Source organism: Triticum dicoccoides, chromosome 6A (genome assembly GCF_002162155.2).
Source record: "Triticum dicoccoides isolate Atlit2015 ecotype Zavitan chromosome 6A, WEW_v2.0, whole genome shotgun sequence".
Classification (NCBI taxonomy): domain Eukaryota; kingdom Viridiplantae; phylum Streptophyta; class Magnoliopsida; order Poales; family Poaceae; genus Triticum; species Triticum dicoccoides.
The window spans coordinates 524523243-524589798 of NC_041390.1; the positions used below are offsets into that span (position 1 = coordinate 524523243).

General features: G+C 43.5%; 1 protein-coding gene across 1 annotated transcript; it reads left to right on the plus strand.

Moving 5' to 3' along the window:
- The first annotated feature begins 50899 nt into the window (after window positions 1-50899).
- LOC119317668 lies at window positions 50900-51967 on the plus strand. The gene has a single exon (XM_037592149.1). The coding sequence runs from the start codon at window positions 50966-50968 to the stop codon at window positions 51638-51640; it is 675 nt and encodes a 224-aa protein (XP_037448046.1). The 5' UTR covers window positions 50900-50965; the 3' UTR covers window positions 51641-51967.
- Window positions 51968-66556: the final 14589 nt, after the last annotated feature.

Genomic DNA, 66556 nt, shown 5'->3' on the forward strand with positions numbered 1-66556 from the left:
CTTTACTAAAACTAACTTAGTTGTTTCTTTATCTAAACAGCCCCTACTCTTTATTTACGCTCTCTTTATATTCTTGCAAACCTATCCAACAACACCTACAAAGTACTTCTAGTTTCATACTTGTTCTAGGTAAAGCGAACATCAAGCGTGCGTAGAGTTGTATCGGTGGTCGATAGAACTCGAGGGAATATTTGTTCTGCCTTTAGCTCCTCGTTGGGTTCGACACTCTTACTTATCGAAAACTGTTGCGATCCCCTATACTTGTGGGTTATCAAGACTTTTTTATGGCGCCGTTGCCGGGGAGCAATAGCGTGGGGTGAATATTATCGTGTGTGCTTGTTTGCTTTATCACTAAGTAATTTTTATTTGTTGTTCTTAGTTGTTCTTTATCTTTAGTTATGGATATGGAACACGAAATACCAAAAAAATTAGGTGTACTTGCTGCTCATGGAGATGAGGAACCTCCTAAAACGCTCGATGCTCGTTATGTGACAGATATTATGCACTAATTTGATAATCCAGAGAAAACCTCATTCAATTTGTTAATGGGAGACACGTTGGATCAACGTAAATACTTTAGGGATTATCGCTTGACTCAAAAAGGGAAACTATTATGGGATAAAATTTATATGTTGTATTGGTATGCCAGGCAACTGTGCTTGAGATATGATTATATTTGTTGCTCTAGGATGAAGGCTCCACACCTTCCCTTTTCATGTGAATTTAATGATAATGAAACTTTGGCTTCTTATGCTAGAGTTATATATGACTACTATGATGTGGAACAAATAGAAGAATTTGTTGCTTTTATGGGTGCTTATGAAATTGAATCTATGTTCAAAGAATATGAAAATCTTTATGATGTTGTCTACAGACCTGAAAATTTAGCTATCCTTAAATATTGTTATGAGAATTATGAATATAATTCCGATATTGATGCGTTTATTGAGAAAGTCTCCGCTGTCCAAGAAGAGACTAATATTTTGCAGGAATCTATGGAAGAAGAATTTGATAAAACTGTGAGCTCATTGGATGAAAAAGATGAGGAGGAGAGCAAAGAGCAAAAGGAGGAAGAGCGGATTGATCACCCGTGCCCACCTTCTAATGAGAGTAACTCTTCAACTCATACATTGTTTAATTTCCCTTCATGCTTACCGAAGGATGAATGCTATGATCCCGTTGATTCTTTTGAAATATCCCTTTTTGATGATGCTTGCTATGCTTGTGGCCAAGATGCCAATATGAATTATGCTTATGGAGATGAACTTTCTATAGTTCCTTATGTTAAACATGAAATTGTTGCTATTGCGCCCACGCATGATAGTCCTATTATCTTTTTGAATTCTCCCAACTACACTATATCGGAGAAGTTTGCACTTATTAAGGATTATATTGATGGGTTGCCTTTTACTACTACACATGATGATTTTGATAGATATAATATGCATGTGCTTGCTGCTCCTACTTGCAATTATTATGAGAGAGGAACTATATCTCCACCTCTCTATGTTTCCAATACGATAAAATTGCAAGAAACTGTTTATACTATGCATTGGCCTTTACTATGTGTGCATGAATTGTTATTTTATGACAATGCCGATGCATAGGAAGAGAGTTATACTTCGTTGTTACATGATATATGTTACTTTGTGCTCACTACTAAATTACAAATCATTGTTAATTAAAATTGGCTTTGATATACCTTGGGATCCGGGTGGATTCACTACTTGAGCACTATATGCCTAGCTTAATGGCTCTAAAGAAAGCGCTGCCAGGGAGACAACCCGGAAGTTTTAGAGAGTCATTTATTTCTGTTGAGTGCTTTCATATAGTTTAAAAACAACAAAAATAAAGAGGGGAACCCAAAACTTTTTCAAAAAGGAAAGTGAAAGTGAGAGAGACAAGCATTGTTGAAGTGGGAGCTAGCCTTGAACTTTGTTCATGCTCACGGAAACTTTGTGAATCTTGATTACAGAAAATTTTCAACAAAAATAATTATCCCCTTGTAAAATTCCATTGTATTATAAAAATAATGTGCCAAGGTTTGCCTTTAGGATGTTTACAATGCTTGTTGGTTTGTACGGTGCAGGACAGAAACTTTGGCTGTAGTGCGCGATTTTACATTTTTTACTGGAACGTCAAATGGTTCTGATTCTTTTTTCACTATCTTTATATACAAATTATTTATTTTTCCTAATTTTTGCAGAATTTTTAAAGTATTATAAGTATGGTGAATGTTCATATTATTACAGACTGTTCTGTTTTAGACAGATTCTGTTTTTGATGCATAGTTTGCTTGTTTTGATGAAACTATCGATTTATATCAGTGCATTAAGCCATGAAAAAGTTATATTACAGTAGACACAATGCAAAAACAAAATATGAATTGGTTTGCAACAGTACTTAGAGTAGTGATTTGCTTTATTATACTAACGGATCTTACCGAGTTTTCTGTTGAAGTTTTGTTTGGATGAAGTGTTCGATGATCGAGAAGGTCTCGATGTGAGAAGAAGGAAGAGAGGCAAGAGCTCAAGCTTGGGGATGCCCGAGGCACCCCAAGTAAAAATTCAAGGAGACTCAAGTGTCTAAGCTTGGGGATGCCCCGGAAGGCATCCCCTCTTTCTTCAACAAGTATCGATATGTTTTTGGATTCGTTTCGTTCATACGATATGTGCAATCTTGGAGCGTCTTTTGCATTTAGTTTTCATTTTTATTTTATGCACCATGCTGGTATGAGATAGTCCTTGGTTGATTTATAGAATGCTCTATGCACTTCACTTATATCTTTTGAGTATGGCGTTATATAATGCTTCATGTGCTTCACTTATATCATTTGAAGTTTGGATTGCCTGTTTCTCTTTACATAGGAAACCGCCATTTGCAGAATGCTATTTTACTTCACTTATATTTGTTAGAGAACGAGCGTATCTTTTTAGAAATAATTAAACTCTCTTGACTCACTTATATCTATTTAGAGAGATGACAGGAACTGGTCATTCACATGGTTAGTCATAAAATCCTACATAAAACTTGTAGATCACTGAATATGATATGTTTGATTCCTTGCAATAGTTTTGCGATATAAAGATGGTGATATTAGAGTCATGCTAGTGCGTAGTTGTGGATTAGTAGAAATACTTGTGTTGAGGTTTGTGATTTCCGTAGCATGCACGTATGGTGAACCATTATGTGATGAAGTCGGAGCATGATTTATTTATTGATTGTCTTCCTTATGAGTGGTGGTCGGGGACGAGTGATGGTCTTTTCCTACCAATCTATCCCCCTAGGAGCATGCACGTAGTACTTTGTTTCGATAGCTAATAGACTTTTGCAATAAGTATGTGAGTTCTTTATGACTAATGTTGAGTCCATGGAGTATACGCACTCTCACCCTTCCACCATTGCTAGCCTCTCTAGTACCGTGCAACTTTCGCCAGTACCATAAACCCACCATATACCTTCCTCAAAACAGTCACCATACCTACTTATTATGGCATTTCCATAGCCATTCCGAGATATATTTCCATGCAACTTCCATCATCATATACATGACTTGAGCATTCATTGTCATATTGCTTTGCATGATCGTAAGATAGCTAGCATGATGTTTTCATGGCTTGTCCGTTTTTTGATGTCATTGCTACGCTAGATCATTGCACATCCCGGTACACCGCCGGAGGCATTCATATAGAGTCATATTTTGTTCTAGTATCGAGTTGTAAGTAAATAAAAGTGTGATGATCATCATTATTAGAGCATTGTCCCATGTGAGGAAAGGATGATAGAAGCTATGATTCCCTCACAAGTTGGGATGAGTCTCCGGACTTTACAAAAAAATAAAAGAGGCCAAAGAAGCCCAAATAAAAAAAGAGGCCAAAGAAGCCCACCAAAAAAACAAAAAAAAATGAGAGAAAAAGGGAGAAGGGACAATGTTACTATCCTTTTACCACACTTGTGCTTCAGAGTAGCACCATGTTCTTCATATAGAGAGATTCTTGAGTTATCACTTTCATATACTAGTGGGAATTTTCATTATAGAACTTGGCTTGTATATTCCGATGATGGGCTTCCTCAAATGCCCGAGGTCTTCATGAGCAAGCAAGTTGGATGCACACCCACTTAGTTTCAGTTTGAGCTTTCATACACTTATAGCTCTAGTGCATCCGTTGCATGGCAATCCCTACTCACTCACATTGATATCTATTGATGGGCATCTTCATAGCCCGTTGATACACCTAGTTGATGTGAGACTATCTTCTCCCTTTTGTCTTCTCCACAACCACCATTCTATTCCACCTATAGTGCTATGTCCATGGCTCACGCTCATGTATTGCGTGAAAGTTGAAAAGGTTTGAGAACGTCAAAAGTATGAAACAATTGCTTGGCTTGTCATCGGGGTTGTGCATGATGTGAATATTTTGTGTGGTGAAGATGGAGCATAGCCAGACTATATGATTTTGTAGGGATAACTTTCTTTGGCCATGTTATTTTTAAAAGACATGACTGCTTTATTAGTAGGCTTGAAGTACTATTGTTTTTATGCCAAATGATAGACTATTGCTTTGAATAACTTGTGTCTTTATATCCATGACATGATTAGATTACATGATCAAGATTATGCTAGGTAGCATTCCACATCAAAAATTATCTTTTTTATCATTTACCTACTCGAGGACGAGCAGGAATTAAGCTTGGGGATGCTGATACATCTCCGTCGTATCTATAATTTTTGATTGTTCCATGCCAATATTCTACAACTTTCATATACTTTTCGCAACTTTTTATACTATTTTTTGGGACTAACATATTGATCCAGTGCCCAGTGCCAGTTCCTGTTTGTTGCATGTTTTTGTTTCACAGAATATCCATATCAAACGGAGTCCAAACGGGATAAAAACTGACGGAGATTTTTTTGGAACATATATGATTTTTTGGAACAAAAATCCATGCGAGACGGTGCCCGAGGGAGGCACGAGGCAGGGGGCGTGCCCCTGACCCTCGTGGCCACCCTGTAAGGCAGTTGATGCCCTTCTTTCGCTGCAAGAAAGCTAATATCCGGATAGAGACCGTGTTAAAATTTCAGCCCAATCGGAGTTACGAACCTCGGGGAATATAAGAAATGGTGAAAGGGTAGAATCTGAGAACGCAGAAACAGAGAGAGACAGAGAGACAGATCCAATCTCGGAGGGGCTCTCGCCCCTCCCACGCCATGGAGGCCAAGGACCAGAGGGGAAACCCTTCTCCCATCTAGGGAGGAGGTCAAGGAAGAAGAAGAGGAAGGCCCCCCCTCTCCCCTTCTCTTCCGATGGCGCCGGAACGCTGCCGTGGCCATCATCATCACCGCAATCTTCACCAACAACTTCACTGCCATCATCACCAACCTTCCCTCTCTATGCAGCAATGTAACCTCTCTCTTAATCGCTATAATATCTACTTAAACATGGTGCTCAACGCTATATATTATTTCCCAATGATGTATGGCTATCCTATGATGTTTGAGTAGATCCATTTTGTCCTATGGGCTATTTGATGATCAAGATTGGTTTGAGTTGCATGTTTTATTATTGGTGATGTCCTATAGTGCTCTCCGTGTCGCGCAAGCGTGAGGGATCCCCGCCGTAGGGTGTTGCAATACGTTCATGATTCGCTTATAGTGGGTTGCATGAGTGACTGAAACACAAACCCGAGTAAGGGGGTTGTTGCGTATGGGATAAAGAGGACTTGATACTTTAATGCTTTGGTTGGGTTTTACCTTAATGATCTTTAGTAGTTGCGGATGCTTGCTAGAGTTCCAATCATAAGTGCATATGATCCAAGTAGAGAAAGTATGTTAGCTTATGCCTCTCCCTCATATAAAATTGCAATAATGATTACCGGTCTAGTTATCGATTGCCTAGGAACAAATAACTTTCTCGTAACAAAAAGCCCTTTACTAAAACTAACTTAGTTGTTTCTTTATCTAAACAGCCCCTACTCTTTATTTACCCTCACTTTATATTCTTTCAAACCTATTGATGTCTACTACACAACCTTCTCCTTGTAGACGTTGTTGGGCCTCCAAGTGTAGAGGTTTGTAGGACAGTAGCAAATTTCCCTCAAGTGGATGACCTAAGGTTTATCAATCCGTTGGAGGCGTAGGATGAAGATGGTCTCTCTCAAGCAACCCTGCAACCAAATAACAAAGAGTCTCTTGTGTCCCTAACACCCAATACAATGGTAAATTGTATAGGTGCATTAGTTCGGCGAAGAGATGGTGATACAAGTCCAATATGGATAGTAGATAATGGTTTTCGTACTCTGGAAATATAAAAACTGCAAGATAACTAATGATAAAAGTGAGCGTAAACGGTATTGCAATGCTGGTAAACAAGGCCTAGGGTTCATACTTTCGCTAGTGCAAGTTCCCTCAACAATAATAACATAATTGGATCACATAAATATCCCTCAACATGCAACAAAGAGTCACTCCAAAGTCACTAATAGCGGAGAATGAACTAAGAGACTATGGTAGGGTACGAAACCACCTCAAAGTTATTCTTTCCAATCAATCCGTTGGGCTATTCCTATAAGTGTCACAAACAGCCCTAGAGTTCGTACTAGAATAACACCTTAAGACACAAATCAACCAAAACCCTAATGTCACCTAGATACTCCAATGTCACCTCAAGTATCCGTGGGTATGATTATACGATATGCATCACGCAATCTCAGAATCATCTATTCAACCAACACATAGAACCTCAAAGAGTGCCCCAAAGTTTCTACCAGAGAATCACGACGAAAACGTGTGCCAACACCTATGCATAGGTTCATGGGTGGAACCCGCAAGTTGATCACCAAAACATACATCAAGTGAATCACGTGATATCCCATTGTCACCACAGATATGCACGGCAAGACATACATCAAGTGTTCTAAAATCTTTAAAGACTCAATCCGATTAGATAACTTCAAAGGGGAAACTCAATCCATTACAAGAGAGTAGAGGGGGAGAAACAGCATAAGATCCAACTATAATAGCAAAGCTCGCGATACATCAAGATCGTACCACCTCAAGAACACGAGAGAGAGAGAGAGAGAGATCAAACACATAGCTACTGGTACATACCCTCAGCCACGAGGGAGAACTACTCCCTCCTCGTCATGGAGAGCACCGGGATGATGAAGATGGCCACCGGAGAGGGATTGCCCCCTCCGGCAGGGTGCTGGAACGGGTCTAGATTGGCTTTCGGTGGCTATGGAGGCTTCTGGCGGCGGAACTCCCGATTTATTGTGCTCCCTGATGTTTTTAGGGTATATGGAGATATATAGGCGGAAGAAGTACGTCAGGGGGGCCACGAGGGGCCCACGAGGGTGGAGGGCGCACCCCCTACCTCGTGGCCTCCTCGAAGCTTCCCTTACGTGGACTCCAAGTATCCCGGGCTTCTTCTGATCCAAAAATAAGTTCCGTGAAGTTTCAGGTCAATTGGACTCCATTTGGTTTTCCTTTTCTGCGATATTCTAAAACAAGGTAAAAACAGAAACTGGCACTGGGCTCTGGGTTAATAGGTTAGTCCCAAAAAATGATATAAAAGTGTATAATAAAGCCCATAAACATCCAAAACAGTAGATAATATAGCATGGAGCAATCAAAAATTATAGATACGATGGAGACGATCAGCATGCCCAAGCTTAATTCCTGCTCGTCCTCGAGTAGGTAAATGATAAAAACAAATTTTTTGATGCGGTGTGCTACTTGTCATAATTTCAATGTAATTCTTCTTAGTTGTGGCATGAATATTCACATCCGAAAGATTCAAGATAAAAGTTCATATTGACATAAAAATAATAATACTTCAAGCATACTAACTAAGCAACTATGTCCTCTCAAAATAACATGGCCAAAGAAAGTTCATCCCTACAAAATCATATAGTTTAGTCATGCTCCATTTTCATCACACAAGAATGCTCTCATCATGCACAACCCCGATGAAAAGCCAAGCAATTGTTTCATACTTTAGTAATCTCAAACCTATAAACTTTCACGCAATATATGAGCGCGAGCCATGGACATAGCACTATGGGTGGAATAGAATATGATGATGGGGGTTATGTGGAGAAGACAAAAAGGAGAAAGTCTCACATCAATGAGGCTAATCAATGGGCTATGGAGATGCCCATCAATTGATGTTAATGCAAGGAGTAGGGATTGCCATGCAACGGATGCACTAGAGCTATAAATGTATGAAAGCTCAACAAAAGAAACTAAGTGGGTGTGTATCCAACTTGCTTGCTCACGAATACCTAGGGCACTTGAGGAGGCTCATTGTTGGAATATACAAGCCAAGTTCTATAATGAAAATTTCCCACCAGTATATGAAAGTGACTAAACAAGAGACTCTCTATCATGAAGATTATGGTGCTACTTTGAAGCACAAGTGTGGCAAAGGATAGTAGCATTGTCCCTTCTCTCTTTTTCTCTCATTTTTTTATTTGGCCTTTCTTTTTTATGGCCTTTCTCTTTTCTTTTTCTTTTATTTTTTTGGGCCTTCTCTTTTTTTATGGCCTTTCTCTTCTTTTTTTATTCCTCACTTGGGACAATGCTCTAGAAAATGATGATCATCGCACTTTTATTATTTACAACTCAATGATTACAACTCGATACTAGAACAAGATATGACTCTATATGAATGCCTCCGGCGGTGTACCGGGATTGCGATGATGCATGAGTGACATGTATGAAAGAATTATGAGAGGTGGCTTTGCCACAAATATGATGTCAGCTACATGATCATGCAAAGCAATATGACAATGATGATGCGTGTCATAATAAACGGAACGGTGGAAAGTTGCATGGCAATATATCTCGGAATGGCTATGGAAATGCCATAATAGGTAGGTATGGTGGCTGTTTTGAGGAAGATATAAGGAGGTTTATGTGTGAAAGAGATTATCATATCACGGGGTTTGGATGCACCGGCGAAGTTTGCACCAATTCTCAATGTGAGAAAAGGCAATGCACGGTAGCGAAGAGGCTAGCAATGATGGAAGGGTGAGAGTGCGTATAATCCATGGACTCAACATGAGTCATAAAGAACTCACATACTTATTGCAAAAATCTACAAGTCATCAAAAACCTCGGCACTATGCGCATGCTCCTAGGGGGATAGATTGGTAGGAAAAGACCATCGCTCGTCCCCGACCGCCACCCATAAGGAAGACAATCAAATAACACCTCATGTTTCAAATTTGTTACACAACATTTACCATACGCGCATGCTACGGGACTTGCAAAGTTCAACACACGCGTTTCTCAAATTCACAACCACTCAACTAGCACGACTTTGATATTATTACCTCCATATCTCAAAACAATCATCAAGCATCAAACTTCTCTTAGTATTCAAAACACTCATAAGAAATTTTTACTAATCTTGAATACCTAGCATATTAGGATTTTAAGCAAATTAACATGCTATTTAAGACTCTCAAAATAATATAAGTGAAGCATGAGAGTTCATCTATTTCTACAAAATAAAACCACCACCGTGCTCTAAAAAGATATAAGTGAAGTACTAGAGCAAATGACAAACTACTCCGAAAGATATAAGTGAAGATCAATGAGTAGTCGAATAATTATGCAACTATGTGAAGATTCTCTAACATTTAATAATTTAATCTTGGTATTTTATTCAAACAGCAAGCAAAACTAAATAAAATGACATTCTAAGAATGGCAAACATCATGTGAAGAAGCAAAAACTTAGGATCAACCGAAACTAACCGATAGTTGTTGAAGAAGAAAGGTGGGATGCCAACCGGGGCATCCCCAAGCTTAGACGCTTGAGACCTCTTGAAATATTATCTTGGGATGACTTGGGCATCCCCAATCTTGAGCTTTTGTGTCTCCTTAATTCCTCTCATATCACGGTCTCCCTGAATCTCAAAAGCAACAAGGACTTGTGAGATAAGTTAGTATAAACCATTGCAAAAACTTTATCATACTCTACTGTAGCAAATCACTAAAATTATTATTCAACATTGCATACTAAATGCCTCTGCATATTTAATAGTCCTATCCTCAAATAGAATCATTAAAGAAGCAAACATATGCAAACAATGCAAATATAACAGCAATCTGCCTAAACAGGACAGTCTGTAAAGAATGCAGCAACATACATACTTACCTAGCTCCAAAAATTACGAAATAAAATTCCCACTGTAGTAAATTTATCAGAGCTTTAATATGCAAAACAACATTTTATCACATTCTGAATTTTCTAGGGAATTATTGCAGCAGCGGTAAACTTTCTGTTTTCGAACAGCAACATGTGGACTTCTAAAATAGGCATAGTAAAGGCTATCAATGCCACTTTTATTGAAATAAAAGATGCAAAACATTGTTCTAAATAACAGCAAGCAAATCTTAACAAAGATGCTCTAAGCAAAACACATATCATGTGGTGAATAAAAATATAGCTCCAAGTAAAGTTACCGATAAACGAAGACGAAAGAGGGGATGCCTTCCGGGGCATCCCCAAGCTTAGGCTCTTGGATATCCTTGAATATTACCTTGGGGTGCCTTTGGAATCCCCAAGCTTAGGCTCTTGCCACTCCTTATTCCATAGTCCATCGAATCCTTACCCAAAACTTGAAAACTTCACAACACAAAACTTAACAGAAAAATCGTAAGCTCCGTTAGTATAAGAAAATAAATCACCACTTCAAGGTACTGTAATGAACTCATTATTTATTTATATTGGTGTTAAACCTACTGTATTCCAACTTCTATATGGTTTATAAACTATTTTACTAGCCATAGATTCATCAAAATAAGTAAACAACACATGAAAAACAGAATCTGTCAAAAACAGAACAGTCTGTAGTAATCTGGATCAAACGTATACTTCTGGAACTCATAAAATTCTCAAATAAATTTCTGGACGTGAGGAATTTATCTATTAATCATATGAAAAAATAATTAACTAAATAGCACTCTCCAATAAAAAATGGCAGCAATTCTCGTGAGTGCTAAAGTTTCTGTTTTCTACAGCATGATCGCAAAGACTTTCCCCAAGTCTTCCCAAAGGTTCTACTTGGCACAAACACTAATTAAAGATATAAAACCACATCTAAACAGAGGCTAGATGAATTATTTATTACTAAACAGGAGCAAAAAGCAAGGAATAAAAATAAATTTGGGTTGCCTCCCAACAAGCGCTATCGTTTAACGCCCCTAGCTAGGCATGATGATTTCAATGATGCTCACATAAAGGATAAGAATTGAAACATAAAGAGAGCATCATGAAGAATATGACTAGCACATTTAAGTCTAACCCACTTCCTATGCATAGGGATTTTGTGAGCAAACAACTTGTGGGAACAATAATCAACTAGCATAAGAAAGGAAAACATGCATAACTTCAAAACTTTAAGCACATAAAGAGGAAACTTGATATTATTGCAATTCCTACAAGCATATATTCCTCCCTCATAATAATTTTCAGTAGCATAATGAATGAATTCAACAATATAACCAGCACCTAAAGCATTCTTTTCATGATCTACAAGCATAGAAAATTTACTACTCTCCACACAAGAAAAATTCTTCTCATGAATAATAGTGGGAGCAAACTCAACAAAATAACTATCATGTGATTGAAAATTAAGATCAAGATGACAAGTTTCATGGTTATCATTATTCTTTAAAGCATACGTGTCATCGCAATAATCATCATAGATAGGAGGCATGCTTTCATCATAATAAATTTGCTCATCAAAACATGGGGGACAAAAAATATCATCTTCATCAAACATAGCTTCCCCAAGCTTGTGGCTTTGCATATCATTAGCATCATGGATATTCAAGGAATTCATACTAACAACATTGCAATCATGCTCATCATTCAAATATTTAGTGCCAAACATTCTATAGATTTCTTCTTCTAGAACTTGAGCACAATTATCCTTTCCATCATACTCACGAAAGATATTAAAAAGGTGAAGCGTATGAGACAAACTCAATTCCATTTTTTATAGTTTTCTTTTATAAACTAAACTAGTGATAAAACAAGAAACTAAAAGACTCAATTGCAAGATCTAAAGATATACCTTCAAGCGCTAAACTCCCCGGCAACGGCACCAGAAAAGAGCTTGATGTCTACTACACAACCTTCTCCTTGTAGACGTTGTTGGGCCTCCAAGTGCAGAGGTTTGTAGGACAGTAGCAAATTTCCTTCAAGTGGATTACCTAAGGTTTATCAATCCGTAGGAGGCGTAGGATCAAGATGGTCTCTCTCAAGCAACCCTGCAACCAAATAACAAAGAGTCTCTTGTGTCCCCAACACACCCAATACAATGGTTAATTGTATAGGTGCACTAGTTCGGCGAAGAGATAGTGATACAAGTGCAACATGGATAGTAGATAATGGTTTTTGTACTCTGAAAATATAAAAACAGCAAGGTAACTAATGATAAAAGTGAGCGTAAACGGTATTGCAATGCTGGTAAACAAGGCCTAGGGTTCACACTTTCGCTAGTGCAAGTTCCCTCAATAATAATAACATAATTGGATCACATAAATATCCCTCAACATGCAACAAAGAGTCACTCCAAAGTCACTAATAGTGGAGAACAAACGAAGAGATTATGGTAGGGTACGAAACCACCTCAAAGTTATTCTTTCCAATTAATCCGTCGGGCTATTCCTATAAGTGTCACAAACAGCCCTAGAGTTCGTACTAGAATAACACCTTAAGACACAAATCAACCAAAACCCTAATGTCACCTAGATACTCCAATGTCACCTCAAGTATCCGTGGGTATGATTATACGATATGCATCACACAATCTCAGATTCATCTATTCAACCAACACATAGAACCTCAAAGAGTGCCCCAAAGTTTCTACCGGAGAATCACGACGAAAACATGTGCCAACCCCTATGCATAGGTTCATGGGTGGAACCCGCAAGTTGATCACCAGAACATACATCAAGTGAATCACGTGATATCCCATTGTCACCATAGATATGCACGGCAAGACATACATCAAGTGTTCTCAAATCTTTAAAGACTCAATCCGATTAGATAACTTCAAAGGGGAAACTCAATCCATTACAAGAGAGTAGAGGGGGAGAAACATCATAAGATCCAACTATAATAGCAAAGCTCACGATACATCAAGATCGTACCACCTCAAGAACACGAGAGAGAGAGAGAGAGATCAAACACATAGCTACTGGTACATACCCTCAGCCCCGAGGGAGAACTACTCCCTCTTCGTCATGGAGAGCACTGGGATGATGAAGATGGACACCGGAGAGGGATTGCCCCCTCCGGCAGGGTGCGGGAACGGGTCTAGATTGGCTTTCGGTGGCTACAGAGGCTTCTGGCGGCGGAACTCCCGATCTATTGTGCTCCCTGATGTTTTTAGGGTATATGGAGATATATAGGCGGAAGAAGTACGTCAGGGGGGCCACGAGGGGCCCACGAGGGTGGAGGGCGCGCCCAGGGGGGTGGGCGCCCTCCTACTCATGGCCTCCTCGAAGCTTCCCTTACGTGGACTCCAAGTCTCCCGGGCTTGTTCTGATCCAAAAATAAGTTCCATGAAGTTTCAGGTCAATTGGACTCCGTTTGGTTTTCCTTTTCTGCGATATTCTAAAACAAGGTAAAATAGAAACTGGCACTCGGCTCTGGGTTAATAGGTTAGTCCCAAAAAATGATATAAAAGTGTGTAATAAAGCCCATAAACATCCAAAACAGTAGATAATATAGCATGGAGCAATCAAAAATTATAGATACGTTGGAGATGTATCACCTATCCAACAACACCTATGAAGTACTTCTAGTTTCATACTTGTTCTAGGTAAAGCGAACATCAAGCGTGCGTAGAGTTGTATCGGTGGTCGATAGAACTTGAGGGAATATTTGTTCTGCCTTTAGCTCCTCTTTGGGTTCGACACTATTACTTATCGAAAACTGTTACGATCCCCTATACTTGTGGGTTATCAACGGGCCATTGATCTACAACAACATAGACATGCAAAATACTATCAGGTACTAAGTTCATGATAAATTAATGTTCAATTAAACATATTACTTAAGAACTCCCACTTAGATATACATCCCTCTAATCATCTAAGTGATCACGTGATCTATATCAACTAAACCATGTCCGATCATCACGTGAGATGGAGTAGTTTTCAATGGTGAACATCACTGTGTTGATCATATCTACTATATGGTTCATGCTCGACCTTTCGGTCTCAGTGTTCCGAGGCCATATCTGCATATGCTAGGCTCGTCAAGTTTAACCCGAGCATTCTGCGTGTGTAAAACTGGCTTGCACCCGTTGTATGTCAACGTAGAGCTTATCACACCCGATCATCACGTGGTGTCTCGGCACAATGAACTATAGCAACAGTGCATACTCAGGGAGAACACTTATGCCCTGAAATTTAATGAGAGATCATCTTATAATGCTACCGCTGTACTAAGCAAAATAAGATGCATAAAGGATAAACATTACATGCAATCAAATAAGTGATATGATATGGTCATCATCATCTTGTGCCTTTGATATCCATCTTCAAAGCACCGTCATGATCACCATCGTCACCGGCTTGACACCTTGATCTCCATGGAACCATCATTGTTGTCTCGCCAACTATTGCTATTACGACTATCGCTACCGCTTAGTGATAAAGAAAAGCAATTACATGGCGATTGCATTTCATACAATAAAGCGACAACCATATGGCTCCTGCCAGTTGTCGATAATTGTTACAAAACATGATCATCTCATACAAAAATTTATATATCATCACGTCTTGACCATATCACATCATAGCAAGCCCTGCAAAAACAAGTTAGACGTCATCTACTTTGTTGTTGCAAGTTCTACCTGGCTGCTATGGGCTTCTAGCAAGAACCGTTCTTACCTACGCATCAAAACCACAGCAATTTTTCGTCAAGTGTGCTGTTTTAACCTTCAACAAGGACCGGTCGTAGTCAAACTCAATTCAACTAAAGCTGGAGAAAAAGACACCCACTAGCCACCTGTGTGCGAAGCATTCGGTAGAACAGGTCTCATGAACGCGGTCATGTAATGTTGGTCCAAGACGCTTCATCCAACAATACCGCCGAATCATTGTAAGACATTGCTGCTAAGCAGTATGACTATTATCGCCCACAACTCTTTGTGTTTTACTCGTGCATATAACATCTACACATAGACCTGGTTCGGATGCCACTGTTGGGGAACGTGTTTCAAAAATTCTATTTAGGAGATGCATAGCAACGAGCGGGGAGAGTGTGTCTACGTACCCTCGTAGACCGAAAGCGGAAGCGTTTAGTAACGCGGTTGATCTAGTCGAACGTCTTCGCGATCCAACCGATCCAAGTACCGAACGTATGACACCTCCGCGATCAGCACACGTTCAGCTCGGTGACGTCCATCATACTCTTGATCTAGCTGAGGCCGAGGGAGAGTTCCATCGGCATGACGGCGTGGCGAAGGTGATGATGAAGTTACCGGCGTAGGGCTTCACCTAAGCACTACGATGATATGACCGAGGTGTGTAACTGTGGAGGGGGCACCGCACACGGCTAAAAGATCAACTTGTGTGTTCTAGGGTGCCCTCCTGCCCCCGTATATAAAGGAGGGAGGGGGAGGCCGGCCAGCCATAGGGGCGCGCCCAAGGAGAGGGTGTCCTACTACGGTTACCAATCCTAGTAGGATTCCTCCACAAGGAAGAGAGGGGGAAGGAAGGAGAGGGAGAGGGAGTAGGAAAGGGGGCGCCGCCCCCTTCCCTTATCCAATTCAGACTGCAAGGGGGGGTGCGCGTCCTGCCCTGGCTGCCCTTCTCTCTCTCCAACAAGGCCCATGGTGGCCCATTAGTTCCCCGGGGGTTTCCGGACCCCTCCGGCACTCCCTTTTCACCTGAAACTATCCGGAACACTTCCGGTGTCCGAATAACATGGTCCAATATATCAATCTTTATGTCTCGACCATTTCGAGACTCCTTGTCATGTCTGTGATCTCATCCGGGACTCCGAACAACCTTCGGTCATCAAATCACATAAAATCATAATACAAATCGTCATCGAATATTAAGCGTGCGGACCCTACGGGTTCGAGAACTATGTAGACATGACCGAGACACATCTCTAGTCAATAACCAATAGCGGAAAATGGATGCTCATATTGGCTCCTACATATTCTGCGAAGATCTTTATCAGTTAAACCGCATAACATCATACGCTGTTCCCTTTGTCATCGGTATGTTACTTGCCCGAGATTCGATCGTCGGTATCATCATACCTAGTTCAATCTCGTTACCGACAAGTCTGTTTACTCGTTCCGTAATGCATCATCCTGTAACTAACTCATTAGTCACATTGCTTGCAAGGCTTATAGTGATGAGCATTACCAAGAGGGCCCAGAGATACCTCTCCGACATTCGGAGTGACAAATCCTAATCTCGATCTATGCCAACTCAACAAACACCATCGGAGACACCTGTAGAGCATCTTTATAATCACCCAGTTACGTTGTGACGTTTGATAGCACACTAAGTGTTCCTCTGGTATTCGGGAGTTGCATAATCTCATAGTCATAGGAACATGTATAAGTCATGAAGAAAGCAATAGCAATAAACTAAAGGATCATAGTGCTAAGCTAACGGATGGGTCTTGTCCATCACATCATTCTCTAATGATGTGATCCCGTTCATCAAATGACAACACATGTCTATGGCTAGGAAACTTAACCACATTTTCTTAACGAGCTAGTCAAGTAGAGGCATACTAGGGACACTCTGTTTGTCTTATGTATTCACACATGTACTAAGTTTCTAGTTAATACAATTCTAGCATGAATAATAAACATTTATCATGATATAAGGAAATATAAATAACAACTTTATTATTGCCTCTAGGGCATATCTCCTTCACAAATCCCACTCTTGAGCTATCTAGCCCGTTGCCAAACTTTCCAATGAACCTGAAAGTTGTCATTATGATCGTTGTTTACAGATGATGTTCGAGCAAACCCAAAGTCCATCGCCCGGTAAGAAGTGACTACGATACTCTCATGGTCTAAAGCATATGTTAACTCTATGTGTTATATCAATTGGCTAGTGGCGATTGTATCTCAAAGTATAACAAAAAAAGTTGGGTCAATGCAATATGATCACTCTTCTAACGCCATACTCTCAGTGTTTTTTGGGACTATCATTACACTTGGTGATATCCCAAGATCTAGAAAACATGATCAACATACAACCCTTGAGCTAGTCCTAGAGGCGAGACTAGGAATCATGTTTGACCATTTATAATTCCTCACGTGCTTATGAGTTTTCCACTGAATCGCATATTCAGAATCTTAGCAGTTATAGTATAGAATATAAACGCTTAATTACAAATGTGGAAATAAATAATACAATACTATTGCCTCTATGACATATTTCCAACATACTCCCACTTGCACTAGAGTCAATAATCTAGTTACCTAGCTTTTTTACACCAACGGCTATTCGGCATTACTCATGTTTTGCTCGTGATAGAGGCTTCATGATCAGGTTTGACACATTTAAATTCATGTGCATCTTGAGCACTTTCACAAAACCTTTCTCGACATGTTGTCAGATGATATGATACTTGCGTTTGATTTGTCAAAGTTTTCATGGGGGAGCTTGGTTCCTTTGCTTATGCAACGACACCGCTATTATCACAATACAACGCCATTTGGGTTCATCGCACTTGGGACCACACCAATCTCTTCAACAAACTTGTTGATCCAGACTGCCTCCTTCGAAGCTTTTTAAGCCGCAATATATTCTTCTTCTATGGTAGAATCTGCAACAATGTTCTGTTTGAAACTCTTCCAAACCACTGCACCACCACTAAGGGTGAAAACATATCCCAATTGACATTTATGTCGTCTATATCAGTCATGAAGCTAGCATCGGTGTAACCATTTACAATAGCATATTTTTTGATATTCTTCATGGAAAATTTGTTCAAATTTGGTTGGTAGGATGGAGCACGATGATGGACCTTGGTACAAAGGATTAATCGAGGAGTTCTACAAGGACCATCGTGCTCCGGCCATTGAGAACTGGAAGGTAAGAACCAAGACTTATCATTTTTGGTGTTTTTCATTTGTGTTTTTACTCTTCCAAAAATCACTTTGTTTGCAGCATGTAGTTGCTTTGCGCGTGAGGGGTCATGCTGCGGATGACTTTCCTTACAACGTGCGGTACGAACCTTACATTCAGATATTGGGTCTTCTCCCGTTCATGTTGTTGTTCCTATGTAAGCTGGACGCCAGGAATGTTGGTGTGACCAAAAAGGGTCAGATTCGAAATTCTTTTGCAAATGAGGTCAACTCGTGAATTTGTTAGCACAAAAGGTTAGAACAGAAATTATGTCCTCATGCGTCGGGGGAAAGAAAAGTTGAGATGTTGTCTCACGTGATTGGTGATGCCATCTAGGTCGAAGCCATGTGCTCGCGGTTCCCCCTTTCATTATTCCAATGCTTTTTGGGTGATGCATGCTCGTCGGTGTGATTCGAGCTCAACTAAATCTTCCTCCCCCCTGCTCCTTGGGAATCTATCATGTCTCACAAGAAAAAATGTTCCTTGCTACTAATTTCTCTGTGATTCTCTGACACGGTGATGATGGTGTATTTTCTTTTGATGACATGGCTCCTCTAGGTCATCTCCTGGCAAATTGACACTTAAGCTTATGTCTGGCTGGCTAGGGTGGTTAGCTCAGTGGAAAATGGATGATTGTTAGATCGGTGTCTCGAGTTGGCCATGTTCGCTTTGATGGTGTGATAGCTTTAGCGAAAAGCCTTGCCTGTTTTGTCCAGTGTCGTTGACAATGACGCCATTGGGAGCCTTTTTACTCTTTGGAGGCATCTGTGTGGAGCCTTTGTCCCTGCCTCGCCTTGGTCTTGTGTCTTTGGGTTGGGCAACGACCGCGCTTTGGTGTCGTCCCGTCCTTGGAGGCACTGCTCTTTAGATATCGATCTGCATTGGTTCTTATGCATCGCCTTTCATCATTATGACTGGTTTTAGCGTGCATGTGAAGACGTTAAGCGGGAATCCCGATGATGGTTGTAACCTAACCCGACAATGCACTTGGTTCACTAAAAGAAGAAAACATCAAGCATTAACATTTTCTTTTCATATCCATGTATATGCTTGGTGTAGTCACCCTAATGTTTGAGGTGTTGTTTTTTCTCCCTTTTATGAGTGATCATTGTAAACAGGTATTCCCAGTGTGTTAGTTCTCTTTGTTAGTTGTTGGTTATTGTAATGATAACTTTGTTAATTCAAAGTCGAGCTCGTTTCCTTAGGGTGTGTTTACATGCTCATTTAGACATGCTCAGGACATGCATTTGTTGTTGTTTAATAGCGGTGTATGTGCTGAGACATGCTAAGCTGAAACTCTGTTAGGCAGTTTGCATCCGTTGTTTGGTAGCGGTGAACATTTTTTTGAAACATGAAAAAAAACATTTTTGAAAATTTAAACATTTTTTGAAATTCTAAAGTTTTTAAAAAATTTACACAAATTTGAAAGTTTGATCTTTTTAAAATTTTAAACAAAATTTGCAAATCTGAAATAATTTTTAAAAATCATTTTTTTCCAAAAATCTAAATTTTTAAAAAATTGTTACAAAATTTAAAATTCTGAACATCTTTTGAAAATCTTAACAATTTTTGAAAATTTGGACATTTTTCAAAAAAACAACAAATTTTGACAATCTAGACATTTTTTCAAAAATTTGAATTTTTTTTTGGTATTCTCAACATTTTATGAAAATTAAATTTATTTTTAGAAATTCTGAACATTTTTCGAAACACATTGTCGCTCGCTTCGCTCCCTGCTGACCAGTGAACGACTGTTGGGCAGTTCTCTCTTCGTGTATGCTAAGAGGGTATTTGGGCTGAGCTCGTGCATGCCGAGGAGGCCCCGTGCAGACTAGCAAACACCCAAAAGTGGGTCGGGATGGAACTCTTGAGCTCATGCACCCTCCATGCACTCTACCAAATACACCCTTAGGGTGTGTTTGGTAGCTAGCGCGTAGGGTGCATGAGGCTAAAAGTTCCCTACCCAACCCACTCTCAGGTGTTTGGCAGGGTGTATGGGCTCTTCTGGGCATAGCCCATCTGATGCAAAAAAGGTCCTGAGCTATGCTCGCTGGAGCACCCACATACATGCGAGCTAGGGTCAGCGAGGCTCGGTTCGACCCCCGCAAAAATCTCCTCCCGACCCACCAGGATCGGACAACCTCTCTCTCGACCACCCCTCGCCTCCCTCTCTCTCCCGCGAACTCCATGGCGACTCCACCTGATCTGCATCTCTGTCGGTCCCCTTTGATCTTGTACCTCGCCGCCGTCACCGCCGCCCCGATCAACCTTGCCGTCGCCCTGGTACATCTCCATCGTATCTACTTTTCCAAACACTTTTTCCCTTGTTTTGGACTCTAACTTGCATGATTTGAATGGAACTAACCCGGACTGACGCTGTTTTCAGCATAATTGCCATGGTGTTATTTATGTGTAGAAACAAAAGTTCTCGGAATGACCTGAAACTTCACGGAACGTCTATTTGGAAATAATTAAAAATCCTTGCAAAAGATGAAGACCAGGGGGCCACCACCTGTCCACGAGGGTGGGGGCGCGCCCGCTACCTCGTGGGCCCCCTGGAGCTCCTCCGACCTCAACTCCAACTCTATATATTTGGTTTCGGAGAGAAAAAAAATCAGAGAAAAGGATTCATCATATTTTACGATACAGAGCCGCCGCCAAACCCTAAAACCTCTCGGGAGGGCTGATCTAGAGTCCGCTCGGGGCTCCGGAGAGGGGAATCCGTCGCCATCTTCATCATCAACCTTCCTCCATCACCAATTTCATGATGCTCACCGCCGTGCGTGAGTAATTCCATCGTAGGGTTGCTGGACGGTGATGGGTTGGATGAGATTTATCATGTAATCGAGTTAGTTTTGTTAGGGTTTGATCCCTAGTATCCACTATGTTCTGAGATTGATGTTGCTATGACTTTGCTATGCTTAATGCTTGTCACTAGGGCCCGAGTGCCATGATTTTAGATCTGAACCTATTATGTTTTCATCAATATATGAGAGTTCTTGATCCTATCTTGCAAGTCTATAGTCACCTATTATGTGTTATGATCCATTAACCCCGAAGTGACAATAATCGGGATACTTACCGGTGATGACCGTAGTTTGATGAGTTCATGTATTCACTATGTGTTAATGCTTTGGTCCGGTACTCTATTAAAAGGAGGCCTTAATATCCCTTAGTTTCCACTAGGACCCCGCTGCCACGGGAGGGTGGGACAAAAGATGTCATGCAAGTTCTTTTCCATAAGCACATATGACTATATTCGGAATACATGCCTACATTATATTGATGAATTGGAGCTAGTTCTGTGTCACCCTAGGTTATGACTATTACATGATGAACCGCATTCGGCATAATTCTCTATCACCGATCCATTGCCTATGACCTTTCCATATATTATTCTTTGCTTATTTACTTTTCCGTTGCTATTGCTATCATCACTACAAAATACCAAAAACATTACTTTTGTTATCATTACCTTTTGCTACCGTTACCACTACTATCATATTACTTTGCTACTAAACACTTTGCTGCAGATATTAAGTTTCCAGGTATGGTTGAATTGACAACTCAGCTGCTAATACTTGAGAATATTCTTTGGCTCCCATTATGTCGAATCAATTAATTTGGGTTGAATACTCTACCCTCGAAAACTGTTGCGATCCCCTATACTTGTGGGTTATCAAGACTATTTTCTGGCGCCGTTGCCGGGGAGCATAGCTCTATTCTTTGAGTCACTTGGGATTTATATCTGCTTATCATTATGAAGAACTTGAGAGATCCAAAAACCAAGATTTATCCAACTACGAGGGGAGGTAAGGAACTACCATCTAGCTCTGCACTTGATTCGCCTTCTGTTTTGAGTAAGCTTGCGACACCTAAACCTGCTTCTACTATTCGTTCTGATATGTCGCATGTTATTGATGATGCCACTTCTGCTATGCATGATACTTATGATGAAACTACTTCTATGCTTGATACTACTGTGCCACTTGGTGAATTTCTTGATGAACAACTTGCTAGGGTTAGAGAGAATGAAAATATTGAATCTGATAATATTTATGAAAGTGATGATGAAGACTCTCCCTCTAATGAATATGAAACACCTGTTATTCCTGAGGGTTATGTTTTTGAAAAAGAAGCTGCTTTACCTATTTTAGCTTGCAAAGATAGATACAAACTCAATAGGTTATTAGCTAAATGGAAACAACAATCTCTTAATGCTAGAATGAAACCTGACCCTGCTTTTGCTACTTCACCTATCTGTGTTACCGATAAGGATTATGAATTCTCTGTTGATCCTGATATAATTACTTTGGTTGAATCTGATCCTTTTCATGGCTATGAATCTGAAATTGTTGTGGCACATCTTACTAAATTAAATGATATATCCACCTTGTTCACTAATGATGAGAGAACTCATTACTTTTATATCCTTACAATATTTATGTTCTCATTAAAGGGTGATGCTAAGATATGGTTTAATTCTCTTCATCCTGGTTGTGTGCGTAGTCCCCGGGATATGATTTATTACTTCTCTGCTAAATATTTCCCTACTCATAAGAAACAAGCTGCTTTGAGGGATATATATAATTTTGTGCAAATTGAAGAAGAGAGTCTCCCACAAGCTTGGGGGAGGCTTCTCAAGTTACTTAATGCTTTGCCTGATCATCCTCTTAAGAAAAATGAAATACTTGGTATCTTTTATAATGGACTAGCCGATGCTTCCAGACATTACCTGGATAGTTGTGCTGGTTCTGTTTTCAGGGAAAGAACACCGGATGAAGCTGAAATTCTATTGAATAATACGTTGACAAATGAAAATAATTGGACACTTCCTGAGCCTATTCCTAAACCACCTCCGAAGAAGAGAGGTGTTCTATTTCTCGGTCCTGAAGATATGCAAGAGGCAAAGAAATCTATGAAAGAAAAAGGTATTAAAGCTGAAGATGTTAAGAATTTACCTCCTATTGAAGAAATACATGGTCTTAATTTACCACCCATTGAAGAAACATATGATCTTAATCCACTACCTATTGAAGAAACTCATGGTCTTGATAACCCGACACAGGTAGTAAAGGTAAATTCTCTCTATAGATATGATAAAGCGAAAATCCCATTTGCTAAGTTTGCTAGCCCATGCTTAGATGAGTTTGATAAATTTATGGTTAAGCAAGAAGACTTCAATGCTTATTTTGGTAGACAATTGAAATACAATTCAAATATGCTTGAACACTTGGGTGATTATATGGCTAATGTCAAAGGTGAACTTAAACTTATTAGTAAACATGCTTCTATGGTTACCACTCAAGTAGAACAAGTACTTAAGTCTCAAAATGATTTACTCAATGAATTGAATAGTAAGGATAATGATAATGTTGTTGGAGTTATGACTAGAGGTGGTAAAATGACTTAGGAACCTTTTTATCCTGAAGGCCATCCTAAGAGAATTGAGCAAGATTCTCAGAGAAATAATATAGATGCACCTAGTCCTTCTAAAAGGAAGAAAACGAAAAATGATAGGACTTTGCATGATTCTAGTGAACTATTGTTGAAACACCTGAGAATCCAAATGATATTTCTATTTCTGATGGTGAAACACAATCTGGTAATGAACCTGAAACTAGTGATAATGTTAATAATAATGTTCATGATGATGATCAACCTAGTAATGATAATGATATAGAAATTGAACCCACTGTTGATTTTGATAACCCACAATCAAAGAATCAACATTATGATAAGAAATACTTTGTTGCTAGGAAACATGGTAAAGAAAGAGAACCATGGGTTCAGAAACCCATGCCTTTTCCTCCCAAACCATCCAAGAAAAAGGATGATGAGGATTTTGAGCGCTTTGCTGAAATGATTAGACCTATCTTTTTGCGTATGCAATTAACTGATATGCTTAAAATGAATCATTATGCTAAGTATATGAAAGAAATTTGTCGGTGTCAAAACCGGCGGATCTCGGGTAGGGGGTCCCGAACTGTGCGTCTAGGCCGGATGGTAACAGGAGGCAAGGGACACGAAGTTTTACCCAGGTTCGGTCCCTCTCGATGGAGGTAAAACCCTACGTCCTGCTTGATTAATATTGATGATATGGGTAGTACAAGAGTAGATCTACCATGAGATCAGAGAGGCTAAACCCTAGAAGCTAGCCTATGGTATGATTGTTGATGTGTATGTTGTCCTACGGACTAAAACCCTCCGGTTTATATAGACACGGATAGGGTTAGGGTTACATAGAGTCGGTTACAATGGTAGGAGATCTGAACATCCGTATCGCCAAGCTTGCCTTCCACGCCAAGGAAAGTCCCTTCCGGACACGGGACGGAGTCTTCAATCTTGTATCTTCATAGTCCAGGAGTCCGGCTGAAGGTTTAGTTCGGCTATCCGAACACCCCCTAATCCAGGACTCCCTTAGTAGCCCCTGAACCAGGCTTCAATGACGACGAGCCCGACGCGCAGATTGTCTTCGGCATTGCAAGGCGGGTTCCTCCTCCAAGTACTTCATAGAAGATTTTGAACACAAAGATAGTGTCCGTCTTTGCAAAATAAGTTTCCACATATTGCCATAGAGAGAATAATATTTACACAAATCTAATCTGCTGACGTATTCCGTAGTGTGACATCACACCACGGCCAAGCTTTTATTCGAACCGTTTTACTGTCCCATCTTAGCGCATTATGCGAGGCGGTTTCCTTGGCACGTCTTGTTAAAGCAGAGATCGTGTCCCCTTATTCCGGGATTCTCATAAATACGGGCGTGGGTAACTCAACCGCTTCTAGGACTCCTAGAACATAGGCAAGTCCAAACGGGCACGGGGAGGACGCTCGATATCCACCCTCTTTATAAAGGGACGAGGCCTTTTATTTTTCCATCCCGTGCTCAATCGAATCCTTCTCCCACCTCAAGCTCAAGCGCCCAAAGTTCAGGTCAGGTGCTCCGAACCTTCAGTCATGTCCGGATCTAGCCTTCAAGGCCAATGGGTGCCTTCTTCCGTCACGGAAGAAGACGTCAAAAAGTTGAGGGAGGCCAGATATCTGTCCGCCGAGATTCTGCATCGGCTGCCTCCCCGGGGGCAGGCCGTCCCTTCTCCCGAACCTAACGAGAGCGTCGTGTTCGTCTCCCACTTCCTCCGAGGTCTAGGCCTTGCATTGGATCCTTTTGTCAGGGTCTTGATGTTTTACTACGGGCTAGATTTCCATGATCTAGCTCCGGAATCCTTTCTTCATATCACGACATTTATCGTTGTGTGCGAGGCCTTCCTCCGGGTTACCCCTCACTTTGGCCTATGGCTCAAGACCTTTGAAGTAAACCTGAAGATGATCGAGGGGCAACATGCGGAGTGTGGAGGTGCCTCAATACGCAAGATGACGGGAGCTGCATGGCCCAAAGGTTCCATTCCAGAGGTGTCTGAATTGTGGCAACAGGAGTGGTTCTACATCATGGCTCCCAGAAGTGCCAAGTGGGCGGCCGCCCCTATCTTCTGCCCGGGCCCTCCACCACAACTGATGTCATGGATTAGCAGAGGACTGAGCTGGGGTCCGGCCAAGGACGTGCCTATACTGCAGAGCCGCATTCAAGATCTCTTTAATGGAGATTTCAGTTTGGTTGCGGTAGCACAAGTTATGCTGGTTCGCCAAGTCCAGCCTTGCAAACGCCGGCCTCTTCGCTTGTGGGAGTTTAATCCCGAGGGACCATGCGCCATTCAAAATTTCCTCGGCCTGACGCACGAGGAGATGTACAAGTCGTTCTTCGGACCTCAAGTGGAGTGTCCGGAAATCACCGAGGACGCGGGCCTGAGTAGCAACCGTGCCGCCGAACAGGTAAGGCATCTTTCGGCCGAACATACTATCTCTCCTTTGTTACGAAGCTATTTCTGAGAGTTTTCTTTTTGACCAGGACTGGCTAACAAAGGCGAAGTTGATTCGGTGTTCGGCCCCCCTCCCTGAGGGTTTGGAAAATCCGGTATTGGAGAAGATGCTCCAGACCACACCCTGCCCGGAGCCTTTAAAGGAAAATACTATGGATGGTAATGCAGGCGGACGCGGGCCCTCAACGCTGCCCATTCTAGCCGAGGGAGAGAGCGTCTCCATGAAGGAAGACGACCAGAAGAGGAAAAGAACTGCGCCCAGGGATTCGGAAGCCGAAACTTCCAAACGAGGGAAGAAGTCTCCCACAGAGGGTCCTAGCTCGGGGGGCGCCATTGCCGCACAAAGTCCGCGAGGGGATCAATTCTCCCACGAGTCGTAAGTGACCCAAAATACCTTAATAGTACAGATATGTCGTATTTTCTTCTGAGAAGATAACCGCTGCATGTATCTTTGCAGTTCGGGCCTTAGCCCCTCTCAAATGAGCTCGTCTTTGGGGGGTCTTCTTCCAAAGATGATGGAGAGCGAAACGCCCCCTCCGGACTCCTCCGCTCCGGAAGTGGGCGACCCTGAAGTGTCGTCGCGGAGGGCCTCTCCGAGTCCGGCAAGGCCAGAAGATAATCCTGTCGACCCCCGAAGTTCCCAGTGTTCGGCTCCTGAAGAGAGCAGACAAATGAGTCCGGCACCGTCTAATGTACGGTCGGATGTTCTGAGGGAGTTGGTGGGGCGAGCGGCCATCTCAGATGAACACCGTGTGCTGATGAATACGGTGATGGAGAGAATCTCGTTCGCCGAAAGCGGATTGCATAAAGCTTTTATGAGTCTACTGACAGGGTTTGAGGTACGTAAAATAATGTATGATAGTCCTGCACATACTAGGTGTGCCCTGTGTAGATAGTAGCCCCTGAGACTCTGGTTGTCGTCGGAAATGACGACGAACAGAGGATCATATTCCCAGGTAATAACCATACTGCCTCGATGTGCAGGTGATGGAAGCTCCGATGGCTAGCCGGACTAGGGACTTTGCCCATTTAGAACGGCAGTTGGATGCGGCAGACGCCGACATCGAGCTTGTTAACAAAAGGCTTGACGAGGCACAGGGTAAGTGTCATTATCTGGTGAACGTCACATAGGAAGAGTAGCATGATGCCAGTATCTTTAATATGTTGTGACTACAGATGGGGCTGCCAATGTTGAAGCCTTGTGGGCATAACTTGCCCGAGCCAAGGAACAAGCGAGGTTGGGTAATGCGGCTGTTTTAAAGGCGGCCGAAGAGTTGCAAGCCGAGAAGGCCGCACATGGCGAGAGCCGAGACAAGATGGCCATAGAATTAAAAGCCGCCGTCGACCGTTGTTGGGTTCTTGAAAAGGAAAACCAGGCGAAGGCATCGGACCTTGAGAAGGCTGCTGCGACGAGAAAGGACCTCCGCTCTGCTATGAGGGCAAAGAAGGAGCTGCGGGAAGCCGAGGATATTGTAGCTGGGAAATCCTTTATGTTGCGGAGGAAGTTCGGAGATCCATGGTATGCCCCCCTGGATCGGCTGTGGAGCTCGGAGGATGTGTATATGGATTTGGCGGCAAGGGATGCCGATGCGGCCAAGTACTTCCAGGGTCAGACGGACCGTGGAATAGACCAGCTGTTTTGGAGACAATTCCATACTCCCGAGCGTCCACTTTCATTGACTGACCAATTAGCCAAATGGGCCAAACTAAATAGGTTGTCCGGACTCTCCATGAGGTCTGTTGTGGATCAGTTATGGCAGGAAGGGTCAAAACCGAACAACTATTTCAGCTTGGTGCAGCAGTTACTCGATGTGATGTCGCGCATTGATGCGATGAAGAGGTCGGCGTGCATAGAGGGCGCACGGATGGCCTTTGCCCGTGTCAAGGCATACTGGGCGGAGATGGATGCTACCAATGTTGCAGCGCGGGATTCGGCCATAGGTCGAAAGGCTGCTGAGCGCTACTTTGAAGAAGTTCTTGAGGGTGCCCGTTTGGTAGAGACCCAGTGCTCAAAAAATATTATGTTTGAGTGATATGTAATCTCATTGTAAGCGAAATGCTTTTATAGAGTTTTATAAGGCTATTTTTATACTTTTGCCTGAAAGTAATATGATGCCTCCTGGGCGGTCGTTTTTGTATACGTGTGTATAACCTGAAAGATTGCAGTCGTCGGCTTCAACCCCCACGCATATAATGCGGAGGTGCTAGCAAAAACATGCGTTCACACTTAACCCAACGTCTTGGTCCTATTAAGGAGGTGATAGCGGAGCGAGTGAGGCAACCGGACTATAATGCTTTAACACTTTCACTTAGCCATAGGAGTTTGACAGTGGGGCTACTAGATAGCCCCTGGTGGCTCCGCACTCTCCCGATCTCAGGGTGCGTATATGCCTAGCCGGAAAACGGCCCTTTGTTAAGGCGGAGGAATTCTAACATTCCCACAGGTCATCGAGTGGTTGACCAGTCTCACGCTATATCATGACAGTCAGTTTTCAGCTTTCTCTACTGAGGTGCTCATCAGAATGAACCAGGGCACAATCGCAGTAGTTCTCCTGGTGCTACCTTAGCCGGTAAAGCGGAACATAAGGCACCAAAACACAGGAGCCGGGCAAACCCAACATTTGACCAAAGACAATGATTCGGAGCTGATGCATATAGGGCCAAACTCGCGACGCCAAACACTCCCTAAGGTATTCGGTCTTTGTGGTATAAACTGGGCCTAAATAATAGCCTTTGTAAGAAGCCCCTTGTGTCCAGGTACGTGCATTGTTCTGGTGTGGCCACATGCCAAGACGTCAGCATCCTTCACAACGGTGGATATGTATCAACAAGAGACAGTAAAAAAGGTTTACGCAGGGTCTTAATCTAAAAAGAATCCTTTGAGCGGGTCCCTGCTGCACGTCTGCGCCTGTGTCTCCGTTGTGCCGTATCCTTGGATGGGTGTAGCACGATGATCGTCTGTAAAAGAGAGGAAGTTAAATGAAAGAGTTGTCGTGCAAAAATATAGTTTTTAAAGAAACCATGTATAATTGAAGATGATAAGAAGTTGCCACTTGTCTGCGCGCGCTGAGCCCCTTGTATTGACGAATAGGGGTGTGATTACTTATTCGGTGTAAATAGCGGCGCCGGATTCGATCGCTGGTCCGGACGTCTTTAATGTTTGGCTGCCAAGGCAGCCTCACTCTCCTCGGCGCGCAGAGAGCGCTTGATATCTCCATGCACTATAATGATGCCACGTGGACCGGGCATCTTGAGTGTGAGGGAGGCGTAGTGTGGTATTGCATTAAAGCGAGCGAAAGCTTCGCGTCCTAGCAGTGCTTGATAGCCACTTTGAAACGGAGCGATGTGGAAAGTTAAATGCTCGCGACGGAAGTTATCGGGGGAGCCGAATATAACTTGTAGTAGGAGGGAGCCCGTACAACGAGCCCCTGGGCCTGGCGTTACTCCTTTAAAGGTAGTATTGCTATGGCGAATTTGTGTTGGGTCTAACCCCATCCCGCGGATTGTATCCTGGTATATTAGGTTTAGGCTGCTGCCGCCGTCCATCAAGACTCGTGTGAAGTGATATCCGCCAATTACTGGGTCTAATACCAAGGCAGCCCATCCTGTGTGTCGGATACTTGCTGAGTAATCACGATGGTCGAAAGTGATCGGTTGAGACGACCATTGGCAGGACTTTGAGGTGACAGGCACTTGGGTATATTTTCCTGGGGGTGCCGCATTGTTTTTTCCCTTGATCATGTGTAGTGCGTTTACTGTTTTGACTTATGGTGGGAATTTCTTTTGTTCCCCCATGTCTTGCTTGGGGGGCTCGTCCTCGTCTTCACTTGGTGTGTCCTCCCCCTTGTGTACGGCGTTGAGCTTGCCGGACTGCTTGAAGACCCAACATTCTCTGTGGGTATGATTAGCAGGTTTACCCGGGGTACTGTGGATCTGACATACTTGGTCCAGAATTTTGTTGAGGCTGGACAGTTCATCCCTGGTGCCTTTAGTGGGCGGCTTTTGACCTGGCCGAGAGTTTTTGAATCCAGCGTTTACTGTCGTGCCCTTCGTGTTGTCTTCTTTATTCCGGCGTTTTTTATTGCTGTTGCGCCGTGATTTCCCGTTTCCATCTCTAACTTTCGATGTACTGGGGTCGCTGGTGCTGCATCTAGCTAGCCTGCTGTCCTCACCCGCGCAAAAGCGGGTCATGAGGTTTGTTAATGCGGCCATCGTTCTTGGCTTATTTTGGCCGAGGTGTCTGGCGAGCCATTCGTCACGGACGCTATGCTTGAAAGCCGCTAAGGCTTCGGCGTCCGGACAGTCAACAATCTGGTTCTTTTTGGTAAGAAACCTATTCCAAAGCTTTCGGGCTGACTCTCCGGGCTGCTGAGTTATATGGCTCAGATCATCCGCATCCGGAGGTCGGACATAAGTCCCTTGAAAATTTGCCCGAAAGGCGTCTTCGAGCTCTTCCCAACTTCCAATGGAGCTTTCGGGGAGGCCTTTGAGCCAGTGACGAGCTGGCCCTTTGAGCTTGAAGGGTAAGTATTTGATTGCGTGGAGATCATCTCCTCGAGCCATATGGATATGAAGGATATAGTCCTCAATCCAAACCCCAGGTCTGTTGTTCCGTCGTATGCCTCTATGTTTATGGGTTTGAATCCCTCTGGAAATTCATGGTCCAGCACCTCATCGGTGAAACACAGGGGGTGTGCGGCACCCCTGTAGCTGGGTGTGCCGCGTTGTTCGGATACTTGTTGTGTTGCATTGTATGCTGGGGGGCGCTTGCGTGGTCCATAGATGGATCTTGTTGCGCCGTCCTTTGGGTACGAACCCTCACCTGGGTCGCGTGTTGTATTGTGGGCGGCGTTGTATGCCGCTCTGTGTTGGTAGAGGGGTCGTCTATCCGACCAGGTGGCTGCTTTGATATTTGGTTGCGGGGGGTCTGCGGCCTCCTCATCGAATTTGGGTAGCAGCTTCCGCTTTGGGTAGCTCTTGGAGGGGCGATTGTCTCCGTACCTCGCTGCTGTGTTGAGTATTTTGCTCCATCTAATGTGGAGTGTGTCTTGCGCAGCCTTGAGCCTTTGCTTTTGTTTTGTCAGACTCCTCGCGGTGGCAACAAGCCTTTTACGGGCAGTCTGCTGCTCCGGGTGTCTGTCCGGCGTTATGTCGTCCGGACCATTATCCTTGACATGATTTGTTTGTGCGGTTTGATTATCCGGATTGTCGTTGTCCGGCAGCGGTTCGCCCTGCTCCAATGCTGGGTCTGTGTGATCGCTATTTCTGTCGAGGCGGGATTTGGGGCGGCGCTTGTGTCGCCGCTTTGACTGCTTTTCGAGGGAACAAGCCTTCGGTGCGTCCTTCCGCTCCTCGTCGTCATCTTTTGGTGCGTCCACCATGTATACGTCATATGACGAGGTGGCGTTCCAGGGCCCAATAGGCGCTGGTTCTTCACTGTCTCCTTCATCGGCGTCCATACCGTCGATGTCTTCTGAGCCGAAGTCGAGCATGTCGGTTAAATCGTCAACAGTGGCTACAAAGTGGGTGGGGGTGGGCTTTGAATTTCTTCGTCGTCAAAATCCCCACCTTGCTGGCCGCAATCCGGCCAGGGCTCTCCTGATAAAGAGAGAGACTTCAGTGACTTCAGAATATTGCCAAAAGGCGAGTGCTGAAAGATGTCCGCGGCAGTAAACTCCATGGTCGGGGCCGAATCAGATTCGATTGGCCGGGGCGCGGAGGGTTCGGAGTTCGGAAAGGGGTCCGGCTCCTTGGAGTCATGAGTCTCACGGAGTGCGGGGCTGGTGTTCGGCTCAGTCGCCGTTGGGATCGCAGCCCCCGAGGCAGCGTCCAACCACCCATCCTCGATCGGCGTAGTTGGCTCCGAATTAAGGATCGGAGCCGATGCGGGTGCGGCCTCCAGGGCACTGTTCAGCGGCAGAGCTAGATCATGCTCGTCGGGGCAGTGCGGCGCGCTCGGCAGTGGCTTGAGTCCATCGAGGATCAAGTCCCCGCGGATGTCAGCCGTGTAGTTTAAACTTCCAAATCTGACCTGACGGCCAGGGGCGTAGCTTTCGATCTACTCTAGGTGGCCAAGTGAATTGGCCCGCAGTGCAAAGCCGCCGAAGACGAAGATCTGTCCGGGGAGGAAGGTCTCACCCTGGACTGCATCGCTATCGATGATCGTAGGAGCCATCGAGCCTGACGGCAACGATGCAGAGGAACTCTCAATGAAAGCACCAATGTCGGTGTCAAAACCGGCGGATCTCGGGTAGGGGGTCCCGAACTGTGCGTCTAGGCCAGATGGTAACAGGAGGCAAGGGACGTGAAGTTTTACCCAGGTTCGGGCCCTCTCGATGGAGGTAAAACCCTATGTCCTGCTTGAGTAATATTGATGATATGGGTAGTACAAGAGTAGATCTACCACGAGATCAGAGAGGCTAAACCCTAGAAGCTAGCCTATGGTATGATTGTTGATGTGTATGTTGTCCTACGGACTAAAACCCTCCGGTTTATATAGACACCGGATAGGGTTAGGGTTACATAGAGTCGGTTACAATGGTAGGAGATCTGAACATCCGTATCGCCAAGCTTGCCTTCCACGCTAAGGAAAGTCCCTTCCGGACACGGGACGGAGTCTTCAATCTTGTATCTTCATAGTCCAGGAGTCCGGCTGAAGGTATAGTTCGGCTATCCGAACACCCCCTAATCCAGGACTCCCTCAAAATTGTTACAAATAAGAGAAAGATACCGGAAGCTGAAATTTCCACCATGCTTGCTAATTATACTTTTAAAGGTGGAATACCTAAGAAACTAGGAGATCCAGGAGTACCCACTATACCATGCTCCATTAAAAGAAATTATGTTAAAACTGCTTTATGTGATCTTGGAGCCGGTGTTAGTGTTATGCCTCTCTCTTTATATCGTAGACTTGATTTGAATAAGTTGACACCTACTGAAATATCCTTGCAAATGGCTGATAAATAAATTGCTATACCTGTCGGTATTTGTTAGGATGTGCTTGTTGTAGTTGCAAATGTTACTATTTTAACGGACTTTGTTATTCTTGATATTCCCGAGGACGATAGTATGTCTATTATTCTTGGAAGACCCTTTTTGAAAACTGCAGGGGCTATTATTGATTGCACTAAAGGCAATGCCACTTTTCATGTTAATGGTAATGAGCATACGGTACACTTTCCGAGGAAACAACCTCAAGTTCATAGTATCAACTCTAATGGAAAAAATCCATCGATTACATTTGGAGGTTTTGAATTTCCTCTTCCCACTGTCAAGAAGAAATATGATATTCTTATTATTGGGGATGTGCATATCCCTGTTGAGGTAACATAGTGTTATTCGAAATTTCTCCAGTTCCATGTTATTCTGAATGAGTTCATTAACAAGACTTGATCAACCTTGTTAATGGATTCCTTTTGATGTGCATATCCCTCTCTTTACCCTCCTTTTACTTTCTGTTATTTATATTAGATAAAATAAAAAATAAGTATTTTCCGTCTGTTATCTGATTTATCCGTGTGATATAAAAATACCCCAAAAATAAAAGTTCTCCAAATGCCCTGAAATTTAAATATGATTTTTTCTAGAATATTTGAGAATATTTGGCACTGAGAACACAGCACGGGGGGCATCCACCTCGCCACGAGGGTGGAGGGCGCGCCCTATCCCCCTGGGCGTGCCCGCCTGCCTGCCTCGTGGGCCCACGGTGGCCCTCCTCCACTTATCCTTTCACCCACACACTCCTTCTTCCTCCCACAAACACGAATATCCAGCTCAAACCTAAGTCCAAGCTCATTTTGCTGCCATTTTTGATCTCCTTGCTCAAAGCACCTCTCACAAAACTGCTTGGGGAGATTGTTCATTGGTATGTGACTCCTCCATTGGTCCAATTAGTTTTTGTTCTAGTTCTTTATTCATTACAAATTTGTGCTTCTTAGGTGACCCTGTTCTTGAGCTTGCATGTCAAATTTATATGGTCAGAAGTAGTTTTGATGCTTGATATAGGCTCTAGGCACTTGTAGGAGTAGTTGCTATCAATTTTGTTGAGTTTGGTTTACTTCTATTTTGAAGTTACTAAAAATTTCAGAATTTTTCAGAAAATAATGAAGAGATTTTTGAGGGGCTCATCGAGCCGAAGCTCGAAGGAAAAGCAAAATGAAAAGGCAGCGAAGCCCAAGTATAATCTGCCTCGCACCGCGGAGGTTCGGCCATGTGAATGGCCTTCCGATGAATTCTTGAGAGCAGCCGGGATTTATGATGATTTTTATGAATTGGCTGAGAATACAGGCCTCACCGCCTTCCTCCACGACCAACGCGACCAATATCTCTTACTCACTAATATCTTTGTCCAAAACTTTCATTTCCATTCAAGGAGCTCACCACCTATGGTGGAGTTTTATTTATATGATGAGCATAAGGAGATGTCACTTTATGATTTTTGCCGGGTTTGTTTGGTCCCTTTAGAGGGCACGACAGAGGAACCACATCGTGGCGATGTGGATGGGTTTATTGATACCATCACTGTAGGGGAAACGAGGAAGGTTTCCGATGCACGAATCAATAGCATACATTTTCCTGTGTTACGCTACTTTGCAATATTTGCTAGTCGTTGCTTAATTGGTCGCGGAAATTGTGGAAACCTTAGTGTTCCTAATATTATTATTTCGTTCCACGGTTTATTCTCTGATAACTCTGTTAGTATGGGCGGTACTATTGCTAAACGGTTAAGTCTGAACCGTACAAAGGGCCCAATCTTTGGAGGCATCTATGCTTCACGCCTAGCTGCACATTTTAACATACCTATTAGGCATTATGAGAAGGAAGAAAAAATGCTGCCTTGTGTTTATTTAGATTATAAGAGTATGGTGGCACACGATTTTATTGTTAAGAATAGGGAAGTGGAGCTTAAATACAAATTGTTCTTTCATAAACATCATCCTGAGACTATTACCCTGCCTGCTCCTTCCTTGTTTCATTTATCTGCACGCCAGTACCTTGTTCCGTTAGAGGCTATTCACGCCTACCGGAACCCTACATCAGCCACAGAGCCAGAGTCGGAACCACAAGTTGATCCTCCACGACAGTCTAATTACCATTGGGATCCGGAAATGATTACCAACCAGTGGCAGTCAGAGTCTTCTTCTTCTCAGTACGACCCCAACTATTATTATGGATATCCGCCAGGCCAGCCGTGGCCATAGACCAACTTAGGCCCAAAGCCTAAGCTTGGGGGAGTACGTATTTCCCACCGACATTACATTCATGTTCACACACTCATTGCTAGATGTCGGTGCTCATACTTTTTCATTGTATCATCCATGCTAGTTTATTTTCCTTTTTATGCTTTCTTCTTGTGTGTTTAATAAACCTTAAGAAAAACCAAAAAATTAGTTTTAGCTTTTAATTAGTTTACTTTCCATGCTTGTAGTAGTAATTAAAAAGAAAACCCAAAAAGATTTCATGTTCTTGTTTTGCTTGTTGGGACCTTTCCCATGTAAATAGTTTTATTTCTTTTCTTTTCTTTGGGGTCGATAGGAGAAGACCATGATTAAATTGTTGAAGTGGCTCTTATATGCATTATTGTTGATCTGACAAAGGAGACCATATTGCCTTGTCTTCTCCTGTTTATTGAATGCTTGCAGATTCCAGCTTAGTCCAATGCACGTGCGTTATTATTACTATTCACATCGTTCGGTCGTGCAAGTGAAAGGCAATTATGACGATATATGATGGACTGACTGAGATGAGAAAAGCTGGTATGAACTCGACCTCTCTCTTGTTTTTGTAAATATGATTAGTTCATCGTTCCTGATTCAGCCTATTATGAATAAACATGTTTGCAATGACAACAAGAGATCATAGTTTCTTGTGCCATGCTTGATTAGCTAGGAGCTTATAATGGTTTACCTTGCATGCCAACATGCTATTAAAATGGTTGTGATGTGGTATGATAGGGTGGTATCATCCTCTGAATGATTTAAGTGACGTGACTTGGCACATGTTCACGCATGTAGTTGAAACAAAATCAACATAGCCTTCACGATATTTATGTTCATGGTGCATTATATCATACCCTTCACGATATTTATGTTCATGGTGCATTATATCATACTCATGCTTGCATTCGGTGTTGATTAATTTTAATGCATGTTCATGACTGTTGTCGCTCTCTAGCTGGTCGCTTCCCAGTCTTTTGCTAGCCTTCACCTGTACTAAGCGGGAATACTGCTTGTGCATCCAACTCCATAAACCCCAAAGTTATTCCATATGAGTCCACCATACCTACCTATATATGGTATCTACCTGCCGTTCCAAGTAAATTTGTATGTGCCAAACTCTAAACCTTCAAACAAATATCATGTTTTGTATGACTCGAATAGCTCATGTATCAACTAGGGTTGTCCGTATCTTCCATGTTAGGCGGGTTATTCTCAAGAGGAGTGGACTCCCCTCCTCACTCACGAGAAAGTGGCTGGTCACCGGGATGCCCAGTCCCATGCTTTATGCAAACTAAATCAAAATAGTTGCAAACAAAACTCCCCTTGGGACTCTTGTTAGTTGGAGGCACTCATTGTTTCGAGCAAGCCATGGATTGATGCTTGTTGGTGGAGGGGGAGTATAAACTTTACCATTCTGTTTGGGAACCGCCTATAATGTGTGTAGCATGGAAGATATTGCCATCTCTTGGTTGTTATGTTGACAATGAAAGTATACCGCTCAAAATATTATTCACCTCTATTTCAAAACCGAGCTCTGACACCTCTACAAATCCCTGCTTCCCTCTGCGAAGGGCCTATCTATTTACTTTTATGTTGAGTCATCATCCTCTTATTAAAAAGCACCAGTTGGAGAGCACCGCTGTCATTTGCATTCATTACGGTTAGTTTACATTGAGTATGACTTAACTGGATCTCCTTTACCATGAATTACAATGTCTAGTTAGTCCTTGATCTTTAAAGGTGCTCTGCATTTATGTTTTGCAGTCTCAGAAAGGGCTAGCGAGATACCATCTTGTTATATCATATTATGATTGTTTTGAGAAAGTGTTGTCATCCGAGATTTGTTATTATTGCTCGCTAGTTGATTATGCCATTGATATGAGTAAACACGAGACCTATGCGTTATTGTGAATATGGTTAGTTCATAATCTTTGCTGAAAACTGAATGCTGGCTTTACATATTTACAACAACAAGAGCAAACAGAGTTTGTACAAGTTTTTCTTTATCACTTTCAGTTTGTCAACTGAAATGCTTGAGGACAAGCAAAGGTTTAAGCTTGGGGGAGTTGATACGTCTCCGTCGTATCGACTTTTCCAAACACTTTTGCCCTTGTTTTGGACTTTAACTTGCATGATTTGAATGGAACTAACCCGGACTGACGCTGTTTTCAGCAGAATTGCCATGGTGTTATTTATGTGCAGAAACAAAAGTTCTCGGAATGACCTGAAACTTCACGGAACGTCTATTTGGAAATAATAAAAAATCCTTGCAAAATATGAAGACCAGGGGGCCCACCACCTATCCACGAGGGTGGGGGGCGCCCCCTACCTCGTGGGCCCCCTGGAGCTCCTCCGACCCCAACTCCAACTCTATATATTTGGTTTCGGAGAGAAAAAAAATCAGAGAAAAGGATTCATCACGTTTTACGATACGAAGCCGCCGCCAAGCCCTAAAACCTCTCGGAAGGGCTGATCTGGAGTCCGTTCGGGGCTCCGGAGAGGGGAATCCGTCGCCATCGTCATCATCAACCTTCCTCCATCACCAATTTCATGATGCTCACCGCCGTGCATGAGTAATTCCATCGTAGGCTTGCTGGACGGTGATGGGTTGGATGAGATTTATCATGTAATCGAGTTAGTTTTGTTAGGGTTTGATCCCTAGTATCCACTATGTTATGAGATTGATGTTGCTATGACTTTTCTATGCTTAATGCTTGTCACTAGGGCCCGAGTGCCATGATTTCAGATCTGAACCTATTATGTTTTCATCCATATATGAGAGTTCTTGATCCTATCTTGCAAGTCTATAGTCACCTATTATGTGTTATGATCCGTTAACCCCGAAGTGACAATAATCGGGATACTTACCGGTGATGACCGTAGTTTGAGGAGTTCATGTATTCACTATGTGTTAATGCTTTGGTCCGGTACTCTATTAAAAGGAGGCCTTAATATCCCTTAGTTTCCACTAGGACCCCGCTGCCACGGGAGGGTAGGACAAAAGATGTCATGCAAGTTCTTTTCCATAAGCACGTATGACTATATTCGGAATACATGCCTACATTACATTGATGAATTGGAGCTAGTTCTGTGTCACCCTAGGTTATGATTGTTACATGATGAACCGCATCCGGCATAATTCCCTATCACCGATCCATTGCCTACGAGCTTTCCATATATTTTTCTTTGCTTATTTACTTTTCCGTTGCTATTGCTATCATCACTACAAAATACCAAAAACATTACTTTTGTTATCATTACCTTTTGCTACTGTTACCACTACTATCATATTACTTTGCTACTAAACACTTTGCTGCAGATATTAAGTTTCCAGGTGTGGTTGAATTGACAACTCAGCTGCTAATACTAGAGAATATTCTTTGGCTCCCCTTGTGTCGAATCAATAAATTTGGGTTGAATACTCTACCCTCAAAAACTATTGCGATCCCCTATACTTGTGGGTTATCACGCCCCGGACCTCAAATCGCGGCCGCCCCACGTGAATCTCGCGGCTGCCAGGAGAGGTAGCTACTCTGCCTCCTTCTCCGTCTGCCCTCCTCGCCCCTTCCTTCCTGGGTCGGCCTATGCGAGCCGCTGCTGCGTGACCAGGGAGGAGCCGCTGCTGCATGATAATACGTCTCCAACGTATCTATAATTTTTTATTGTTCCATGCTATTATATTATCTGTTTTGGATGTTTAATGGGCTTTGTTATGCACTTTTATATTATTTTTGGGACTAACCTACTAACCAAAGGCTCAGTGCAAATTGCTGTTTTTTGCCTATTTCAGTGTTTCGCAGAAAAGGAATACCAAATAGAATCCAAACGGAATGAAACCTTTGGGAGAGTTATTTTTGGAACAAACGCAATCCAGGAGACTTGGAGTGGACGTCAAGGAAGCAACGAGGCGGTCACGAGGTAGGAGGGCGCGCCCAAGGGGGTAGGCGCCCCCCCCCACCCTCGTGGGCCCCTTGTGGCTCCACCGACCTACTTCTTTCGCCTATATATACTCATATACCCCGAAAACAACGGAGAGCACCACGAAACCCTATTTCCACCGCCGCAACCTTCTGTACCCGTGAGATCCCATCTTGGGGCCTTTTCCGGCGCTCCACCGGAGGGGGAATCGATCACGGAGGGCTTCTACATCAACACCATAGCCTCTCCGATGATGTGTGAGTAGTTTACCACAGACCTTCGGGTCCATAGTTATTAGCTAGATGGCTTCTTCTCTCTCTTTGGATCTCAATACAAAGTTCTCCTCGATTCTCTTGGAGATCTATTCGATGTAATTCTTTTTGCGGTGTGTTTGTCGAGATCCGATGAATTGTGGGTTTATTATCAAGATTATCTATGAACAATATTTGATTCTTCTCTGAATTCTTTTATGCATGATTTAATATCTTTGCAAGTCTCTTCAAATTATCAGTTTGGTTTGGCCTACTAGATTGATCTTTCTTGCAATGGGAGAAGTGCTTAGCTTTGGGTTCAATCTTGCGGTGTCCTTTCCCAGTGACAGCAAGGGCAGCAAGGCACGTATTGTATTGTTGCCATCGAGGATAAAAATATGGGGTTTATATCATATTGCTTGAGTTTATCCCTCTACATCATGTCATCTTGCCTAATGCGTTACTCTGTTCTTATGAACTTAATACTCTAAATGCATGCTGGATAGCGGTCGATGTGTGGAGTAATAGTAGTAGATGCAGAATCATTTCGGTCTACTTATCACGGACGTGATGCCTATATACATGATCATGCCTAGATATTCTCATAACTATGCGCTTTTCTATCAATTGCTCGACAGTAATCTATTCACCCACCATAGAATTTACTATCTTGAGAGAAGCCACTAGTGAAACCTATGGCCCCCGGGTCTATCTTCCATCATATTATTTTCCTATCTACTTGCTATTTCTGACGCCTTTTATTTTGCAATCTTTATTTTCCAATCTATACAACAAAAATACCAAACCAATTTATCTTATTATCTTTATCAGATCTCACTTTTGCAAGTGGTCGTGAAGGGATTGACAACCCCTTTATCGCGTTGGTTGCAAGGTTCTTATTTGTTTGTGCCGGTACGAGGGACTTGCATGTAGTCTCCTACTGGATTGATACCTTGGTTCTCAGAAACTGAGGGAAATACTTACGCTACTTTGCTGCATCACCCTTTCCTCTTCAAGGGAAAACCAACGCATGCTCAAGAGGTAGCAAGAAGGATTTCCGGCGCCGTTGCCGGGGAGGCTTACACCAAGTCAAGTCAAGATTTGATCTCCCAGCAACTAGCCATTTCTGGCGCCGTTGCTGGGGAGATCTACGCACAAGTCAAGACTTACCAAGTACCCATCACAGACTCTTATCTCTCGCATTACATTATTTGCCATTTGCCTCTCGTTTTCCTCTCCCCCACTTCACCTTTGCCGTTTTTTTCGCCCTCTTTTTCGTTCACCCTTTTTCTTGCTTCTTGTGTGTCCGTGTGTTAGATCGTTGGTTTTGCTATTATGGATAGCCCTTCTATCATTGTTAGTACTCCCGATCATGAAGTTCTTAATTTTAAACAAAGGGAGGGAGAAAATTTAAAAGATCTTGGTATAGAATTTGTAATGCTCAGAATAGATCCACTAGGAAGCAATCCACTTCCGTTCTTCTTCGCAATTTTTATGTAGGCATCACCCCTTGGAATAGATATATTCTTGATACCATTACCCGAGGGAATTTCTTGGGTAGCCATACTTTTGATTCTTATAATGCTATTATAGATTTGTTTGGGCCACCACCTCTCTTGGTTAATGGAACTATTTTAACTTTGGAACATGTGATGCAAAGGCTTGAAATTATTGGAAATAAAGTTGCCACTATAGAGTTGATTGAGAATTTGGATAAAAAGATCCACAACCAGATTACCCATATGGATCTAAGGTAGGAGTTACTCTGATTTTTTTAAAGAAAAAGAACCCATAGTTAACAAAAAGATGGATCAAGATTCCACAAGAATTGATAAACTTGAGGATATTATTACCAACTTAGGGTCTGCCTTTTCTTCCATGAAAAATACTCCACATCCTCCTACTACTAGAGTTGCCAAGTTTATGTATGTGCCTAAAAATAAAGCTGAATCTTCTAGTAAGGAAAATGCGGATCTCAAAGCAATAAGTGTTCACCCCAACTTTTTCGCTATCATTAAGGAACCTTTTGCTACAAATGAATTTCTTGATTTCTTGCCTAGGAGTTTGATCATTAATAAAAATAAGGAAACTCCTAAGGGTTATAAGTGTTCTATTGAAGAATTGCATACCAAAGATGACAATACCTAGATCTATTCTTGTTTGTATGCCTAGCTAGGGGCGTTAAACGATAGCGCTTCTTGGGAGGCAACCCAATTTTATTTTTGTTTCTTGCTTTTTGTTCCTGTTTAGTAATAAATAATCCATCTAGCTTCTATTTAGATGTGGTTTTATGTTTTTAATTAGTGTTTGTGCCAAGTAGAAACTTTGGGAAGACTTGGGGGAAGTCTTTGCGATCTTGCTGTAAAAAACAGAAACTTTAGCGCTCACGAGATTAGCTGCCATTTTTCACTGGAGAGTGTGCTTAGGTTGATTCTTTTTGCAGATGATTAATAGTCAAATTCCTCACGTCCACCAGTTTATTTCAGAATTTTTGGGGTTACATAGTTATTCGAAACCTACATATTACTACAGACTGTTCTGTTTTTGACAGATTCTGTTTTCGTGTGTTGTTTGCTTATTTTGATGAATCTATGGCTAGTATCGGGGGGTATGAACCATAGAGAAGTTGGAATACAGTAGTTTTAGCACCAATATAAATAAAGAATGAGTTCACTACAGTGCCTTTAAGTGGTGGTTTGTTTTCTTATACTAACGGAGCTCATGAGATTTTTTGTTGAGTTTTGTGTTGTGAAGTTTTCAAGTTTTGGGTAAAGATTTGATGGATTTTGGAATAAGGAGTGGCAAGAGACTAAGCTTGAGGATTCCCATGGAACCCCAAGGTAAAATTCAAGGACAACCAAAAGCCTAAGCTTGGGGATGCCCCGGAAGGCATCCCCTCTTTCGTCTTCGTCCATCGGTAATTTTACTTGAGGCTATATTTTTATTCACCACATGATATGTGTTTTGCTTGGAGCGTCTTGTATGATTTGAGTCTTTGCTTATTATTTTACCACAATCATCCTTGCTGTACACACCTTTTGGAGAGACACACATGAATTGGAATTTATTAGAATACTCTATGTGCTTCACTTATATCTTTTGAGCTAGATAATTTTGCTCTAGTGCTTCACTTATATCTTTTTAAGAGCACAGTGGTGGTTTTATTTTATAGAAATTATTGATCTCTCATGCTTCACTTATATTATTTTGAGAGTCTTATAGAACAGCATGGTAATTTGCTTTGGCTATAAAATTAGTCCTAATGTGATGAGCATCCAAGTTGGGTATAATAAAAACTATCATATAAAGTGCATCGAATGCTATGAGAAGTTTGATTCTTTATGATTGTTTTGAGATATGAAGATGGTGATATTAGAGTCATGCTAGTCGAGTAGTTGTGAATTCAAGAAATACTTGTTCTAAAGTTTGTGATTTCCGTAGCATGCACGTATGGTGAACCGTTATGTGATGAAGTCGGAGCATGATTTATTTATTGATTGTCTTCCTTAAGAGTGGCGGTCGGGACGAGCGATGGTCTTTTCCTACCAATATATCCCCCTAGGAGCATGCGCATAGTACTTCATTTCGATAACTAATAGATTTTTGCAATAAGTATGTGAGTTCTTTATGACTAATGTTGAGTCCATGGATTATACGTGCTCTCACCCTTCCACCATTGCTAGCCTCTCTAATACCGTGCACGTTTCGCCGGTATCATACACCCATTATATACCTTCCTCAAAACATCCACCATACCTACCTATTATGGCATTTCCATAGCCATTCCGAGATATATTGCCATGCAACTTACCACCGTTCTGTTTGTTATGACACGTTACATCATTGTCATATTGCTTTGCATGATCATGTAGTTGACATCGTATTTGTGGCAAAGCCACCTTTATAATTCTTTCATACATGTCACTCTTGATTCATTGCACATCCCGGTACACCGCCGGAGGCATTCACATAGAGTCATATTTTGTTCTAGTATCGAGTTGTAATTTTTGAGTTGTAAGTAAATAAAAGTGTGATGATCATCATTATTAGAGCATTCTCCAAAGTGAGGAAAGGATGATGGTGACTATGATTCCCCCACAAGTCGGTATGAGACTCCGGACGAAAAGAAAAAAAAGAGAAAAGAAAAAAAAGAGGCCATAAAGAGGAAAAATGCCCAAATAAAAAAAGAAAAAAAGAAGAAGAAAAGATAAATGAGAGAAAAAGAGAGAAGGGACAATGTTACTATCCTTTTACCACACTTGTGCTTGAAAGTAGCACTATGATCTTCATGACAGAGAGTCTCCTATGTTGTCACTTTCATATGCTAGTGGGAATTTTACATTATAGAATTTGGCTTGTATATTCCAATGATGGGCTTCCTCAAAATGCCCTAGGTCTTCGTGAGCAAGCGAGTTGGATGCACACCCACTTAGTTTTTTTTGTTGAGCTTTCATGCACTTATAGCTCTAGTGCATCCGTTGCATGGCAATCCCTACTCACTCACATTGATATCTATTGATGGGCATCTCCATAGCCCGTTGATATGCCTAGTTGATGTGAGACTATCTTCTCCTTTTTGTCTTCGCCACAACCACCATTCTATTCCATATATAGTGTTATGTCCATGGCTCACGCTCATATATTGCGTGAAGATTGAAAAAGTTTGAGGACATCAAAAGTATGAAAAAATTGCTTGGATTATCATCGGGGTTGTGCATGATTAAATACTTTGTGTGATGAAGATAGAGCATAGCCAGACTATATGATTTTGTAGGGATAACTTTCTTTGGCCATGTTATTTTGAGAAGACATGATTGCTTTATTAGTATGCTTGAAGTATTATTATTTTTATGTCAATATTAAACTTTTGTCTTGAATCTTTAGGATCTGAACATTCATGACACAATAAAGAAAATTACATTGAGAATTATGCTAGGTAGCATTCCACATCAAAAATTCATTTACCTACTCGAGGACGAGCAGGAATTAAGCTTGGGGATGCTTGATACGTCTCCAACGTATCTATAAGTTTTGATTGCTTCATGCTATTATATTATCTGTTTTGGATGTTTAATGGGCTTTGTTATGCACTTTTATATTATTTTTGGGACTAACCTACTAACCAAAGGCCCAGTGCAAATTGCTGTTTTTTTGCCTATTTTAGTGTTTCGCAGAAAAGGAATACCAAACGGAATGAAACCTTCAGGAGAGTTATTTTTGGAACAAACGCAATCCAGGAGACTTGGAGTGGACGTCAAGGAAGCAACGAGGCGGCCACGAGGTAGGAGGGCGCGCCCAGGGGTTAGGCGTCCCCCACCCTCGTGGGCCCCTCGTGGCTCCACCGACCTACTTCTTTCGCCTATATACTCATATACCCCGAAAACATTCGAGAGCACCACGAAACCCTATTTCCACCGCTGCAACCTTCTGTACCCGTGAGATCCCATCTTGGGGGCTTTTCCGGCGCTCCGCCGGAGGGGGAATCGATCACGGAGGGCTTCTACATCAACACCATAGCCTCTCCGATGATGTGTGAGTAGTTTACCACAGACCTTCGGGTCCGTAGTTATTAGCTAGATGGCTTCTTCTCTCTCTTTGGATCTCAATACAACGTTCTCCTCGATTCTCTTGGAGATCTATTTGATGTAATTCTTTTTGCGGTGTGTTTGTTGAGATCTGATGAATTGTGGGTTTATGATCAAGATTATCTATGAACAATATTTGATTCTTCTCTGAATTCTTTTATGCATGATTTAATATCTTTGCAAGTCTCTTCGAATTATCAGTTTGGTTTAGCCTACTAGATTGATATTTCTTGCAATGGGAGAAGTGTTGGGTACGCACACACAAGATCATGTTGATGCATAGCAACGAGAGGGTTCACGATCGACCGATCTAGCACCGAAGGTACGACACCTCCGCGATCTGCACACGTTCGGCTTGGTGACGTCCCACGAACTCGCGATCCAGTAGAGCTTCGAGGGAGAGTTTCGTCAGCATGACAGCGTGATGACGATGATGATGTTGCTACTGGAATAGGGCTTCACCTAAGCACCGCTACAATATTACCGAGGTGGATTATGGTGGAGGGGGGCACCACACATGGCTAAAGATCAATGATGAACTTGTGTGTCTATGGGGTGCCCCCTCCCCCGTATATAAAGGAGTGGAGGACGGGGAGGGGGGCGGCCTCTCTTGGCGCGCCCAAGGAGTCCTACTCCCATCGGGAGTAGGATCCCCCTTCCCTTTGTTGGTTCTAGGAGAGAAGGAAGGAGAGGGAAGAAGGAAGGAAAGGGGGGCCGCCCCCTTTGCTTCTTTCCCCTCTCTTCCACTAAGGCCCAATAAGGCCCATATACCTCCCCGGGGGTTCCGGTAACCTCCCGGTATACTCCCGATTTCACCTGGAACCATTCTGATGTCCAAACATAGGCTTCCAATATATCAATCTTTACGTCTCGACCATTTCGAGACTCCTCGCCATGTCCGTGATCAAATCCGAGATTTCGAACTACCTTCGGTACATCAAAACACATAAACTCGTAATACCGATCGTCACCGAACGTTAAGCGTGCGAACCCTACTGATTCGAGAACTATGTAGACATGACCGAGACATGTCTCTGGTCAATAACCAATAGCGGAACCTGGATGCTCATATTGGTTCCTACATATTCTACAAAGATCTTTATCGGTCAAACCGCATAACGATATACGTTGTTCCCTTTGTCATCGATATGTTACTTGCCCGAGATTCGATCGTCGGTATCTCAATACCTTGTTCAATCTCGTTACCGGCAAGTCTCTTTACTCATTCTGTAATGCTACATCCCGTAACTAACTCATTAGCTACATTGCTTGCAAGGCTTATAGTGATGTACATTACCGAGAGGGCCCAGAGATACCTCTCCGACAATCGGAGTGACAAATCCTAATCTTGATACATGCCAACTCAACACACACCATCGAAGACACCTGTAGAGAACCTTTATAATCACCCAGTTACGTTGTGATGTTTGGTAGCACACAAAGTGTTCCTATAGTATTCGGGAGTTACATGATCTCATAGTCATAGGAACATGTATAGTTATGGAGAAAGTAATAGTGTCGTGGTATTTCTCACGGGGGGCTTGCGAGTCGACAGATGCCACAAGGGCTTAGTGTGTGGGTAAGACTGCTGCTGATAGGACCGGGAGCGGGTATGCGAGTAGCACGCGGTGGTTTACCCAGCTTCAGAGCTCTCCGGAGAGATAATACTCCTACTGCTGCATGTCTGAGTGTATCTGATATATCTAGTACAGAGTGCTCCTAGAGCTGTATCTGGGATCAGTACCACGGGTATCTGACTTGGTGTATGCCTGTATGAGGCATGCTCTAGTGGCCGGCTATGCCCATGGCCTATGGCCGAATGGATGTGTGTGAGCTCATGCGTGAGTCTCCTCTGTGGATGGATGGATGGATAGCTAACTAGCTTGCTAGCTATTTGCTCGTGTGTATGTGAGGCCTTGTGGCCAAATGAATGTGGCCGTGGGAGTCCATCCCCTGGATGGATGGATGTGTGCCCCTTTTATAGTGTGGGCTAGCTTACTATGTAAGCTATGTGGGTAGGCATGAGTAAGGCATGGTGCATGTCATGCTTGTCCCCTGGGTCACTTCATAAATAGTGCCAGGGGACAAATGACACTGTACATGATGTCGTCGTGGTACGGTTGTCTTGTCCGCGGTATGGCCGTCTCGTCGTTGTCTTGTCGATGTCGGGTCGGGCTGCACTCGGCAGCCGGCTGGTTGGCGCAGTCGGCAGCCGGCTGGTTGGCGCAGTCGGCAGCCGGCTGGTTGGTGCAGTCGGCAGCCGGCTGGTTGGCGCAGTCGGCAGCCGGCAGTCATCAGCCGGATGGGCAGAGCAGTCGGACGGGGAGCCGACAAGAGCGGCCGGGCAGTCGGACGGAGGGGCTTTGCTAGCCCTGATGTCTTGAAATATCGTCTTGCCGTCCTCGGGGTACCCGTGGTCGATTACTCCGACAAATAGCAACAAACTAAACGATCATCGTGCTAAGATAACGGATGGGTTAAGTCAATCACATCATTCTCTAATGATGTGATCCCGTTAATCAAATGACAACTCATGTCTATGGTTAGGAAACATAACCATCATTGATTCAACGAGCTAGTCAAGTAGAGGCAAACTAGTGACACTCTGTTTGTCTATGTATTCACACATGTACTAAGTTTCCGGTTAATACAATTCTAGCATGAATAATAAACATTTATCATGATATAAGGAAATATAAATAACAACTTTATTATTGCCTCTATGGCATATTTCCTTCAAGAAGTGTTAGCTTTGGGTACAATCTTGTGCTGTCCTTTCCCAGTGACAGCAGGGGCAACAAGGCACGTATTGTATTGTTGCCATCGAGGATAAAAAGATGGGGTTTATATCATATTGCTTGAGTTTATCCCTCTACATCATGGCATCTTGCCTAATGCGTTACTCTGGTCTTATGAACTTAATACTCTAGATGCATGCTAGATAGCGGTTGATGTGTGGAGTAATAGTAGTAGATGCAGAATCGTTTCGGTCTACTTGTCATGGACGTGATGCCTATATACATGATCATGCCTAGATATTCTCATAACTATGCGCTTTTCTATCAATTGCTCGACAGTAATCTGTTCACCCACCGTAGAATTTACTATCTTGAGAGAAGCCACTAGTGAAACCTATGGCCCCCGGGTCTATCTTCCATCATATTATTTTCCTATCTACTTGCTATTTCTGCCACCTTTTGTTTTGCAATCTTTATTTTCCAATCTATACAACAAAAATACCAAAAATATTTATCTTATTATCTTTATCAGGTCTCACTTTTGCAAGTGGCCATGAAGGGATTGACAACCCATTTATCGCGTTGGTTGCAAGGTTCTTATTTGTTTGTGCAGGTACGAGGGACTTGCGTGTAGTCTCTTACTGGATTGATTCCTTGGTTCTCAAAGACTGGGGGAAATACTTACGCTACTTTGCTGCATCACTCTTTCCTCTTCAAGGGAAAACCAACGCATGCTCAAGAGGTAGCACGTGACTAGAGATGAGGCGTTTTTTTGTACAGAGAGCTCTTGTTCATATAGCCGTATATGTTTAGACAAAAAATTGCTTCTCTGTTCCCTTAAGACACTCTTCTTTGAGGACAACAGTTGAAAGGGCTTTTGCCACATACAAAAACCGTTGGAAGTTTGTCTACAATAAGCCATTCCATGGTTACAAGACCCAAGTAAAAGTAGTACCAACTTGTGCAATTCTTCATAATTGGGTACTTCAATATGGTGAGGATGAGTATTTCCCATCTGAGGAAACATGGGATTTGGAACCCAACGATGAAGATCACAATGATATTGTCCATGACAATATTTCTTGGGCTCATAAGAGAGATGAATTTGCAAATCAGATGTGGGCGAATAGAGGGCTAGCAAACATTTGATGTATCATGTGTCTTAGAGTTGTAAAACAATTGATGTGTTCCTTGGTGTTGTAAAACTATTGTTGTCCTATTATATTTATGTGCTGAAACATAATTTGAGCTACTAAAATATGCTTTTTATGTGCTGAAATGTGTGTTTGTGTGTTGGAATTCATTTTTATGAGCTGAAACATGATTTTGAGCTGCTGAAATATGATTTTTATGTGCTGAATTATGCTTATTTATGTGCTGAAATATGTTATTAACTTTTGGATTGTTTATGTTGTAGATGGATGATGAGGTGCAGGAGGTTCCAAGTGTTGGTGCTCTTCCCAAGAAGGCCCCAAGGTCATGAATTGGACTCTGCCTATGTCGGCGTTGATGTTGAAAGGCCTTTCTGAGGTGGCGATAAGAGGTGCCAAGACTGACAAAGGATTCAAAGAGGTTGAAAAATTGAAAGTTGCAAAGCGTATATCTTCTTTCGTTGGTTATGACGTGTCTATTACCCAAGTGCACAATCATATTCTCAAGTGGAGGAATAGGTGGACAAGGCTTGTCTATTTGAAGGGTTTAAGTAGGGCACTTTGGGATGATGACAAGAAGATGGTAGTGCTAGAAGAACAACCCTATTTGGGCCACACTCAGGTATGCATGTACATGTACCAGCCCTTTTTGAATGCTGAAATGAGTTATCTTAGTGCTCAAACGGTGTTAAAATGATATAGTTTTGCCGAAAATGATAATGTTTCCTAGCTGAAATGATGTCTCAGTTAATTATTTTTGTTCAAATGGTGTTGCGGGATCATCCAACAGATGCTGAATTGCTCAATTCTCCACTAGAGAAATACGACTATATGAAACTTTTCTTTGCTAATAAGCATGCCACTGGGAAGTATGCAATGGGCCCCGGTGTGCCCCTAGGAACGCCTATTGTTGTGAAAGACAAGGATAAACCGAATGTCATGGACGGGAAAGGAACAACAGATGAGGTATTGCAACTTCTTCCTGGGTCTAACGTTGTACTTCCTACTGCTAGTGCCACTCAGGACCCTTCTCCTATTTCAAATAAGAAGAGAAAGAGGGCATCTGGCTTGACTGAGGAGGACTCAATCCAGTGTAGCAACATGACTGATGTTATGCGTGAGATTGCAAGTGCTATCAACAACATTTGCCATGCTGAAACACACCCTGACTTGTACAACGCTGTCATGGACCTTCTTGTGTTTGATCAAGATGAGCACTTGGCTGTTTTAGATTATCTCACAGAACATAAGGCAAAGGCCTTAACTTTGTGAAGATGAATGATGAAGTCCGAAAAGCATCGATCAAGCGAATCTTGAAAGCCAATCCCGGTCTTCTTTGAGTTGTTGTGCTTGATGAGACTATCCCTTTTTGTAATGCCTATTATAAAGTGTACTTCAAATGAGACTATGTAATATGAATCTAGTGATGCACTGCTTCAAATTAAGGTTATCATGTGTTATGTTAATTGTTGAATATTTTATTTATATTATCATTGTTGATTATGTTGGCATGGTAACATTTTATTGCTCGAATTGTTTCATGAATTGTCAAAATGTTGTTTCAATATTTGTCTTGGCGGCAAAAAAAAATCGTTCATGCAACATACCTCAGATACAAGCTACCAAACACAGTTTTGGTGCAACATGTCTCATCTGATGCAGCCTACCAAACACAGTCTCAGCTCAGCATGTATCAGTGCATACATTGCTATCAAACAACTGCAGTTGCATGTACTGAGCATGTCTAAACTAAGCATGTGTCACATGAGAACAACTATACTAGGATGGGAACAGCTACCAAACATACCCTTAGTGGTTGTTGAGGGTTGAGCACCACTCGCATGTTACTCTTCGCTCGTTGTCATGCCAACTCGTGTACATGTTTCACTTTCTGTACTTAATGGAAAGATACCAATCTCGTCGTATTCGTAAAAGAAAAAACACAAGCAAATAAGTAATTGGGAAGGTGCTAGGTGAAAATCGCCATACAATCAAGGAAAGCGGGCTATTTACGCTTTTGCCCTTAATAGGAAAAAAGGGTAGCCGCCACCGCACCGTCGCAGCACAGCGTCTCTCCTCCCACGCTCCGATGGCGATCTCCCACCTCGCCCGCCGCCTCCTGAGCCCCTCGACCGCCACCACCACCGCCAAGCTCTTTCCCGGCACGAGCTTCTCGAATCCCCACGCCTATGCGCGAAACCCCCTCCTCCTACTCGACCCCCACCGCCGCTTCTCCGCGAGCCCAAACACCACCCCTAACCCCGCCGCCGCCACCGCCGCTCCAGAAGCCGCCCCGGCTCCAGAAACCACCCCCCTGGAGTCGATGAAGCACCAGGAGATCGAGGGCCCCACGGTGGAGCGCGACCTGTCGCCGCTCGCCGACGAGGCGCGGGCGGAGCTCGACGCCCTCCGCCGCGCCGCGCAGCGCCTCAGCGCCTCCCTCGCGATCCTCGGCGGGACGCACCTCGCTGCAGGAGCGTGGATCGCCTCCGGGGCCGCGCCCGTCGGGGTCGAGTCGGCCGCGTTGGTGCAGGGCGTGGCGGCGTTCGCGTTCCCCTTCACGGCCGCCCTGGTGCTTCGCCGTGTCATCAAGCCCGTCGCCTTCTTCCAGAAGATGGAGGCCAACGGGAGGCTGCAGGTGCTCACGCTTTGCCTTCAGGCCTCGAAGAACGTTAACCTCATGATGCTCCGGACGCGGGTGGTCGCCATCTCTTGCGCCCTCGGAGTGTCGGTCGGATCGGTAGCCACGATCTTGATGCGGTAAGCTTGTGCTAGGCTCTGCTCAGGAAGGATGGTTAGTGTCAGTATTCGAGGAATAAGACTGAAACGAGATATGAGATTAGACCTTGGAACTCTGAAAACTTGGTGCTTTTGGATGTTGAAGTGTGCTTAGTTTTGGTATCTGTATGGTATTACACGGGTACCAAAGGAATCTTTATAGTGGCCGTTCAAACTGTTGCTATTACAGTGATGTTCGTCTTCTGTTAGATGGATCAACCAGTTTCTGAATCTTATTATCTTGTATGCTGAACCAGCTCCATTTCTCAGTTGATAACTTGTTTATGAACTAGGTGATTATACCTGCATTTTAGATTCCAGTTGCCTACTGAGTTGCTCTTGTATTGCTAAACAAAGTTTTGGGATCTTCATGATATGGCAACTTGGATAAGATCATCTGACATCAAACAGTTATTTCTTTATGCTGGGGTATGTAGGTGTGAGTGTACTTGCAAGTTGCTTGTCTAGTTATGGCTTCGCAGTTCGCGCCATCTGAAAAATCATGCCTTCAGAGTTCAATTTAGACTTCAAAGCTCAGTTTTGAAAATTAACAGGTTAAGTGTGGTTTGTGAGATGTCGAGGGAGGTTTTATAAGATCTCAAGGAATTTGGGAATAAGAGTGCATTGATAAAAGGTGGTGAAATTGGAGATGTTTTTGTATAATGGCATGCCCACATATATATTAAGTATACATATTTCTCAGTAACATTTGTTGTCTCTGTACTAGTAGTAGTTACTCCCTCCGTCCCATAATATAAGAGCGTTTTTGACACTAGTAGTGTCAAAAATGCTCTTATATTACTAGTGTCAAAAACGCTCTTATATTATGGGACGAAGGGAGTACATGACAATCTACATTCGTTTCTAGCAGTACCACATTTTTCTTGTTGTTTTCACTTTTGTCATATTTACTCTGTTTCCAAGGATAGTGCAATTTGTTTTGCCTTCCTCGTTGACAAGTAAACTTTCAGTAAACTTAGATAGATCAGCTTGGACCATATATCTTCTTTAGGTTTAGCTTGCCTTACTGCATGCCCTTAGTGACGAGGTCGGTTGGGGAATTTTAATAATTTTGTGGGTTAGATCCAGCCACACCACAGTGAATTGATCTTTGTTGTTTATGAGGTGGTTATTAGAGATGAACTGTGAAGTTCCTGTCTTGTCCACTATGACCTGGGCAACGAAATGCAGGGCTTGACTTATTCCTAATGTTCCCTATAAGCGCTATTGTAGGTAGAACAGCTTGAATTGATTGATAAGTTGTTGATTATTCTTGCCTGTCCACAGCATGAAACTTTGCTGAAATCAATGATTAAGTGTAGGTTCTTGACCTGCAGTGGGATTTAATTTTTGCAGCTTTAGTTGTTTTTAGTATCTCCTAATAAGTACAGTTCAGAGTTGAGGCTTCCCATTCAGGTTTAGCTTTTGTGCTTCAATAATACTCCCTCCGTCCCATAATGTAAGACGTTTTTTGACACTAGTGTAGTGTCAAGAAACGTCTTACATTATGGGACGGAGGGAGTACATCACAGTCTAACCTAATGGTTATCATTTTATCAAGTAAACTGTGTATTTGTTAACACGTCTGAAGACTGTCATTTCTTTTTGGCCTTGAAGAGCTATAGTTCAAATACATGCAAAAAACACAGTATAGACTATAGATGCCTGAGCAAAGATATTGACTCAGCTACAGTTTGATAAAAAAATATTTTCACAGACCTGTTAGTACCTGACTACCTGAGAAGTTAAGATGTAAATCAGATATGTGCTCTAGTATCTAAGGAAATAGAAAAAAAAACTCGGTAAATGTATAACAAGCCATTATAAACAATATCTTTGGGAAAATAAAGCTGATGAAGCTATGGAGATACCTGGTCTTTCATGAAAGTCTATGTATACACTATGTTGCCCTCTAATTAAGTTGTAGTGTAGTTTAGGTCCAATTGGCAATGTTTTGTACAGAAGACACATCAGACATCCCCTGTTATTTATGTTCTGGGCTGCAATGTTGTTGTAATCATGTAATGACCTGTTCCTTTGGAAAAATAAATATTCACTGGCATTATTGCTACTGATATAGCCTACCCCAACTTGTTTGGGACTAAAGGCTTTGTTGCTGTTGTTGTATTATTGCTACTGATAGATAGGACTTGACAGATTCCAGAAGGCCTAGCCAAATTAGCTCTGCTCTTAGCAGTTAGACAAGCACCGCCATCGCCGCTGCTCTTTCTGTCATTATAAATAGGGATTTGGAATAAACGGAGGCTGCACATCACTCACCTTCAGCTTCCAAGCCCACATAGTTTTTGGATGTTATTATTTAATCTTTCATTCTGTCAGGGCGCTTCTGGAAACCACTGAACCAGAACCCTGAGTTATCAGCAACCCATGTCCCTTGGGACCTACTCCCTCTGTTCCATATTACTTGTCGCTGATTTAGTACAACTTGTTGCATATGGAAGCGCTGCCATTTTCTTCTTGCATTGGGATGGGGAAATTCTCATCTTACTGGTTATCATATTTTTCATGTTATCTTATCATATTCTTGACCTTGTAAGGCATGCCTTGGACACTGCTTGAATAAAATTTGGCTGACTGCATTTTACCTTAGGCCGCGCTTGGCATCAGTGTATTCAATATAGGAATGTACTCCCTACGTTACAAAATAAGTGACTTAACTTTGTATTAAAATTTGTATAAAGTTAAATCATTTATTTTTGGACGGAGGGAGTATTTAGTTTACAGGTGTAACTTAACGGGCTAGGACCGATTTCCGGCGGGAATCGAAACGACGGACGGGGAAGTGTATTTTTTACACGGGTATTTAAAAAAGAAAAACGACAATCCAAATATGGCCTTATGTAAAGGCCAGTAAGATGCTTCTCTTATCTAAAAAAGGCAGGTTACTCCTGGCTAGATGCCAGGTGGTGGTGGCTGAGTCCATGAATTGTATTGTACTCCCTCTGTAAGCTAATATAAGAGTGTTTAGATCACTACTTTAGATCACTAAAGTAAAGTAGTGATCTAAACGCTCTTATATTAGTTTACAGAGGGAGTGTCTCTTTTGCCAAACCTTGCCCTGATCTGCTATATTTGCTCAAGATGTAGATGGGCCTAGTCCATGAATCCTAGCTAGATCCCACATTTAGGTTAATAATGTGTTGGTTATCAGTGGTTCCGGTTCTATTCCAGCTGGTAAATCACATCATGGTAGACCTGAGACTGAATTAGCAGATCAGAGATTTCACTATAGGACTACATACGGATGTGATACATTTTGGAGTGTAGATTCACTCATTTTGTTCCGTATGTAGTTAATAGTCGGTGAGGACATCGTACATCGCTCGGCAACAACCAAAGTAGATGTTATAGATAGAGCAAAACACTCCCCTACGCCTCGCGCCTAGGGTTTTTATCCTCGGGCGATCTGCCGCCCCTGAGTACTTCCACCCTCCGCAAAGTCTGATCGCCGTCTCTGTCGATCGTGCAGCGCCCCAACCACGCCAGGATGGCCTCACCCTCGGACGCCAACTCTGCCACCAGTGGAGGCGCATCGGCGGCCGCAACCCCCATCCTGGAAGATTTCTTCGATCAGTTAGATCTGAACGATGAGGAGTTCAATGATGTTGAGATTGATGAGGAGGATCCAGAAATCAGGGAGAGCGTTAGGTGGCTAGCCCTAGCTAGGGTTCACACCGACAAGAATTTCTCGCAGGCAGCCTTCTACAAGGATATGAGGGCGGCCTGGAATCCGGCGCAAAGGGTCAGATTTCGCCTGGTCGGACCCAACAGATTTGTTGTCCAAGCTTCCTGCCTGGGCGACTGGGAGCGGATGATGATGCAGGGCCCTTGGCTCTTCTGCAACATGGCGGTCTTGTTGTGTCCGTATGATGGTTTCACCAAGGCGGATGATGTGATTTTCGATCATATGCCCATCTGGCTACAAGTCCACAAACTACCTGATCCCTACTGCAAACAAGGTATTGTTGAGCGAATCCTTAAAGGGGCTGGAGAAATCCTAGAGATGCGTTTGAACGGCAACACCCGTGGAGACTATATTAGGGTTAGGGTAAACCATGATATCAAGCAGCCTCTGACAAAGTTTGTTAGCGTTGTCCATGCGCAGGAGAGACATGTTTATTTGGTGCGGTATGAGAAGTTGGCCCGTTTTTGCAGTTTCTGTGGTCGGATTGGACATGAGCACAAGGAGTGCGGATCCGGGGTTCATGAGAAGCAAAGTCTCAAGTTTGGCGACTGGCTATACGTGGACGGCCCCAGTCGGCCGAGGCCTGAGCAAACCCCCAGCAGGGCAGATAAATCTCGCCCGATGAGGAAGAATAGCAGCCCTAGTGCTTCCTTGGACCCTGGCCTCAAGGCTTTGGACCCCGATACGCTCGACACAGCAACAAGCCCGGTGAAGAACCCGGGTACAATCATGGATGTTGATAGGGATGCGAGGAAGAGATTGAATATGGATAATGTGGGAGATGATACTCTGAACAAACCAAAAAGCAAGAAGGAGGTGCTGGCCATCACGGATGGCAGCGGTCAAGATCTAGGAGAGAATGCCTCGCCAACGAGCAGCTCTTCTGGCAGCAAACGTGTCAATCTCACCAAGGATCATGCAACAACTCAGAGATCGGCGGCTTCCCTCGAGGAAGACCGCCGGATGCAATGAATGCCCTAGTTTGGAACTGCCGGGGGGGGGGGGGACCGCCGGACAGTTCGTGAGGTTTTGGCCCTCTCAAAAGCCAATAACCCCAAGCTTGTCTTCCTGTGCGAGACTAGGCAAGCTACTGTGAAAATAGAAAAGTTACGTTGGAGACTTGGTTTGAAAGGTTTTCATGGTGTGAGTAGTGATGGGAGGAGTGGGGGCTTAGCACTCTTCTGGGATGAGTCCCTCTCGATCACGGTGAATGATTCTTGTAATTGTTATATTGATGTCAGTGTGGTCGATGGTGGATCAGGCACATCTTGGCGGTGCACCTTTGTCTATGGAGAGCCCAGGGTGGAAAACCGCTATCGTATGTGGGAGCACATCTGCCGGCTTCGAGCTTTCTCGCGCGAGCCGTGGATGGTGTGCAGCGACTTCAATGAAGCTTTGTGGCAACATGAACATCTATCAAGGACAGAACGCTCGGAAGCTCAGATGGTGGCCTTCAGAGATTGTTTGGAGGTGTGTGAACTCGAAGACCTAGGCTTATTGGGGATTCCGTTCACGTATAACAATGGCCAGGACTCTGACCGTAATGTTCAGGTGCGGTTGGATCGTGCTTGTGCTGATGAAGCCTGGCGGGATACGTTCCCGTTAGCAAGGGTGGTTCATTTGGCCACCTCATGTTCGGATCATTGCCCCCTGTTGATACACTTGGAGGGTTTGCAGGACCAGCAGCGTCGACCCTCCTCCTTGCGTTATGAAATTATGTGGGAATGTGATTCTGGCCTGCCTCAAGTGATTGCGGATGCATGGAACAAACACAAAACTACAGGCAGCATGGGGTCGGTGGCCAAGTCCCTCCGGGAGGTTTTAAAGGATATGAAAGAATGGAGTAAAAAGCAGTTTGGCAATGTGTTGAAGGATATTGAGAGGCTCCGCACACAACTGACAGACCTTCAGATGGCTGGAGCGGACCGTACTGCAGTCTGGGATAAAATGAACCAGCTCGATGAGCTCCTATACAGAGAGGAGATGTTATGGCTACAACGGTCGCGGATCACCTGGTTGAAGGAAGGTGAGCGCAACACCAAATATTTGCATCGGAGAGCGGTTTGGCGGGCCCGTAGGAACCTAATACAACGCCTACAGATGCAGGATGGAACGTGGTGCAGTGTTCCATCAGATATGGAGAGGATGGCTCACTCCTATTTTAAGAAGATCTTCACAAAAGATCCAACCCTATCCCCGGACGAGGTGTTGGATTGCATTGCTCCAAAAGTTACAGAGGAGATGAACATTATGTTATGCAGGCCTTATTCCGAAGAGGAGATCTCTAATGCTTTATTTCAGATCGGGCCCCTCAAAGCTCCGGGTTGCGATGGACTACCTGCTAGGTTTTTCCAACGGAATTGGGCTCTACTCAAAACTGAAATTGTTGCTGCGGTTCATGAGTTTTTTGCGTCTGGAGTTATGCCGGATGATGTTAACGATACGGCTATTGTGCTAATTCCTAAGGTTCCTCATCCCAAGGACCTGAAAGATTTTAGTCCAATAAGCTTGTGCAATGTTATATACAAGATCATCTCAAAATGCATTGTCAACAGATTGCAGTCTATTCTCAATGATCTCATCTCTGAAAATCAGAGCGCCTTTATCCCGGGGAGGCTGATTTCTGATAACTCTATTATTGCGTTTGAATGTATTCATCATATCCAGTCAATAAGGAACAGTGCAGAGGATCTTTGTGCTTACAAACTTGATCTCTCCAAGGCCTATGACAGGGTGGATTGGGTGTTCTTGGAAAAAGCCTTGGCCAAGTGGGGCTTCTCACCTGAATGGATTGCTCGGGTTATGGCATGTGTTTCGTCGGTGAAATACTCGGTAAAATTTAACGGGAAGCTGCTGGAATCCTTCTCTCCGTCGAGGGGCCTCCGTCAAGGTGATCCTTTATCTCCTTTTCTCTTCTTATTTGTGGCTGATGCTCTCTCTGCGTTGGTGGAAAAGGCTGCAAGGGAGAATGGTCTTAGTGGAGTCAAGATCAGTAGAGGTGCTCCGGTGATTACACACCTATTATTTGCGGATGACTCCCTCCTATTTTTCCATGCTACAAATCAGTAGGCATTGTTAGTGAAAGGGGTGTTGAACACATTTGCGACGGCGACTGGACAACTCATAAACCCGTCGAAGTGTTCCATTCTTTTCTCAAGCCAGTGTCGTCCGGATGTTATTCAGGAGGTTAAACACACGCTGGATATCACCCTAGAAGCGTTCGAACCCAAGTACTTGGGCTTGCCGGTTCCGGAGGGGAGGATGCATAAAGGGAAATTTGAGACTCTCCAAGAGCGTTTGAGGAAAGTGCTTGTGGATTGGTGTGAACAGTACATGTCGTCGGGGAACAAGGAGATTCTTATTAAGTCAGTGGCACAGGCCATACCAGCATATGTAATGAGTGTCTTCAAACTCCTGGCTTCTGTTTGTGATGATCTTACAAGGATGATACGTCAGTATTGGTGGGGGGTAGAGAACGGCAAGAAGAAGATGGCATGGATGAGCTGGGATAGGCTGCGTCTACCTAAACCCATGGGGGGCATGGGGTTTAGGGATATGAGGGCGTTTAACCAAGCGCTACTAGCTAAGCAAGCCTGGAGGCTCCTGGATAGACCAGATAGCCTATGTGCGCGGTTGATGAAGGCAAAATACTATCCTTCTGGTCAACTTTTGGATACGGTGTTCCCGGGCTCTGGTTCTGAGGTATGGAAAGGTATTCTACATGGCCTTGCGTTGGTCAAGAAAGGCGTCATCTGGCGGGTCGGTAATGGCATGATGATCCGCACCTGGCGCGACCCTTGGCTGCCCCGGCCGTTTTCCTTCCGTCCGATAACTCCTAAGGGAAACTGTCGTTTTAACAGAGTCTCTGGCTTTTTGGATGATAATGGTGCATGGAATCAGACTCGGCTGAGGGAGTTCTTTTGGCAAATGGATGTTGATCACATCGTGAAAATCAGAACTTCGCCTCGCCAACGTGAGGAATTTTTGGCCTGGTTCCCGGAAAAGAGTGGGGGGTTTACGGTGAGGAGTGCATACACGCTGGCTACATATGATCACAATGTTATTACAGCAAATGGTGCCTCGAGTACTGCCCCAGATGGGAACCGGTCAGGATGGAACTACATCTGGAAGTCTAGGGTTCCTTAGAAAATGAAGATCAACGCATGGAGATGTGTGACGGGGACTTTGGCAACGCAGAGTTGCAAGGCATACAGACATCTGACGACACGATCAACCTGACAGATTTGTGGGGTGGAGGAGGAGGACTCATTTCATGCCTTGGTGACTTGCTCACATGCACGTTTGTTCTAGATTAACATGCGCTGCCGCTGGCCACTCCCGGAGGATGATTTCTTAATCCATGATGGGAGAGAATGGTTAACTACTTTACTGGCGAAGTGCTCGACCGATGTCCAGGACATGCTATTTATGTTTATTTGGCGGATTTGGCAGCTACGTAACGACCTGATCCACGGGAAGGAGTTCCCTCCTATTCCAGCCACCGTCGAATTCCTTGACAGTTACTAGAAGTCCATTAAGCTGGCTGCATGCTACACTACGGAGGAGATCATTAAAGGAAAAATGTCAACCGGGGAGATGCCGATACCAGACCAAAAGGGCAGGGTCATATCGACTCCATGGCTGGCGCCTCAGCCAGGTAGGGTGGCTCTATCAGTTGATGGCTCGTTCCTGAAGAAGGATGGATCTGCTGCTGTTGGTATGGTGCTTAGAAATGACAAAGGAGATGCCCTAATGGCTGCCTACCGTTTCATCTTCTATTGCAATGACCCGCTGGAAGCAGAACTACATGCGATCATGCAAGGTTTGGCCTTAGCACTACAACACTCTGACTTGCCGGTGGTGGTTCAGACGGACTTGTCTGAAGCTTTGTCTAGCTTGACAAATGATGCACTTCTTCGTTCAGCGTATGGACAGATCGTCATGGAGATCAAAGCACTTCTTGGTACTAGGGAGTTTTTTCCTCAAAAGATCACTAAACTTCAAAATAGAGTTGCCGATCGGTTGGCTAAGTATAGCCGCACCGAGCGTGCCACGGCCGTCTGGCTGCGCTCGGTTCCACCTTGTATTGAGGACTTGTGGCCTCTCGACTGTAACTCTATAACTCTTTAATAAACTCCCTTTACCCTCGCAAAAAAAAGTCGGCGGAATCTCTAAAAAAAACTTATATTTATGAATGAAGGGAGTACTATATTTTTCTTTTAAGAAATACCTGTAACTTTATTCATACTCATAATAATTACAGGTACATTGATTTGGACCTAAAATACAAGAAAATACAAAGTAACTCCCATGACTAAGAATTACAATGAAATCTCTTAAAAACACCTTCTTCACGGCGTCAATCTCTGCTCGAAGCAAAACTCCGAAGACTTCTGTAAAGAGGTTGTAATTTGACTGGAGCAACGACATTGTCACTCTTTCACCCGCACGAACATTACCAATAATGGTTTTTGAAAGCGCCTTGAGTCGCCCATCCAATGAGATGGGAAGCCTTGATCGATGAATGTACTTGGGCCAGGGATGATCCCCTATAAATGTAGGTTGTCGAATCACTATATCTTCACCATGTTGTCGATGATAGATTTCACCTTCATAAAGAATCAGACCAATAAAAAAGGCTTGACACATCAATATAAACTCATCAGATCTGAATAATCGGATCTGAGAGGACAGAAAACTCTCTAATCTCATGGCACCGTCAAAAGAACGAGAGGAAATTTATTATCACAAAATTATGATGATCACTAGACGATGGCGAAGAACATAGAGGTCTTGAAGATCCGAGGTCCCCTTACCTCTTAGCGCCAAGATGGCAGCCTGAGGTGAGGGGACCTAACTTTCTCCGATGACGACGGCAGCGGCACAAGAAACCCTAGTTGAAGACCTATTTTGCGTGGAGCAGCAGTTAGGAGCCGGAGTCGGAGTAGGTGCTCACGGAGGGAGTACTATATTTATTTCTGAATCTTATTGGCTTTACATGGTAGCCTTCAGCTGTTCTCTTAAAGTGAGTTCCATAGATAATTCTTGTGGCCAATCCTCAGTCACATGGTGCGTGCACTCACACTAACCAGTGGAGATGATCTGGAGATATGTTTCTTATTGTCTTTGGCCTGGGACAGTATCTCATCTTCCAGAGTGGAGATGGCCTGGACTCTGGAACCATGTATCCTGATGCTTCTTCTTGTCTTCGGCTTCAGACAGTATCTCTCTCATTGTTTTATAATGTGGTTGGATACTGACAGCATCTCATCTTCTTGTTCTTCTTTTTTTTCAAATTTTTTTGGTGTGCACCACTTGTCTTTTATAGACTGGCACGACTCCTACTACTGTGTGAATCTACAGGTCACAATGTTTGTGCAGTTGGAGAATCAAGAGTGCAGGTTTTCATTCCCTCGCCTCGTTTGGAGGACTTTGAAATGTAGGAACAGGGCAAGAATTTCAAAGAGAAACTTCTATTTCCTCCACATTTTCGAGGATTTTAAGCACAAGTCAAACGCCAATACCCTATGCAATATTTTTGCAATGTGGCATAAATGAGTTGCTCTAAATATGGTACTCCCCCCAATCCAAAATAAGCAGCTTTGGACTAAGATTGGTTTTGGGAGTACCAACCAATAGGAATATAATCTTTATTGTTTTCTTCTTACAGAAGAAACATATGTTTTCTTGAACATAGTACAATCGAAGTCGCTCGCATACACGAGCATAGGGGTGAGCGTAGAAACATATGTTTTCTGGAGAGACGCTTTCCTTCAGAAATTTATCTATAGTTTTCCTATGTGAAACGTCAAACATATGTTTTTATTCAGTGAATCTGAGCTCCCGTCGGGTTATAATGTGCTTAATATTTCATTTCACCATTTTTTTCCTTCCATGTGTTCCAAGTAGACCTTGAATCCCTTTGTATAGTCCACGACGATATCGCTCTCATTGATGAAGAAACATTCATAAAAGAATCCACGACCCTAAAGGACTTACAATTGTTCGGTTGCGAAATGTGGTGGCCCGCATGTTCCTCTTCCTTCCAGGATTTTTGACTCAGGTTTCCTACGAAGTTCTCAGAGAATGCTGAACAATCCAATATGACAAACTGTGGAGCTGCGGATATTTGAATTTTCTCTCGAAAGAATACAAAAGTGAGGTTACAATTTAATCGTTTTTCGATGAAAAATGTGTGTGCTCCGCAGATTTCATAACTCTATCATATACACAGGCGAAGCGCTCGGAGTGGTACCAACCGAACTGCCTCGATCGAAGCAAGACATGTAGAAATCATTAGACCTAACAAATTCATGATGTGATTGAATCCAATCTTTAAATTAATCAGGCCAAAGAAATGGCAAATAATAATACAATATCCATCGAGCCCTCTCTCAAAAGGAAGAACAGAATAATAATAAAGCACCAGATGAATCGGACCGGTGCAGATGGATTCGCCAAAAGGAGGAGAAACAAAATAAAATCAAGACATATAAATCAAAGCACGCGCATGCATCGATCAAAACGCACGCGCGCGCCTTGAATCAGCGTAGCGTAGAGCCATACATAGCGAATTTAGTGATCTTCTTCTTCCTGCCTTCCTCCTCCTCGCAGCGAACTGACTCGGGCCGGGGCGCGCTTACTGCAGGTAGTAGGCGAAGAAGGAGAGCACGGTGGCCCCGAGCACGGCGCCGACGGCCGGGACGGAGGCGGCGGCGGAGCCGGCGACGGCGGCGCCGGGGGCCGGGGCCATGGCCGGGGCGTCGGCGGCGAGGGCCACGGTGGCGGAGGCGGCGACAAGGACGGCGCAGGCGATCTTCTTCATCTCCATCTCTTCTTGGTCGACGAGGTGTGGTGGTCTCGGACGAACGCGCGTACGAGAGCACCGGAGCCGGAGAAGAACGGAGGGGAGGAAGAAGTGCTCCGGCTGATGCTCTGTGGGTTGTCCTTGTTGCTTTGCCTGAGGAAGGACGGGAGGGCGGGGGCCGCCATTTATAGGGCTCATCTTGGGGAGTAGTGGCCGCCATGTGGAGGCGTCTACGTGCGTTCACGTGCATGCGAGGGCGAGGCGGGCGGGCGGCCGGGCGGTAATCACGCGAGACCGGAGGGAACGCGTCGTCGCGCGCATGGTTCGTTAAGTTTGAACGAGAACGCGTCGTCCTTCTGGCTTGGTATAAGCACGCGCGCGTTTGCCCGTTCTGTACAGACAGAGAGAGAAAAAGGCGAACGCTCCGCTAGGTCCGGTCGACCGGCCCAATTTTCGGCTGGTCGCCGCGCAAGCGTTGGATCCAGCCGCATGCGCCGTCAGATCCAGGAAAAAAAATAAAGATGTCCTCAAAAAAAAGGAGAAAGGAAGAAAAAAAACCTTTCCTACCCCTACATCGCTCGCGCACGGCCCCACGACCTCCCACCACCTACAGCTTGCAGCACGGTGGCGTGCTCGCAGTTGCCGCTCGCATGCGCCGCTTCCCGGATGCAACACCGGTGCCCGCTGGTCCGCCCAACGCAACAAAATGTGGTATCGATCCTAACAAATTGGGCCCTGTTACAACTTTTGCTGTGAGCCATTGCTATGGTAGCACCCGGTGGCAACCGGTCCAACACGTGATGTCATTGATGCAACATCCGAGAGACGCCGTTGTAGCATCTAGTGACCACGGTTCCAACACGTGGTGGTCGCAGACCTAGCATTCTGAGAACCGCCCGTGGTAGCATCAGGTAGTCGTCGTTGTAGCATCTGCTGACCATGGTTGTAGCAACCCACCTCGCTGCTTCCAGCAAAAATAACCTCACTGCTTCCGACACCTCTGGCGACGTCACCCCCCTGGATTGCAAATCACCGTGATTGGTTGTACCATTTGTTTTCACCAGTCGCAGTTGTCAACAACCACGTTTGTAGCATTCGGCTAGTGGTGGGTGTCGCCGCCGCGAGCTAAACGTAGCACGACCGTGTGACGATTATAGCATCTCCACGCACCGGTCCTAGCTCCACACATATGCGGTTGCAACACCCCCTCCCTCACGTCCCAGCCCCGACGAAGCCGATTCCAGCACAAGTGCGTGCTGGTTCCAGCATGGCTGGTCGCAGCACTGCCTCACCATGCTTATAGCACGCAACATCAACGCCGGTGACGGGGCCGTGATTGCAGCGAGTGCCCATAAATCTAGTGAGGGGATGGCCCGACGAGATGGAGAAACACGAGGAGAAAGGGGGTGCAACTTGTTCTGCAGGGGACGGGTGGGAGTGACAGATCTTCGCTAGTGGAACTGCGATATCAATGAGAGAGGATGAGAGCCATGGGAGGTATATTTTCTCTGTGAAAGAGAGAGGGGCGTGAGGGGGATGAGTAGCGAGAGAGACAAGGATATAAGGTTAGCATAGTGAGCGGTGCGTGGGGCCAAAAAAGTAGTGAATTGCATGACATGGCCATCGCAACATTGGGTCGGGCGGCCGTAGGGAAATGTTTCCCCAAAAAAACAATATAGCTTCAAAAGGTAAAGATCAAATAGATGCAGAGGAAAAATCTTAATATAGATTCAAAAAGAAAAACTTAAAACCACCTGCGGACATCCGACACCACCAATATTTTTTGAAGCTATATTGAGTTTTTTTATCTCTGTAGACTAACCAACTGCACTTGCAAGCGTTCCATGGTCGATCACACATGTTGCACTGACGGGTGGCTTCGCACTACTATGTTATGATACACGACAAATTATCGATTGCCTCACCAATGATCGTATTTACCACAGTGATCGTCAATGCAGAAGCCCAGTCTTAGCTCTATGAATGAGGTTCTCTGCTTTTCTCATCGGCATTTTTAATATGGGAGTTGGCGAGTACTAATTTATGAACGCACAACAAGAGGTGGCTACAGAGCAACACATGGTGAAGGTTCAAGTAAAGGACATAGTAGTTGTTGTGCTGGCCCATCCGATCAGCATCGTCCTCCCGCTTCACTACAACACCGTTGATATTTCAAGGCGGTCTAAAATGCCTCTAAAGGAGTGAAAACTGCCTTCAAATGCTTCTCACAATGTTTCTTCAAAACGCTAGAAATGGTAGCGAAGCGGATGGCCAACCGAGGCGTTTTCCAATAATGCCTCGAAAATCTTTCAAACGGTGGTGTTTTAGCATCGCCTTAAGTATTGAAATCGCGTCGCCATCAAGCTGTCCGGGTCTTTTGCGTGCCTTCGGCGTTGCAACTGAAGGATGTTATTATTTTATTTCCTTATATCATGATAAATGTTTATTATTCATGCTTGTATTATCCGGAAACATAATACTTGTGTGAATACATAGACAAACCAAACGTCACTAGTATGCCTCTACTTGACTAGCTCGTTAATCGAAGATGGTTATGTTTCCTAACCATAGACATGTGTTGTCATTTGATTAATGGGATCACATCATTAGGAGAATGATGTGATTGACATGACCCATTCCATTAGCTTAGCACCCGATCGTTTAGTATGTTGTTATTGCTTTCTTCATGACTTATACATGTTCCTATGACTATGAGATTATGCAACTCCCGTTTACCGAAGGAACGCTTTGTGTGCTACCAAACGTCACAACATAACTGGGTGATTATAAAGGAGCTCTACAGGTGTCTCCAAAGGTGAATGTTGGGTTGGCGTATTTCAAGATTAGGATTTGTCACTCCGATTGTCGGAGAGGTATCTCTGGGCCCTCTCGGTAATGCACATCACATAAGCCTTGCAAGCATTACAACTAATGAGTTAGTTACAAGATGATGTATTACGAAACGAGTAAAGAGACTTGCTGGTAACGAGATTGAACTAGGTATTGAGATACCGACGATCGAATTTCGGGCAAGTAACATACCGATGACAAAGGGAACAACGTATGTTGTTATGCGGTCAGACCGATAAATATCTTCGTAGAATATGTAGGAGCCAATATGAGCATCCAGGTTCCGCTATTGGTTATTGACCGGAGACGTGTCTCATGTCTACATTGTTCTCGAACCGTAGGGTCCGCACGCTTAAGGTTTCGATGACAGTTATATTATGAGTTTATGAGTTTTGATGTACCAAAGTTAGTTCGGAGTTTCGGATGTGATCACGGACATGACGAAGAGTCTCGAAATGGTCGAGACATAAAGATTGATATATTGGACGGCTATATTCGGACACCGAAAGTGTTCCGGGTGATTTCGGAGAAAACCGGAG

What these genes read in the sequence shown, in the direction of transcription:
- LOC119317668 (XM_037592149.1), top strand. Translation starts at nt 50,966, where the DNA reads ATGGCGATCTCCCACCTCGCCCGCCGCCTCCTGAGCCCCTCGACCGCC.